The 58,681-nt window shown below is 39.0% G+C and overlaps 1 protein-coding gene across 1 annotated transcript; it reads right to left on the reverse strand.

The window, feature by feature from the left end:
• Positions 1-631: 631 nt before the first annotated feature.
• ERAP2 (endoplasmic reticulum aminopeptidase 2) lies at positions 632-49,681 on the reverse strand. The gene is given in 29 exon segments (XM_066383638.1): positions 632-775; positions 1,914-1,995; positions 2,872-2,877; positions 4,201-4,315; positions 4,318-4,331; positions 4,843-5,004; positions 16,948-17,132; positions 18,041-18,197; positions 25,250-25,433; positions 26,820-26,897; positions 29,467-29,595; positions 29,598-29,640; positions 30,926-30,994; positions 32,524-32,655; positions 32,891-32,989; positions 32,991-33,026; positions 34,332-34,445; positions 34,628-34,724; positions 38,316-38,361; positions 38,364-38,505; positions 39,470-39,521; positions 40,289-40,422; positions 43,890-43,956; positions 44,353-44,424; positions 46,507-46,751; positions 46,753-46,802; positions 46,805-46,864; positions 46,867-47,200; positions 49,647-49,681. Coding segments are annotated over 28 exon segments (2,910 nt in total). The 5' UTR covers positions 47,063-47,200; positions 49,647-49,681.
• Positions 49,682-58,681: the final 9,000 nt, after the last annotated feature.

Raw genomic sequence — 58,681 nt, forward strand, 5'->3', positions numbered from 1 at the left:
CCGGGTGGCTCCTGGTCAGGCGCATGCAGGAGTCTGTCTGACTGCCTCCCCGTTTCCAACTTCAGAAAAAATACCAAAAAAAAAAAAAAAGAATCTTTGCTTTCCTGATATTTGCTTTTATATTTGCTTCAAATTTTCCACAAATGGTAATAATTAAACTATTCAGGCTGAGTTGAAGTGGGGGAAGAGTGAGAAAATGACTGGATGTAAATAAAAGATTTAGTTTATGAATTGACTCTGTTTTCATGGAGATAAAACTGGTTAAACAAATTCCAAGATAGTAAGCAAGGTTAAAAAGCAGCAAAGTAGCAAGAGGGGCATAATGTCAGGCAATGTAGACAGTATGTGTTGCGGCTAAACTATCACAGCTATATCTATGTGTCAATATTCACATCTCCATATATCTCCATTATCAGAAGGTTTACTTTTAAATAGGCTACTGAACTGGCCTTACCTGACCCCCAGTGTCACATATCAGTCCATTAGAGGCCATAGTTTAGAGCAAGCAGCTGCACTGGTGGACTTCTTGATGCTTCTTACTGATTAGACAAAACACCTGGCACTGTGACTTGAGCTTTGCCAGTTTCATGCAGACATAACCTGCATCTGATGTGCTCTTTCTATTGACCATTCAAATCCTAACCAGTAGCCAAGTCCTCTGAGTGGGAATATTCTTCTCCAGCCATTTAATATTTTTGGATATGGTTTCCAGAACAATTTGAAAAGTATCCACGTGTGATCCTTGGGCTTTAAGAGATTCAAAGAACAGTTCCACCTGAAAAATAAGCAAGAAATGAATTACTGACATGGTTCAAAATACACTTTCTCTTCCAAAGAGTTTCAAATGGCTTGCAACTTATAAAAAGACAGTGCACGCATTTCTCTGCCAACCTTTAAAAGGTTATTTTTATCTTCTCTTTATTTTTTCTTTTTTTTTGCATAATTGTTACTTTACTTTATCTTCAAACAATAAACAAAGACAGACAGGAAAGATAAATCTTCATCTTACAAGTCAGCACACTCTGGGTGAAGAAACTGTGATTAAGCCAAGTCATAGAGTGAGCTGGATTAAGTTCTAGACTTCTGAATTTTGCTTCAAAATTTCTTGTGGAAAGAATATGTAAAACACTAGAATGCTTTTTAAAAGACAAGTAGAACTACCTACAATAGGAGTTTAAAATAAGAACTTTTCTGAACTCTTTCAAAGTTCAATATAATTATTCCTGGTGACACAATATGAACAACATAATACAAAAGGACTCATCTCTAAAACTTTTTATAAATTTTATAAGATTTTAGTCCTTTGCCTTCCACATACTTGCTACATGTGTAGCATGCACCGGGTACGAGAACAGACGTCGGAGACTTTCGGGAGTCTAGATGTTTCTTTATTGGCCAGTTTAACCTGCGCAGGGGCGAATTCCCAGGTGTCCGGAGACAACGTACTCACAAGGAGCTACAAACAGGAATCGTGCCTGGCGCTTACAGCTAGGTCCTTATATATCCTAAGTAAGCAAGCATTTACAGAAGCAGATGTGGCAGTTACCTATTCACTAAGGGGTCGCACACAGCATAGCAACAGAGGCTGGGTCTAGCTCATTGGCGAATTTCAAACATAAACTTCTGATAAGGGTCTCTGACTAATCGAATGCAAACGTTGGTCTTCCTTTGTTCTCAGCCTTACAGGGTCCCTATCATTACCTCCCTGTCTCTGCTCTTACACTCTGGCAATCCCAGCACATTTTCCTGAATCTAACATTTTGATCTTTTCTTGGTCCTTACACATGACATTAGATAAATAACTCATTTTCTTCTACTAAAATGAGAACTTTAAACCAGATTGTGCCTAAGTATACTTTCAATTCCAGCATTGAACATTTATTGTAAACTATTAGCTATAGAAAGTCACAAACCTCCTGCAACTCATCCTTGGAAGAAAAGTGAGATGCCGTGCCAGAAACGATCAGTCTCATGGCAAAGGAGCCCAAATCAAATCTGAAAAAAAGCAGAGGATTTAAGTAATTGAAATACGGGCCTTATGTTGATTATATCATATATTTTTAGATGTATAACATTAATAGCTATATGATAAGCTTGTGTATACTAATAGGTAGTATTAATTACCATAAGAATAACTGATATTCATCCAGTAAAACCCCAAATCTATGTAATTTATCAAATGTGACCATAAAATTAAAATGTAGTAAAGCCTTTTAAGAAAACCTTATTTAGCAATGTTTATATTTAAATTTCTGTTTATGTTTAAAGCATCATTTTCTACATTTTTTTATTATGCACCCATCAGTAAAAGTTTTTTGACCAACAACTTTCCAAATTATAGTACATATCCATGTACTGTTATATGTAGAAAAGAAAATGTAAATAGCATAAAATATATGTGGTGATATTTTCTTCTTGCATGCTCATGCATTATCTTACAGACTTCCTCATCTCATGTTGAACACCACTGTGTAGAAACATTGTATTTATTAGGGCAATGTTACTGGGTTGAGCTCTCATTCACAACCACAGACCACATCCTTCACCCCAGAGTCTTTTACACGGAGGATTTGTACCACAGGTCAAAGGGATACGTGCTCCATAGCAGAGCACAGATAGTCTAAGAAGCGACTCCAAGTCTAGGCTCTGCACATGGTCAGGCAGGGGGATACTTTCTACTTACAAAGGAAACTGACAGCATTGCAGAAAAAGCCAGATCGTTTCAGAAGGGAACTGACAGTCTGCAAACAACCAAACCAATGGTTCCAGTAGGGTTTTAAGGAAACACATTTTTTTAAAAAGCAGTTTCTAACTGTTTCGTTTCATATGATGTCAACCCATTGAAGGTTGGGAGAAGGAGGGGGAATGTACTTTTTGCTGCACAAAGCTATCTGGGAGGACTCAGAGTCCTGTATGTCAAAGATAAGAGAGGTGAGAGGAATGGGGGATAACTGACATCAGAGACACTGACACTAAGATAACAGAGAAAATTACACAGCTCTCTCATTCAGGATATTTCCCATACAGTATTTCACAAGTGACATTTTGGATTTGGATGAGCAAATGGCTGAGTACCTTAGCAGGGACTTTGTTGTGAGAGAAAGCAACGAGATCCTGTCCATCTGATGAAATCTAATCATTATTGGTTTCCCCCCTGGGGATAGTTTAGGCCCAGGGGCAATACTGGAGTGAGCTCCATGTTATTGGTTTCCCCCCCTGGGGATAGTTTAGGCCCAGGGGCAATACCGAAGTGAGCTCCAGTTCTCCCAAAAGTTGGATCCCAAAACAGACTCAGAAGCAATCCAGTTTTGGAGGAGGGCCCCCAAAACACTTCTAATCAGATTTCTTTCAACCACTCTATGTTCCCTGCTGTGCTACTTTTACAGGGGAACTGGGGGTGGGGATTAGTTCTTATCAAAAATTTTGAAGTTAGGCCCTGGCCGGTTGGCTCAGTGGTAGAGCGTCGGCCTGGCGTGCAGAAGTCCCGGGGTTCGATTCCCGGCCAGGGCACACAGGAGAAGCGCCCATCTGCTTCTCCACCCCTCCCCCTCTCCTTCTTCTCTGTCTCTCTCTTCCCCTTCCGCAGCTGAGACTCCACTGGAGCAAAGATGGCCTGGGCGCTGGGGATGACTCTTCGGCCTCTGCCCCAGGCGCTAGAGTGGCTCTGGTCGCAACAGGGAGACGCCCTGGTGGGCAGAGCGTCGCCCCCTGGTGGGCGTGCCGGGTGGATCCCGGTCGGGCGCATGCGGGAGTCTGTCTGACTGTCTCTCCCCGTTTCCAGCTTCAGAAAAATACAGGAAAAAAAATTTTTTTTGAAGTTAGCTCCCAAACAAAAAGCAAGCCAAACATGTATAATGCATTAGGTATGGCTTCATTGAAATCCTCTGGGCTGGTGAGAAAGCCAGGGGGAGTTGGGGGGATGGGCCTGATGACTGAATTTAATTCAGCTAGTACTTGTCCCCAGCAATTCTTTGCCTGGGATGAGCAAGAGAAATCTGTTCCCATTCCCTTCTGCTCATTCCTCTCCCTTGCACCTGGGCAGAATAATCTGCACTAGGTTTAAAACCAATAGACATCATCAAACCATTTGGGTAAGATGCTATCATACGTATGTTCTGGGGGACACTTGAGTACAGTTGGTTTTAAGCAACTGAGACAGCTGGGTGGGAAGAGCGACAATGGAGATAAGTGAGTACCAACTATTTAGGGGTCCAATTCTCTCTCACAAAATTCCAGGCTAGTCGCTGCCCCTTCGGGTTTCTAGCAATTGCATGAAGAAGTGCCAAGTCCTGTGTCTTGATAATCTCTCCTTCATTCCTAGTTCAATTAATCTGAAGAAATGAAGACCACATGATTTTTCATGGCATTGGCTATATAATGTAATGAAAGTTAACTCAAGCTACCAATATATTAAAAGAATAGAAGAGAAAGAGGCATGATAAAATATAATTGACCAGAAATAGTAATAAATTCTCTACTGGCTAACATTTTTAATGCTCTAATTAATCCTTTACTTTGTTCTAGAAGTAATTTTATTCACTTACTATTTCAAAAAACTTTGATAAGATCGTGTACAGTATCTTATATAGAAGAATGTGTTTTTGCAATAATTTTCTCCAAGGTTATGAAAGCAAAAGTTAGCCATTTATATAGTAACAATTACATGATTAATAACTTGGAAATATCCATTTTTTGCCATTACATTTTGACAATATTTTTTAAGGCAAAGCAATTCAAATCCTGATTCAATTATTATATGCTTTTGAAATGTTAGCTAAAATTTTAGTGACCTCACTGAATTTATATCAGTTTACTTTTAACCACTTAAATTAATGCACTTACTCCATTAACTGTTCTTGATACTTGCTGGCTGACAATGCATACAGAATTTTGTGTTTTTCAGCACTTGACATTGACAGTTTATATTTCTCTAAAAGGTAATTCCAACCTGCTGTTGTCCAAGCACCCACGGAAAACACAGTCTTTAAAATATCTGTTGGGATACTGTAATATTAACACAAAAGAAAAGAAAAAAGTTTTATAAAAGAAAAAATAATTTTTTTCCTTATTATGATTTACAGTTGCTATACCAGTATCACCCAGTACGATAGGTATTTCCAGTACTTAACTTATTAAACCTTTTTTTCTGCCAAACTTTTATAAAATTATTTGATGTAATTTTACTTAGCAATTTATTTGTGGTTTTATTCTGCTGATAAAAGGTTAGCAAGAAGAATAATCATAAAATTTTAACCTGTATGTACAGAGATAAAAAATAGAAAGTTGTTAGAATCAATAAATAAAAGAGATGATTTCTGAAATATAAAAGTATTGGTTTATACAGAATTCTGTCATTAAATAACCTGTATTAATGCTATATAATTTTTATAAAGATGATCACTTGCTTCTTTAAAGTCATATTAAGAGAATATTCTAACAGGCCTGTCTGAGGACCATCTGACTCTTTAGCTCTAGAGAACTGTAATTAGCACATCTGATTACCATGCAGTCACTTTACAATTCTGTAAAATTGATAGAATGCAATATTATTTTCTGTTTACCTAAAGAAGACACACAATTTTGGGGTTTTAGTATCCTGTAGGATATTAACTAGCTTTGACTCTAATACACTCTATAATTTTTAATTCAAAATATGGTTAAAGCATTAATAACTGATATTTACATTGATGGCTTGGGAACACCATGACACAGAAAAGTTGGGGTGGGGCAGAAAATGTGCTTTTATCATGCAGTGATCACATGGTAGGCACTGCACTAGTCTCTGTACATTTTATGTAACTGTCAAAGCTACCCAGTGAAATAATTACCCTAACTTTGAAAAGTGGAAATAAAGCTCAGAATGGTTAAATAACCTGCTCATAGGTGACATAACTAGCTGTTCTGGAGATAGGATTTAAACCTGTGGTTCTGTTTGTGCTATTTCCACTATACATACTATATGTACTTAAATATCCCAAGTACCATTTGAATCATAAAATAAAGATTAAGTAATGAAATAATTAAATTAAAATCCACATTCTTTTGGTTTTAGTGTATTTCACTGTATAATTTTATGAAAACTGGTAACAAATTATTATGACCAGTTCCTTGTAGCTAGGACACATACTAACTTTCTTCACTACTTTATTCTTTTTTTTTTTTTTAATTTTTAAGGGTTTTTTTTTTTCATTTTTTTTAAGAGAGGAGAGAGAGAGAGAGAGAGAGGAGAGACAGAGAGAGAAGGGGGGAGGAGCTGGAAGCATCAACTCCCATATGTGCCTTGACCAGGCAAGCCCAGGGTTTCGAACCAGCGACCTCAGCATTTCCAGGTCGACGCTTTATCCACTGCGCCACCACAGGTCAGGCACTACTTTATTCTTAATACTTACAGCAGTGCCTGGCACATAGATGATGTGCAAAGAATTGTATTTGGAACTGACAAATGAATAAAGTAATTAATCTATACAAGAAAATTCTTTATTAAAATTAATACTAATGGCCTTAATTAGTCTTGAAGTTTAGAGAAAATAAAGCTATAATATTTAATAACATATTCTTGATTACAAGTCTAAATGAGCATTACCTGGGATACTTTCACAGACACAAAATCCTATTCACTTGGACTGGGTGAACATGTTAAGGACACTACTCTTTTATGGATTCTTGCTGTATTGGCCAAGAGTTTGCTTAAAGGCTTTAATCACTGTTAAAAAATAAATAAATAAAAGACTGGATAAAGAAGATGTGGCACATATATACCATGGTATACTATTCAGCCATAAGAAATGATGACATCGGATCACTTACAACAAAATGGTGGGATCTTGATAACATTATACGGAGTGAAATAAGTAAATCAGAAAAAAACAAGAACTGCATGATTCCATACATTGATGGGACATAAAAACAAGACTAAGAGACATGGACAAGAGTGTGGTGGTTATGGGGGGGGGGGGGAAGGAGGGAGAGGGGGAGGGGGAGGGGCACAAAGAAAACTAGATAGAAGGTGACTGAGGACAATCTGACTTTGGGTGATGGGTATGCAACATAATTGAATGGCAAGATAACCTGGACATGTTTTCTTTGAATATATGTACCCTGATTTATTGATGTCACCCCATTAAAATTAGTAAAAAATTTATTTATAAAAAAAATCCTATTCAGCAGGTTGAACCGTCCCCCTCATTGTACACGGGTTACTGCAGGTGAGGCCCCCATCCTGTGACTGGCATCATCACAGAAGGGCATTCTATCATGTATGGGGCAGCAGGATGTTTATATTTTAGCTTTATTCATAACAATCCAATTAAAAAAAAAAGAAAAATAGAGCTAAAGATATTTTTTTCTAAAACTGATTTTAGGCTTACATCCGAGCAGAGAAGTCTGAAAAACAAACAAACAAACAAACTGGGATCGTGTTTTTTTTTTTTTTTCCAATATTTTCCTTTTTATTGAATTTATTGGGGTGGTGGTACTGGTTAACAAGATCATATAGGATTCAGGTGCACAATTCTACAACACATCATCTGTACACTGTATTGTGTGTTCACCACCCCAAGTCAAGTCCTCATCACCATTTATCCTCCCTACACCCTCTTCCCCCTCCCCTCATCCTCCACACTGTTATTCATGTCCATGAGTTTTTTCTTTTTCGCTCAATCCCTTCTCTCATATAGCCCCTCCGCAACCTCCCTTTCCCCATAGCTGTCCACCTGCTCTCTATCTATGACCCTGTCTCTGTTTTGCTTGTTGGTTCATTAGATTCCACATATGAGTGAAGCCAGTCTTTCTCTGACTGGCTTATTTCACTTAGTGTATTACACTCTAGGCCCATCCATGTGTCACAAGGGTAAGATTCCCTTCTTTATATGGTCAAGTAGTATTCCACTGTGTAAAGCAGGGGTCCCCAAACTTTTTACACAGGGGGCCAGTTCACTGTCCCTCAGACTGTTGGAGGGCCGGACTATAAAAAAACTATGAACAAATCCCTACGCACACTGCACATATCTTATTTTAAAGTAAAAAAAAATGGGAACAAATACAATATTTAAAATAAAGAACAAGTAAATTTAAATCAACAAACTGACCAGTATTTCAATGGGAACTATGGGCCTGCTTTTGGCTAATGAGATGGTCAATGTCCGGTTCCATATTTGTCACTGCTAGCCATAACAGGTGATATGACGCGCTTCCGGAGCCGTGATGCGTGCATCCCACGTCACCGGAAGTAGTACTGTACGTGAGCCATGCTGCGCTTTGTGGTGCCACCACATACAGTACTCCCGGAGCACAAGATGAGGATGGATCCTGTGCTCCTCTCATTGACCACCAATGAAAGAGGTGCCCCTATCAGAGGTGCAGCGGGGGCCGGATAAATGGCCTTAGGGGGCCGCATGTAGCCCGCGGGCCGTAGTTTGGGGACCCCTGGTGTAAAGGCACCACAGCTTTCTTCACCAACTCATCTACTGATGGACACTTAGGCTGCTTCCACATCTTGGCTATTGTAAATAATGCTGCAATGAACATAACAGTGCATATATTCTTTGAATTAGTGTTACAATGTTTTTTTTGATAAATTCCCAGAATTGGAATTGCTGGATCATAAGGCAGTTCCGTTTTTATTTTTTGAGGTAACTCCATACTGTTTTCCACAGTGGCTGCATGAGTCTGCATTCCCACCAACAGTGCAGAGGGTTTTCTTTTCTACACGTCCTCGTCAACACATATTTGTTGATTTATTGATGTTAGCCATTCTGACAGGTGTGAAATGATAACATTGTAGTTTTAATTTGCATTTCTCTGATGATTAGTGACATTGAGCATCTTTACATATGTCTATTGGCTGTCTGTATGTTCTAATGTTATTTTTAAAGACTGCATAGTTTTTCTTTGTGTGGATGATTCACCATTGATTCAATTAGTCCTAATGACTGGGCATTTGTTTTTAATTCTACAACCTTATAAACAGTGCTGACATCAGTGTCTTGTGTATACATTCTTGCTCTTATGACTTTCTAAGAGTATAATTGCTGATACAAATCAAGTGTATGATTAAAAATCTTGCTAAATATTGTCAAACTATTCTCCTGAAAACAGTGCCCCCCTGCCTCATAATTTTGTTAATAGCATATTTATTAAGTTTAACCTGGGCTAGTCAAATAAAGAGAAAATTGTATCCATTGTTGGAATATAGTTTTTCATATTCTTTTATTAGCTGTTAGTTGTTTTTTTTAATCTTATTTTTATAAATTTTAATGCAGTGACATTGATAAATCAGGGTACATATGTTCCAAGAAAACATCGCCAGATTATTTTGACCTTTGAATATGCTGCATACCCCTCACTCAAAGTCAAATCGTCCTCCATCACCTTCTATCTGGTTTTCTTTGTGCCCCTACCCTCCCCCCACTCCCTCCCTCTCCTTCCTCGCCCCCTGGCCACCCCTCCACCCCACTCCCTGTTACCATCACATTCTTGTCCATGTCTCTGAGTCTCATTTTTATGTCCCATCTATGCATGGGTTCATATAGTTCTTAATTTTTTCTGATTTACTTATTTCACTCCGTATAATGTTATCAAGGTCCATCCATGTTATTATAAATGATCCGATGTCATCATTTCTTATGGCTGAGTAGTATTCCATAGTATATATGTACCAAAGCTTTTTAATCCACTCGTTCTCTGACCAACACTTGGGTTGTTTCCAGATCTTCGCTATTGTGAACAATGCTGCTTATAAACATGGGGGTGCATTTCTCCTTCTGGAACCATTCTATGGTGTCCTTGGGGTATATTCCTAAAAGTGGGATGGCTGGGTCAAAAGGCAGTTCGATTTTCAGTTTTTTGAGGAATCTCCATACTGTTTTCCACAGTGGCTGCACCAGTCTGCATTCCCACCAGCAGTGCAGGAGGGTTCCCTTTTCTCCACATCCTCGCCAGCACTTATTGTGTTGTTTTGTTGATGAGCGCCATTCTAACCGGTGTGAGGTGATATCTCATTGTGGTTTTAACTTGCATTTCTCTAATGATTAATGATGTTGAGCATTTTTTCATATGCCTATTGGCCATCTGTATATCCTCTTTGGAGAAGTGTCTATTCATTTCTTTTTCCCATTTTTTGATTGGATTGTTTGTCTTTCTGGTGTTGAGATTTACAAGTTCTTTATAAATTTTGGTTATTAACCCCTTATCAGATGTATTGTCAAATATGTTCTCCCATTGTGTAGTTTGTCTTTTTATTCTGTTCTTTTTGTCTTTGACTGTGCAAAAGCTTTTTAGTTTGATATAGTCCCATTTGTTTATCCTGTCTTTTATTTCACTTGCTCGTGGAGATAAATCAGCAAATATATTGCTGCCAGAGATGTCGGAGAGCTTACTGCCTATGTTTTCTTCTAAGATGCTTATGGTTTCACGCCTTACATTTAAGTCTTTTATCCATTTTGAGTTTATTTTTGTAAATGGTGTAAGTTGGTGGTCTAGTTTCATTTTTTTGCAGGTTGCTGTCCAATTTTCCCAACACCATTTGTTAAAGAGGCTGTCTTTACTCCAATGTATGCTCTTACCTCCTTTGTCAAATATCAGTTGTCCATAAAGCTGTGGGTTAATTTCTGAGTTCTCCGTCCTGTTCCATGGATCTATGTGCCTGTTCTTATGGCAGTACCAGGCTGTTTTGAGTACAATGGCCTTGTAGTATAGCTTGATATCAGGAAGTGTGATACCTCCCACTTTATTCTTCTTTTTTAAGATTGCTGAGGCTATTCGTGCTCTCTTTTGGTTCCATATAAATTTTTGGAATATGTGATTTATATCTTTAAAGTATGTCATTGGTATTTTAATTGGTATTGCATTGAATTTATAAATTACTTTGAGTAATATAGACATTTTAATGATGTTTATTCTTCCTAACCATGAGCATGTTATATGCTTCCACTTGTTTGTATCTTCCTTGATTTCTTTTATCAATGTTTTATAATTTTCTGAGTACAAGTCTTTAGTCTCCTTGGTTAAATGTACTCCTAGGTACTTTATTTTTTTGGTTGTAATAGTGAAGGGGATTGTTTCCTTAATTTCTCTTTCTGACTGTTCATTGTTGGTGTATAAAAATGCCTCTGATTTCTGAGTATTAATTTTATATCCTGCCACCTTGCTGAATTCATTTATCAGGTCCAGTAGTTTTTTGACTGAGACTTTAGGATTTTCTATATACAATATCATATCATCTGCAAATAATGATAGCTTTATTTCTTCTTTTCCAACTTGAATGCCTTGTATTTCTTCTTCTTGTCTGATTGCTGTGGCTAGGACTTCCAGGACTATGATGAATAAGAGTGGTGAAAGGGGGCACCCCTGCCTTGTTCCTGATCTTAAGGGGATTGCTTTTAATTTTTGCCCATTGAGTATGATATTGGCTGTGGGTTTGTCATAGATGGCTTTTATCATATTGAGGTATGTTCCCTGTATTCCCACTTTGCTGAGAGTTTTGATCATGAATGGGTGCTGGATTTTATCAAATGCTTTTTCTGTATCTATTGAAATTATGATGTGGTTTTTCTCCTTCCTTTCATTTATGTGATGAATAACATTGATAGATTTGCGAATATTGTACCAGTCTTGCCTCCCCAGACTAAATCCCACTTGATCATGGAGTATGATTTTTTCCATATATTGTTGGATCTGATTTGCTAATATTTTGTTGAGGATTTTAGCATCTAAATTCATCAGGGATATTGGCCTATAATTTTCTTTCTTTGTGTTGTCTTTGCCTGGTTTTGGAATCAGAATTATGCTCGCCTCATAAAAGGAGCTTGGAAGTCTTCCTTCCTCTTGAATTTTTTGAAATAGCTTGAGAAGGATAGGAGTTAGTTCTTCTTTGAATAGTTGGTAGAATTCACTTGTGAAGCCATCTGGCCCAGGACTTTTCTTTGTTGGGAGTTCTATGATAACTGTTTTAATCTCATTTATTGTAATCAGTCTGTTTAGGTTTTCTGATTCTTCCAGATTGATTTTTGGAAGATTGTATGTTTCAAGGAATTTGTCCATTTCATCTAATTGTCTAGTTTTTCGGCATACAGTTCTTCATAGTATTTTCTTACAATCCTTTGTATTTCTGTTGTCAGTTGTTATTTCTCCACTCTCATTTCTAATTTTATTTATTTGAGTCCTCTCTCTCTTTTTCTTGGTGAGTCTAGTTAAAGGTTCATCAATCTTGTTTACCTTTTCAAAAAACCAGCTCCTAGTTTCATTGATCCTCTGTATTGTTTCTTTAGTCTCTATGTCATTTATTTCTGTTCTGATCTTTATTATTTCCTTCCTTTTACTACATTTAGTCTTTACTTGCTGTTCTTTTTCTAGTTCTATTAGATGCAGGGTTAAGTTGTTTATTTGATCTTTCTCTAGCTTCTTAAAGTGTGCCTGTAGTGCTATGAACTTCCCTCTCAGTACTGTTTTTGTTTTGTAAATTTTGAGTTGTTGTATGCTTGTTATCATTCATTTCTAGAAATTTTTTTTATTTCTTCTTTGATCTCATTCTTAATCCATTCATTATTTAACAACCTGCTATTTAGTTTCCATGTGTTTGAGAATTTTTGAGCTTTTCTTTGTGGTTGATTTCTAGTTTCATGCCATTGTGATCAGAGAAAGTGTTTGATATGATTTCAATCTTCTTAAATTTGTTGAGACCACTTTTGTGCCCTAACATGTGGTCTATCCTAGAGAATGTACCATGAGCACTTGAAAAGAATGTATATTCTGCTGCTTTAGGGTGAAAGATTCTGTAGACATCTATTAAATTGAGTTGATCTAGTGTGTCCAATAAGTCTGCTGTTTCTTTGGTAATTTTCTTTCTTGAGGATCTATCTAATGATGTTCATGGGGTATTAAAATCCCCTACTATTATAGTGTTGTTATTGATCTCACTCTTTATATCCATCAAAGTCGGCTTTATATATTTAGGTGCTCCTATATTAGGTGCATAGATATTTATAATGGTTATATCTTCCTGTTGGATTGCTCCCTTTATCATTATGTAGTGGCCTTCTTTACCTCTTACTATATTCTTTGTTTTAAAGTCTATTTTGTCTGATATAAGTTTTGCTACCCCAGCTTTTTTTTCATTTCCATTTGCATGGTGTTTTTTTCCATCTTTTTTCCTTCAACCTATGTGCATCTTTTGTTTTGAGGTGTGTCTCTTATAGACAGCATATGTACGGGTCCTGTTTTCTTATCCATGCAGCTACCCTATGACTTTTTTTTTTAAAGACTTTATTTATTCATTTTAGACAGGAGATAGAGAGAGAGAGAGAAGAGAGGAGCAGGAAGGATCAACTCCCATATGAGCCTTGACCAGGCAAGCCCAGGGTTTTGAACCGGTGACCTCAGCATTCCAGGTTGATGCTTTATCCACTGTGGCACCACAGGTCAGGCGCTACCCTATGACTTTTGATTGGATCATTTAATACATTTACATTTAAGGTTATTATTGACATGTAGTTGTTTATTGCCATTTTATTCTTTAAAGCTGTATTCCTCTTTTGCTATATTCTTTTCCCACTTTGATCTGTTTACAACAGGCCCCTTAACATTTCCTGCAGCATTGGTTTGGTGTAATGAATTCCTTGAGTTATTTTTTGTCTGGGAAACTTTTTATTTCTCCTTCAATTTTAAATGATAGCCTTGCTGCATAAAGTAGTCTTGGTTGTAGGTTCTTGTTCTGCATTACTTTGAATATTTCTTGCCATTCCCTTCTGGCTTCAAGTGTTTCTGTTGAGAAGTCTGATGTCATCCTTATGGGGGCTCCTTTGTAGGTGATAGCCTTTTTTTCTAAGAGTGGAGTTCTCTGTGCTTCTTGAATTTGTGAGAGTTTCTCCTGCATTAATTTAGGGAAGTTTTCAGCTATGATATGATTGAACAAAATCTCTATCCCTTGTTCTTTCTCTTCTTCTTCAGGAACCCCTATGATGCGGATGTTATTTCTCTTTATGTTGTCACAGAGCTCTCTTAGAATTTCTTCAGACCTTTTGAGTCTCTTTTCTTTTTTCTTCTCTGCTTTCATGCCTTCATTCCAGTTGTCCTCCAACTCACTGATTCGATCCTCAGCTCTATCTATCCTGTTTTTAATTCCTTTCATTGTGGTCTTCATTTCTGATATTGTATTTGTCATCTCCCACTGATTCTTTTTTAATATTTCAATATCATTTTTTATACTTGCTATTTCTTTATTTAGGTGTTCATGATGACCATCCATTGTTGTTCTAAGATCCCTAAGCATCCTTACACTCATTATTTTAAACTCCGCATCTAGAAGTTTGATTATTTCCATATCACTCAGTTCATCTCCTGAAGGTCTCTCTTGTGGTTTCAGTTGGATTGCACTTCTTTGTCTTCTCATTGTGCCTGGGTGTCTGGGTATTTTCTTTGTAGAGCTGGTTGAGTCTAGGCTTGGTGTTGTCTGCCTCCAGTTTTTACTTGTGTTGTTTCTAGGTCTTCTTGGGTTGGCATCAGCTATTATTTGTAATCCACTTTTGGATTTGGGCAGCTTTGAAGCTTGATTTGTTTGTTTTCTTAACAGGTGATTGTCTTGTTTGCTGATCTCAGCGGGGGCTTATTTGAAACTGTATCCAGGAATGCCGTGGGTGTGACCTGAGACTCTGAAGTCCTCTTCTGCCAGTTAATCTCTCTGGGGGTGGGTTGCTTTCTCAGCTTCAGTAGGGGGAGGTCTATCTCAGATCTCCATGGAGACCTGAGTTACTGCCCCTCCTCCCTACTTCTTGTTTTCAGCTGTGTCTTGTTGGGCTGATTGGAGCTGGAGAGATGTCTGTATCTCTGTGACCTGGAAGTACTTTTGTATTTTTCTTTGTGGAAGGATCAGCCCCTCCCCCAGTTATGGCTGCCTCCAGCACTGAATGAGTCAGCTTTTTATGTCATCACCTATATTCCTCTCCCCCTCACCATCCATCTCTCTCTCTCTCTCTCCTTTCTTTTTGGAAGACAAGCAGGCCCTTTCAACACACCTCGTTCCCTGGTCACCAGGCAAGTGGCTGTGAGCAGTATTTACTGCTCTTTTCCTTGGAGTGAGAGCCCAGCCTCACCCCCCCCCCCACCCCGTTCCTGTAAGCAGGGGAGATTCAGGCGCTCAGTACCAGGTTTGTTGTGACTTCTTTGCTCCTTGGTTTTTGAAAGCTGTTCTTGTAGTCCAGATTTGGTTTTTCACACTGATTGTTCATAAATTAGTTTATAATCCAGTTCGGTGGTGTGAGCTGGGAGTCTTTGTGTCTACTTACTCTGCTGCCATCTTCAGGTCTCCTGGGATTGTTTTTTTCTAAAGGAGGAATTCAAGAAAAGATTTCAAATGCTCACTAAAATGTGATTACATGGAGAAAAGGTATGATAGCATATCATAGCAATTTTACACAGGAAAAGCTGACACCATTTCAGTACATGGAACTAAAGTGGTAAAAATTTTTCCTCTATTTTAAGAAAACCAAATCTTCCTTAATCACAAACAGATTTGATTTCCAAAAGCATCTAACTCTAGAGTCAGAATTTTCATAATAACAATATAAAAATCATGTGTTGGACAGAAATCAAGGCCTTCATTGAGATGATTGTGGGTTCTGTTAGTGCCTATGGGTTGCAGCCACTAAACTGAACTGCAACGTAATCCATTTGATCACTGGGCATCTTCCTGATTACACTAACCAAGGAGTCAATCAAGCTGCCGTGTACACCTTTTAAATGTTTCACATAATTCGTTTCCCATCAAAGTTGGAAATTGGGGCCAAGGTTTGGTCAGTGGTATTGGTTAATGAGGAAGTAAATATATTTTCTTTTTAAAAAGGTCACCTCCCCAGTTTTTCACAAGTTTCATCAGATGATCACTGATGTTTTAATTGCTTGTACATTTTATATTGATTTTTTATCTTTTAATGGCATCACAGCCCTCGCCAGTTGGCTCAGTGGTAGAGTGTCAACCTTGTGTGTGGAAGTCCTGGGTTCAATTCTGGATCAGGGCACACAGTAGTGACCATCTGCTTCTCTACCCCTCCCTTTCCCCTTTCTCTCTCTCTCTCTCTCTCTCTCTCTCTTCCTCTTCTGCAGCCATGGCTGAATTGGTTCAAGCTAGTTGGCCAGCGGCACTGAGGATAGCTTTGTGGAGCCTCCGCAGCTGGTGCTAAAAATAGCTCTGTTAAAAGCATGGTCCCAGATGGGCAGAGCATCTGGCCCAGATGGGGTTTGCCAGATAGATCCCAGTTGCGGTGTATGTGAGAGTCTGTCTCTCTATCTCCCTTCCTCTCACTTAAAATAAATAAATAAGTGGCTCAGTGGCAGAGCATCAGCCTGGTATGTGGAAGTCCCAGGTTCAATTCCCAGCCTGGACACACAGGAGAAGCACCCATCTGCTTCTCCATCCCTCGCCCTCTCCTTCCTCTCTGTCTCTCTCTTCCCCTCCCACAGCCAAGGCTCCATTGGAGCAAAGTTGAACCGGGTGCTGAGGATGGCTCCATGGCCTCCGCCTCAGGTGCTAGAATGGCTCCAATTGCAGTGGAGCAACGCCCCGGAGGTGCTGAGCATCGCCCCCTGGTGGGCATGCCGGGTGGATCCCAGTTGGGCACATACAGGAGTCTGTCGCCTCCCCTCTTCCCACTTCAAAAAAATACAAAAAAATAAATACAAATACAAACAAACAAATAACTAAGTGGCATCACTTTTGGAAATGGGTTCCCCTTTGCTTCCACCCTCTGGCTACCTTTCTGTTACCATGCCATTGTTTAGTTAGCTCTCCCCTTTAGGTACTTAAACCTCACCTTCCAAAAAATATCTATTGAGTACTTACTATGTGGAAGCATAAACAAGGGTATATAATTCCCAGCATGTCTTTTTTTTTTTTCTATCCTTACTAAAAGGTTTTAGCTCTATTGTCAATCATGAGCAAAGACTTTTACAAAGATCTTTAATTTTCCACTGGATTCCTTCCACTGAAAGAAGAGTTCAGTTGCCTTCCGGGTGCAAGGATCATGGTTCAGGTTACAGGCCAGCTTCATGAGGGCAGCACGGAGCATCCTGCCCCAGAATGAGCCCTCATCACTCCAGCTTTGCGTGTCAATCACTGGCTTAAAATACTGAAGAAGGTAATGCTGCAGAAAGCACAGGATAGTTTACAGACAGGCTAAATTTAGTTCTCAACACAGCTCTGATCCCTCTAAAGGCTCAACTCTAAACACTCTAAACTATCTGCATGAACCTTTCCCGAAACACAGAACTACTTATCTTCATATTTCTCTTCTCTCTCTCTCTTTTTTTTTTTTTTTTGTATTTTTCTGAAGCTGGAAACGGGGATAGACAGTCAGACAGACTCCTGCATGCGCCCGACCGGGATCCACCCGGCACGCCCACCAGGAGGCGATGCTCTGCCCACCAGGGGGAATGCTCTGCCCCTCTGGGGCATCGCTCTATTGCGACCAGAGCCACTCTAGCGCCTGGGGCAGAGGCCAAGGAGCCATCCCCAGTGCCCGGACCAACTTTGCTCCAATGGAGCCTCGCTGCGGGAGGGGAAGAGAGAGACAGAGAGGAAGGAGAGGGGGAGGGGTGGAGAAGCAGATGGGCGCTTCTCCTGTGTGCCCTGGCCGGGAATCGAACCCGGGACTTCTGCACGCCAGGCTGATGCTCTACCACTAAGCCAACCAGCCAGGGCTCTCTTCTCTTTTTATGACCCCAACCCACCATGATTAAGAAACAGAGTTAGTGCTTACATTGAAAATATGATTTAATATCCTATCTGAGAGGAAACTATCAATTGAAATAAGATAAAAACCACCTTACGAAGGATGATTTTGCTCATGGTTCTGGCATGGCTCTTAGATGGTGATGGCAAGGAACAAGGGACATCTAATCACTAGGTAGTGTGCTGTGAACTCTGCTACCAGCCAATTTCCTTAAATTCTCAAAAATTTAACCCCAAGAGTCCACAGAAAACAGACTGAGTCTTACTGATCCCTTAGACACTGGGTTATTACTTGACAAATTTTCTGAATGTAACACAAACCTTGAAGTTTTTGGTGACATCTGAAATATTCCTTCTGTCCATCATGTGGTAAAACAATTCTAAGTATTCCAGACCTTTGAGAAGGGCAAGAACGTTTGTTTCATGTTGGAGATAGTGAGTCAGGTCAAGGGCTTTGTCTAAGGTCAACCTTCCTGCACTGAGAAATGAAACAAATGCCAGTGTTTTGTGTACATCTTACAGTTAGTATTCTTAATATTGCCTATGAGATAGAGAGCAATACCAGAAGTTCATTACAGCCAAGCCATTTGGTTTAAATCGTAGTTGTGCCACTCACTAGCTGTGTAACCTTGGAATAATTACCTAACTTCTCTGGGCCTCAGTTGCCTCCCTTATCTAATGGGGGAAATAATAATATCTTCTTTTATAGCTATAAAGATTAAATCAGTTAATATATATAAAGCAAGTAGAATATTGATTAGCATATGGGAGTTCTATAAATGAAATAAATATTAGGTAACATTAATATGTGGTACCAAATAACATCAAAGTGTTCATATATCATGTCATTCTCTAATTGTTTAATTTGTGGCTTTGAATTGTTCCTCCAAGTGAATTTGGAACTTTGAGGATAGATATCAGGACTTTTCTTTTTTTTATGTTCCTCTTAGAGCCTAATAGAGAAGTATTATTGTGAGTGGAATAAAACAGGCATTTCCATCTCATATTTATCATCTTATCATCTTATAAAACATCTTACATTTATAATATCTTTATAAAAATAAAGTTAGATTCTAAAGTTATATATATTCTCTACATTTTCTTTTAGTAAAAAGAACAAACAACCAAACTATTATTCTGAATACCAAAGTGATAAGATCTCTTCTGTAGAAGAAATAACATCATTGCCATGTCACTTTTATAAGGTGGTTCTCATGTGTCTGTTAAAAGGACGTGTGTCCCCCACAGAAGACTGAAGCCATGCTTGCCAGTTTCAGACTCCCATATTAAGCATAACAGTTTGATATAGGAACGGATTCCAGAATAAAGGATGTCTATTAAATTTTTCTTTAACATAATGCCCTACTTCCTTGGGCTTTTAACATTTTTAAATTCTGATTTAAAAAGAGAAAACTGAAACTAGAAAGAAGTAAAATTAATAAGAACTAACTTTTGTTGTGACTTTACTATTCTCAATCACAATGACATACTGCTTTAAATAGACTAATGGAAATTTTTCTGTTGTTGTGAGTCGGGGGCGCAGAGAGAGAGAGATCAGCAGATGGAATCATCAAGGACTAGCAAAGGACTACCACTCGCTCAGGCAAATGGCCCCGAGTTCATGCAGTGTCCTAATTTTATTCACAAGACTTCAAAAAGCTTGTTTACTGAGAAATTGGCATAACATCAAGAGTAACTTTTACTTAAAGATACATAGAGTGCACCTGCAAGATAGCTTAGTAACAACATAATATCAGAAGGCATTAATTGCTATTGCTTCTATGGATCCCACAACATTCCTCTCCTTATCTTAAGGGATAACCTTGGAAAGTACAGAAATCTTATGAGAATGTTTTACTGAGAAAAGCCCAGCAACTGCCTTCAGTCACATAGACCTGTTTCAGTGACCCGCCTTCAAGTCACAAAACAATTTTCTTGGCAAAACATTCATTTCTTGTTGGCTGTGTTCCCATCCAAGGCCATGCAATGGGTTATTCCACTACATTTTTCCAAAGGTTTTGTCTGGAGAAAGGGGGGCTAGACCATACGGTCTGCTGTATTTTATAAAACACAAATGCACAAAATGTCACCATTTCTTTTCACATTTATAAGTATTATAATACATGGAGTAGTTGATATTTTTAAGCATCAGCAACCGGAAGAAACTGGGTGTCATATTCTATGGTCTCAATTTTATAAAGAATGTCTCACATATAAAGATTACTTTATATTAGTCATGTTTTTCTTTCTGACCCAGACTAATTTGATTCTTACTAAAACAAATGCCATTATTAGAAAACTATATATGCCTACTTGAAAAAAATTTAAACCTAATATTTATATAAAAGGATTTTTCTTTTTTTATAGTAATTGTTTAATAAAAATTCAACTCCTCACCACCTGCACAAAATGTTATCTGAATGTTTGTTTACCTTAAAAATTAAACACATATATAAGCATAAACTTCAGCCCATGAGGAAAAATGTGTATCTACTTATTTGTATATAGTTTCAGCTAAATGGTACCTTTGTGAAATAACACTTTATACCTATGGAACCAATTTGGGACTACTTTTTAAGGGTGGGACTAAAAAAACAATTACCATATTTCCCCATGTATAAGATGCTCCCATGTGTAAGACATACCTTAATTTTGGGGCCCGCAATTTGAAAAAAAATGTGTTACATAAAGTTATTAAACTCAAGTTTTATTCATCATAAAATTCATACAACTCCTCATCCATGCAAAAAAGCAAGAAATGTAAGTAAAAAAAAAACTACAACCACTGTATAAGACGCACCCAATTTTTAGACCCCAAATTGTCCAAAAAAAGGTGCGCTTTATACATGAGGAAATAAGATAGTTTTTCATTAAGGACATTAAAGTTGTCATTTTGATTCTACTCAAGTCAGATGAGATCCAAGTCTTAAATTATATTTTAAAATTATGGCCCTGGCCAGTTGGCTAAGCGGTAGAGCGTCGGCCTGGCGTGCGGGGGACCCAGGTTCGATTCCCGGCCAGGGCACATAAGAGAAGCGCCCATTTGCTTCTCCACCCCCCCTTCCTCTCTGTCTCTCTCTTCCCCTCCTGCAGCCAAGGCTCCATTGGAGCAAAGATGGCCTGGGTGCTGGGGATGGCTCCTTGGCCTCTGCCCCAGGCGCTAGAGTGGTTCTGGTCGCGGCAGAGCGACGCCCTGGAGGGGCAGAACATGGCCCGCTGGTGGGCAGAGCATCACCCCTGGTGGGCGTGCCGGGTGGATCCCGGTCTGGCGCATGCGGGAGTCTGTCTGACTGTCTCTCCCCATTTCCAGCTTCAGAGAAAATACAAAAAAAAAAAAAATATATATATATATATATATATATGAAAATATAATTAAAATAAATATCCATTCCTGGGTCAAATTTTGTCTCTGAACTAAATGTGATCACTGTTTATTTCCTTTAACTCTTTTTTTTTTTTTTTTTTTTACAGGGACAGAGAGAGAGAGTCAGAAAGAGGGATAGATAGGGACAGACAGACAGGAACGGAGACAGATGAGAAGCATCAATCATCAGTTTTTCGTTGCGACACCTTAGTTGTTCATTGATTGCTTTCTCATGTGTGTCTTGACTGCGTGTCTTCAGCAGACCGAGTAACCCCTTGCTCAAGCCAGCGACCTTGGGTCCAAGCTGGTGAGCTTTTTGCTCAAGCCAGATGAGCCTGTGCTCAAGCTGGCAACCTCAGGGTCTCGAACCTGGGTCCTTCCGCACCCCAGTCCAATGCTCTATCACTGCGCCACCACCTGGTCAGGCCCTTTAACTCTTAAACAGATATTTTACTGAGCATGGAAGGAAGATATATATATATATATATATATATATATACACACACACACACACACACACACACACATATAATTCCAAGAGAGTCAAGGGAGTAAAAATATTTAGACTGATTATGAGTTTAAATTGTTTCCTTATATAATTACTTTTATTATAAAAGTAATATAAACAAATTACAGAACAAATGGAAATTAGAGAAGAGGAGGAAATACTCATAATTTTACTACCCTACACATTTACTAATAGCTCTTTGGAATATATCCTTTTGTGCTATTTTTTCTTTTTTGAATGTCTAGCTTATTTTTTTCCTATGTAGTTGAAAACATAACAATACACAGACACACATTATTTTAAATGCATGTTTTCAACCTCACATTATTTAAAATGCATTTTTCTATGTTGTCATCTCCTTTTTTTATTCAACACATGATACTTTAAACAATATAAATGAAATAATACTAATAATTCTAACAGCTGTAATTTATTGGGCAGGTCCTATACGTGGTGTTTTATCTCCCTTATCTTATGCAATCTTCAAAACACTCTGTATGGTAGATGTTATTATTATTTAAAACTGGGATTTTAAAGACTAGAAAAGTTTTATTTATTTTTTTTATTATTAATTTTACTAGAGTAAATCAATAAATCAGGGTACATATGTTCAAAGAAAACATGTCCAGATTATCTTGTCAATCAATTATGTTGCATACCCATCACCCAAAGTCAGATTGTCCTCCGTCAGCTTCTATCTAGTTTTCTTTGTGCCCCTCCCCCTCCCCCTTCCCCTCTTCCTCCTCCTCTGTAACCACCACACTCTTGTCAATGTCTCTTAGTCTAGTTTTTATGTCCCACCTACGTATGGAATAATGCAGTTCTTGGGTTTTTTTTTTATTTACTTCTTTCACTCTGTATAATGTTATCAAGATCCCACCATTTTGTTGTAAATGTTCCGATGTCATCATTTCTTATGGCTGAGTAGTATTCCATAGTGTATATGTACCACATCTTCTTTATCCAGTCATCTATTGAAGGGCTTTTTGGTTGTTTCCATGTCTTGGCCACTGTGAACAATGCTGCAATGAACATGGGACTGCATGTGTCTTTATGTATCAATGTCTCTGAGTTTTGGGGGTATATACCCAGTAGAGGGATTACTGGGTCATAAGGTAGTTCTATTTTCAGTTTTTTTGAGGAACCATCATACTTTCTTCCATAATGGTTGTACTACTTTACATTCCCACCAACAGTGTATGAGGGTTCCTTTTTCTCCACAGCCTCTCCAACATTTGCTATTACCTGTCTTGTTAATAATAGCTAATCTAACAGGTGTGAGGTGGTATCTCATTGCAGTTTTGATTTGCATTTCTCTAATAACTAATGAAGATGAACATCTTTTCATATATCTGTTGGCCATTTGTATTTCTTCCTGGGAGAAGTAAGACTAGAAAAGTTTTAAAGACTAGAAAATTTAGACTTGACATGGTGAAATAACTTGCCCCAAGTTAAACAATAAGTGAAGAGGCAGTACTTGAATTTATCTCTTTTAATCCAAAATTTGCCCTCTTAATTAATTTCATTAACTTGTACATTTAGTGAAGAAGAGATGACTGTTTTTTTCCACTGATGTATCAATAACTATAGTGTTCCTTTTGTTAAATTTAGGCTACCCATACCTTTATAGGCTAGAAATGGCAAAAATGACTTTGTAACTAATGGAAAGACTGGCTCTCATTTGCTGAATTGTCAATATTCTTGTTTTCTAGTCTTCATGTGACAAAGACAGAAAGAGAGAGAAAGGGAGGGACAAATAGGGACAGACAGACAGGAAGGGAGAGAATTGAGAAGTATCAATTCTTTGTTGCAGCATCTTAGTTGTTCGTCGGTTGCTTGTTCATTGATTGCTTTCTCATATGTGCTTTGACCAGGGGGCTACAGCAGAGTGAGTGACCCCTTGCTCAAGCCAGTGACCTTGGGCTCAAGCCAGCAACCTTGGGCTTCAATCTAGCAACCTTTGAGCTCAAGCCAGCAACCATGGGGTCATGTCTATGATTCTATGCTCAAGCCAGCAACCCTGTGCTCAAACTGGTGAGCCTGTGCTCAAGCTGGATGAGCCCATGCACCAGCCGCACCACCACCTGGTCAGGCTCTAGTCTTAAATTTTTAATCTACTTTCTTTGCAAACTGTGAGTTTCTCCTTTGTTCAGACAAACCTCCTTTGACTAACAATAAATAGCCTACCAGTCTTTTATGCATCTACTCAAATGTAGAATAGGGCTATATATTTTTTTTTTTTCTGAAGCTGGAAACGGAGAGACAGTCAGACAGACTCCCGCATGCGCACGACCGGGATCCACCCGGCACGCCCACCATGGGGCGACGCTCTGCCCACCAGGGGGCGATGCTCTGCCCATCCTGGGCGTCGCCATGTTGCGACCAGAGCCACTCTAGCACCTGAGGCAGAGGCCACAGAGCCATCCCCAGCGCCCGGGCCATCTTTGCTCCAATGGAGCCTTGGCTGCGGGAGGGGAAGAGAGAGACAGAGAGGAAGGCGCTGCGGAGGGGTGGAGAAGCAAATGGGCGCTTCTCCTGTGTGCCCTGGCTGGGAATCAAACCCAGATCCTCTGCACGCTAGGCCGACGCTCTACCGCTGAGCCAACCGGCCAGGGGGGATAGGGCTATTTTAATCCTAGCCGTCAATGTGTTATGATGTTACCATATTCCTAAGATCTATGGGGCTGAGGATTAAACACTCAGTCCTCTTCCTTTTCTACCTTGAGAGTTCAGTTGTGCAGAAGAGAAGCTCTGCCTGAAAAACGACCTGCTGGTTATTTTCACTCAAGGTGACCTAAATAAGCATCTGAAAGGAAATAATATGTCACACTGAATAAAATGAATACATTACAGTAATTCTCAGAATAAGAAATAGCTTACACTGCACAATACTTCAACTGATCCCCATGTTGTTTGTTGATTTTACCCCCCATTCGCTATCTTATGACCCAATTTATTCTATGTATTATTCTGTTGTTGATAATTGGGAAAGGAAGGAAAACACTTTTTCTTTCCAGGAAGTTCTAAGGAGAAATAAACACAAGCAACCATTCTTCCTTACAATTTAATACTGATTCATCCAATGTGAGCTAAGAAACGAATGGATTATGTACTAGACTAACAACTTATTTAAAATTGTAAAGGTTAAGACTATATTTTTACTTTTCATTCAGCAGATTACATAGGTATTTGGTGAAACAGCAAGTTACTAGCATAAAGAAATTTTAAATTTGGCATTTAAAATTTAAATGCTCAGAGGTTCTACCCTAAGTGAGTAAATCCAGCCATTCATGTATACAGTCTGGGTCTCTGGCACATGGAAGACTACGGCCTGGCCTACAGGGGGTCACCCTGCCACACCCTTCTCTGTGGTTGCCCTGTGAGAATGAAGGTCCCCACATGTGCCGAGTCATCTCATTTTAAAAGAGATTCCATAATTTATATCAAACTCTTCACATTTTAAAATGTTGGACTAAATTTTTAAACATTTGTGAGTCAAAATACCTTATCAGTGGGTAGGCTTTGGCCTAGTGGCCAGTATTTAGCCTCTGTTCAAATCCATCATATGAATGATCAAACATTAAATGTTTAATTTTGAAATCTAGCATTTCTGGTTATAGATCAGTTATTTGTGAAATTAGATGGAATTTTGCATTACCTTACTAGTTAAAACACATCATGAATCAGACCTATTTTTTCCTTGGGGCTGAGAAGTGTGTGGTTCTGATTCAGCTGTGTAATGAGTTGGTCCCATCCAGGCCCCTCACGTTGAACGATGTAGTAGCCATTTGAGTTCACATTGAATTTCACCCAACTGGTGTTTTCAGGTAAATCCAGAGTATCTAAGAAGAGGAAATTGACAAAGGCATTTCATTATCAATATGAACACCAGAAACATCTCCAAAACCATTAGTTTCTATACTATCACTAATAAGTCAATGAGAAGACAACCTTTTGGAAGGATCATGGTGATAACTGATTTTCATAGTCCACTGGATGCTTTTTGAGAATAATGGTCTTATTAAGTTAATAAATAAATTAATCCATATGAAAAGGACTGCTAACTTTGTTCTCAAAACAGTCAGTGCAGGTCTAAAAGGCATGCAAGGGTCCAGTAAGGCAGATGATGAGCATGATGAATTTGGCTTAATTTATTGGTGGTCTTTGTCTCAAGGTTTAGATACTAGTCATTGAAATATGTATTTGTAGCCTGGCCAGGCGGTGGCACAATGGATAGAGTGTCAAACTGGGACATGGAGGAACCCAGGTTTGAAAAGCAGAAGTTGCCGGCTTGAGCGTGGGCTCACCAGCTTGAGCATGGAGTCACTGGCTTGAGTGTGGGATCGTAGACGTGACCCTATGGTCGCTGGCTTGAGCCCAAAGGTTGCTAGCTTGAAACTCAAGGTTTCTGGCTAGAGCCCAAGGTCACTAGCTTGAGCAAGGGGTCACTCGCTCTGCTGTAGCCCCCCCCCCGTCAAGGCACATATGAGAAAGCAATCAATGAACAACTAAGATGCCGCAACAAAGAACTGATGCTCCTCATCTCCTTCCCTTCCTATCTGTCTGTCCCTCTCTCTCTCTCTCTCTGTCTGTCTCTGTCAAAAAGAAATATGTATATGTGACTCATTTGTCCAGTTCTTATTTTGGGTAAAATAAGGACTCCAGGTTGAATATGATGTTATGATGGAAACCCTCTAGAATTTCAGTGAGGTTTTTAAGAAGAAATTAAAATATTAAGTGTTTTTAATATGAAAGACATTATACTAGGTGGTAAAATAACATTATCTGATTCTCTTAACTCTGTGAGGTCTAGTCCTCATTCTAAACAAGATGAGAAAATTGAAGCTTAAGAGACTTAAAATTTTTCTTGAAGCCACACATTTAATAGATAACAGAGCGACAACAGACAATAAATTCCCTTTTTTTTCACTATACGTTTTTGGCTCATAGCTTAACAGCTGGATTAGTAGGTATTAAAAGGTGTAAAACAGGATGCCATCATTTTTTGATATAAATAAAATCTATCCCTGAATGCTAAAAATGCAAGAGAACTACTCACTGAATGAAAATTTTACTTTCTAGCTAAAGTGCTCTTTTAGTAACTAATATGTGGCTAAGGGAAAACTTCCCCAAACTTAAAATTTTTATTAGTAATATCTTTACTCCAAATAGTTCAGAATATATTTAATTTCAGATTGAAATGCCTGTTTGGCTAATCAGTTCATTACCTGTCTTTGATTTCAGGATGTGTCTGTGAGCTGCAGTGGAGGAGCTCATGGAGTAAGACCATGGGACGTGCCAAAGGTGCTCATGTTAGAAAGTAAAGACCGTTACAAATTAAATAAATGGGCCATCGCAATTTTTACGTTTTCAGATTTAGATCAGCTGTAAAAGCACCTCATCACCCATCCTTTCTTTGCATTATCAGTGGCCTTATATATTTTATAGACCAAGACTACAGATCCTTGGGTATGCAATAATTCTTCCATGATAATTATGAAGGTCCAGCAATACAGTATATACCTACTGGGATTGTGTCACAATTAACTGTGCCATTTGCTGTCTAACTCTCATACCACAATAGGTTCTGTTTATTGTTTTCTTTAAGGCAGAGAAAAAAGATCTAATCTTCCCCTCTCATTTCCAAAATTCTGAAAGCCTGATACTAATTTGAATAACTGAACCAAAACCGTAGGGAAAAGCCTTTAGAAGTCTAGACATTTTTCTAGTATGACTTTTCACTCCTCCTTTTATTCAATAAAACTAACCACATTCAACTGCCCAGCTGCTAAGTGACTGTAAGTGGTCGACAGTTTGGGATCTGTAGGTCAGCAAATCCTGAGAGCAGAACAGTAGGATGGATTGGAGGAAAAGGCCTCCATTACTTTTCAAAGGCCCTACTATCCTAAATAATAGAAACTGGCAATTTTTTCTAACTTTCTAGCAGTTTCTAGAATTTATTTCTTCTGTCACACTGAGCCATCGTAGTTACAGTAATCCTGCACAAGTAAAATCATGTGATTGATATATACCAACTTGTGTACAATGGAGAGTATGTTTCCATTTGTCCTCAAAAATATATAAAAATATACTGCTCACAAATATCAGGGGATATTTTATAACTTCACATTCATTTTGAAATATCCCCTAATTTTTGGAGCAGTATAAAAGAAACAATATACACAGAGTCCATCTAGTAAAGGGTCAGAGGGATTATCTATCTACTAACCCTCAAAGGTACAGATAAGTAATAAAGCAATTAAAATATTTATGCTAAAGGTAAAAGATAGACACATAGATACTGCCAAGACTTAATGGGATGAGGTTCCTGGATGAACCCTGGCTCTGGAAGAAAAGGGATTTTGCAGATTAACATAACTGGGTATAAAAAGAGGGAGAATAGCATTTAATTAGTTTGAATAGGCATGAAGCAGAGAGTGATAATTTGATAACAGCTATCTAAAAACTGCCTTACATGGAGGGAAAATACAGGTCATTGTAGGTGTTTATTATTCTGGGCCATCCACACGATTGAACTCTCTCATAACATTTTGATAAGATACAGAATTGTGTGTCCTGCTCTTCCATTAATGAATCACACAATAGATTTTCCAGACTGTCTTGCCAAGCTACAAACTGTCGAAGCTATTTGAGGTTCAGACTTCAGAAGGGCATACAGAAGAATGGAGAGCTGTGTCTAACATAGAGAAATAGCGTAAGTGTTGCTACTGCATTGGAAACAGGTAGCTGATGAAACAAAAAGAGAAAACATTCTCTTTCTATGTGTATATTCTATGTGTTAAAGACCTTGAATTTGTTTCTGATTCTCAGAAAAATTCTAGCATTGTTATTACATCATTTGATTTTTAGAAAAAAGAAATAATAATCATGAGAACCAGTACACATTTACTTGGATTGTTTCATTTAAAATTAACCTAGTTCCTCTTCTTAGTAGGGCTAACAGATCAGAGAAATGTAAAAGGTGTTGTGTTTCTTGATTTCAGTAAAGCCTTTAATAAGTTTTCTCAGGAAAGGCTGGTGAACAAAGAGAGTGTGGTTAATTGGATTTGCTTTTATTATTACCAAGGACATCATGTGTTTTAAGATATTACATTTATAGTCTATTACTGAAAATAAAAAGGCAACAGGAGGTCTTAGCATCTAATTTATCACATGCAGAATATTTTTTCTCTTCTGATAACCTATATAGCTCTTGTGGGGAAGTAACTGTGTTAGGCTGCAAGCACTTTGCCTGATTGGTGTGTGAGCACGTGGCAGCACCACGTGTGTATAGTCTAATGTAAGGCTACGGGTGCTTGTGCTCAGGGGGACTGCAGATGGCGGATTGCCTGCCCGCTGCTGTGAGAGGCCATTTTGTTGTTTCTTTGCCTTAGAAGCGGTTTTTCCTGCCTGTTTGCTCGTCCCGCCCTTGCCAGACTCTGTTAAACAGAATGGCCCAACACTTTCCAGCTCTGCAGTTTCACTACTGTCTACCAGAATCCAATGTGGGCCTGCCTGGCCTAGGCCACCAGCATTACAGCTCTCATAACACTACGAGGTAGAGCCCAGTCACAAAAGTTAGGGCCCAGAAATCTAGTATTGAAGAGTCAAAGTAGATTATAATAGAAATACACTGACCACCCTCTGCATCAGATCTGTGTTTCTAAAGGCGGCTGCAGAATTACCAAAACCGCAGCTGAGAATAATGCAGTCTGGGCCACCAGCAGCTCTTTATTTCTGTTATCAAGGCTAGCTCAGGCCTTTGATTCCTGGGTATGAATAACATCCCACAGTTGCCAGAGAAGCTGAAAGAAAGCTAATGCCATAACAAGTAAAACAGATGAGGTTAATTAGACCAAGAGAAGAAAAGCAGCCACCTTTCCCGCAGGGCCTGACATCCAGGGTCCTCCGTGGAAACGCCGCTCAGGAAGCGCTCCTGTCTTAGTCTGAGCAAACGCCCTTCTCATTCAACCTCCACGAGGGGGATTCCTTTCTGCAGAGGCTAAAAGCTGTCATCTCTTTGATCTCATTTTCACCCTGAAAGATGAGCTGAAATGGAAAGTGACTGTGGTTAAGTCAAGACTGAGGAGAGAAAACAAAGAAATGAGAAACTTAGGGATCCTGGCATGGCAGAAACAAGTGTGGGGCTGGAGGGGTACACGCAGGCGGCAGGCTCCCCGCAAAGCACAGTGGGAACGGGACAGGGCTACCCTGCAATTTACCTTAAAAAGGGGTGTAGGTGGGAGCTGAGGATTAACACCTGGCAGGAAAAGCCAGGGGGAGGGGCTGACGCCTCACCCTACTCCCTTTCAAAGCAAAAAGAAAAGAGGTACCCCTTCATTTTAATAATGGTGGAAAACAGGTGGGTGGCTCAGGAGAGAAAGGGCTGTCTTTAAAGGAAACTTTAAATATTCCAACAGAACAATATATTGTAGAAGTATATTAAACGCAGAACAAAAACTCTAGCTTCCTAGCTGCTAGTGTGAATTTCTGGTCATTGGATGACATTGAATCTGCCTTTAGAAACCACAATTTATGAGATCACCGTACTCTTTTTAAAAAAGGAGTTGTTGTTTTTTTAATGATGACTTTCTTTTCTCTCTCCTAAAGTGCTGTAATAACTTCCCAGACGTAAACAAAAAGACAAGGTCTCAAAAAGCCACCCGACTGGTGGCGCAGTGGTAGCCTGTCCACCTGGGACACCAAGAACCAGGTTCAAACCGAGGTTGCCAGCTCGACGGCGGGCTCATCCAGCTCGAGTGTGGGGTCATGGACACGATCCCATGGCGGCTGGCTTAAGCTCCAAGGTCGCTGACTTGAGCTGAAGGTCGCTGACTTGAGCAGGAGGTCACTGGCTCAGCTGGAGCCCCTCCTCCCCCAGGCACAGAGGAGAAACAATCAATGAATAGCTAAAGTGACACAACTATAAAATGATGTTTCTCATCTCTTTGTCTCTTGCTCACTAAAAAAAATAAAATAAAAAAGAAAAGAAAAGAAAAAAAGCCATTCAGTCTATTCCCAAACCTAACATTTGGTCTGGCATTTTTCAGAACCTAGGGGACACCAATGCGGCAGTAACCACTCAGAGGAATGTGGAGCAGAGATATTTTTAGCTAACAGAGGTCTTGTGGGAAAGCGGAATTATAACAGTAAAAAGACAGTAGTGACAGCATCATCCCCCTAAATGGCCTGAACATTCCTTTTTCAGTCAGCTTTGTTTCCAGGAAAATTCTGGAGTCTCTCTTCCTCTCCAGTTTTTTAAAGGGACAGTCGGGCTATTCTACACACTCACTCCAGTCAAGTGCTGGCCAGATCTTTTCTGCTGTATACTCACTGTGTCACTTGTCCTCTTGGAGTCAAAGTAACAAAATCCACCAGATGTAAAACCATCTTCTAAACAACTCTATAAGAAAAGAATAAAAGAGCACTGCCATTTGGGCACTGACAGTTGAATGAGTATGTACATTAGACATGAATGCAGACATTAATTAGCATAGCTATATGAAAAATTAATTCATTTAGACATAAGGAACAAAACAATTCATAAAATGGAAAATTGGCATCTTCGCAGTTACCATAGGAAATACATAAAAGTTACTTCATAAATTGCTATGCTCCTTACCATGTCTTGATGAATTAAACTTATATATAGATCAAGTTTGCTAAAAAAGTTCAATGTGTTGGGATAACTGTTTTAATGCTGAATCAATTTGTTAAATTTTTCTTTTATTTATTTCCTTTTCTGTAGGGAACTTCCTACTTTATTCTTTTATTCTGCATGTTACTCATTCCCCTCTTTATTATTTAGGCAGCTGTGTCTAGTATTAACTTTCCCCACCATATCATACATTTCTTGGCATTGGGGGAAATGTCTTTGCTTACCTGGCTATTCCCAATGACTACCACAGTAGCATATAGATATTAAATGCACAGTAAATTTTGAATTCAGAATTGATATAAGACCTAAGAAAATCCCCAAGTTGGCAATCACCCCTTGAGTAACCAAGATTTAATGCTTTGAGGGCAACTCTTGATGGGAAAAATGACACGCACATGGTCTAAGGCTCACAAATGATATTAAATGATTTTATGAAAGGTAACAACAAAGAATTTTTCTGATTTCTATGTTGCTATTGACATATATTAGAACTGATGTGAGGTAACACAATGCTGAGTAAGATATTTTCAGGAATTTTCTTTCCAGGATTTCATCTGGCATCTGAAGGGGGTCAACTAGAATATTGGACCTTTCAGGGAAGGTTAAATGGGAGGCTTTCTTGATAAGTAGGAAGAAGCAGTGATGTAATGAAAGAATGAATACTGGATTTAGAGTCAGAAAACAGATTTTAAGCACTGACTCCATCACTCACTTGGTATCTGATCTTGAGCAAATCTCCCTTAGTATTAGTTTTCCCATCTGTAAAAATGGGAAAATGCCTACCTTACCTTCTTACATAGTGTGCAAAAATTAGCACAGCAGTATTCACAGTTAGCTTTGAAAAATCTTCTTATTGTTGGCCAAATTTCTCCTTTAACTTCTTCCTACACCTACTATATACATACATGAAAGATAGATTGAGCAAGTAGAGTTCAACCTTAAAATTTGGACAGAGAAGATTAGATATTATATAGTAGGAATTATAAAGTCATTAAAGATTTTGGAGAATGGGAGGATAAGTGTAGGGTTAACCACAGAGGGGAAAACTAAGGGAAGGAGATGGAGTATCAACCCTTTGTGGCTCACACAGTGTGACATCCGGCTTAGCATGGGGCCAGTGGAAACGGAAGGCTCTGCCTCCTAGGGACCCTGCTAGTGTGGCAAGGGCAATAAATATTTGTTGACTGACAATACAACTATTTATAAACCTTCATAATTAGCCTGCCACCTTACAGGCTTCACAACAGTCTACTATAACCGTACATATGACTTACATCTGACAGACTGCTCCACAAATCATCATTCTTAGCATTTCTATAGCTGAACTTCTTTAAGTAGTGAAGAGTTCCTTTCTGAAATTTCTCCTCACTCAGGAAATCCTTGAGCATATTCAAAATATAAGCTCCCTAAATGAAGAAAGAAAACAATGAGAAAGCGTATATAAGGGAAAAGGTAGTATGATATATTTTTAAAGGAAGCTTAATTTTATAGAATGTCTTTAATGTCTGAAAAATAAACAGAAAATAAAATAAAAAGTGAAACAGGTGACAGCAACCTTGCAGCATCCACTTACCCCGTTGGTTTTAGAGGCCTCCTTATGCTTCTCCTGGAAGTGCAGTTCCCACTGCCCGTAACGTGGACTAGCTTGTTGTAGGAAATGGTATCGAACATTTCCTGTATTGGAGTAGGAGTTTCTGCTTGACTGCAGATAGGACGGGATGAAATTAATGAGTCTTTTTTTAATTACTTCAAAGCACACTTCCAAAAAATAGTTATCCTAAACAGGAGAAAACATTTCTTTTATTTCAATTTGACACTCTCAAAGCAATAGAAAACATGCAAGATTTAGTAAGACATTCTTAGAAGTATTCAATCACTATTTCTTACAATTGATTATAAGTTTCTTTCCCCTTATATATTTCCCTTTCACCAATTCTCTACTTCATAAAAGTATAAATCCAACATTCGCTCAGATATGTCACAAATGTTTACCAACTAGCAAGCCTTTGGATGCAGAACTAAAACCACTAGTTCTCATTTAGTGAGCACTTGCTATGTGCCAGGACCTTACCCCCTTCATCTGCTATTCTTTCTACACCCTGCGTGGCAGGTGCATTATACACACTTCACAAGTAATATGTGAAGCTTTGGGACTAAAACATGGATTCAGGACAGAGAAAATAAGAAGACACTGACTTTGAATCCAAATTTCTCTATACCGTACTGGACCTAATGCCTACCCCAAGGAGCTAGTTAATCTTTATTAACCACCCTGGTGTGGTGTTCAGGCCCCCCTTGTGCCTATAAAAAGACACATTTGAAGAAATCTTCTTACACATTTTGGGGAAGTGAATAATAGGCCCTTTGTAAATTCTAGAGGAGTCATGCCTAATTCAGGTCACATGCCAAAAACTCTGTACAGGCTCTGTAGCCATGGGCATGGTCTTATCCTATATCATTTTATATGGACAGTGATACTCTTTTCTCTCACTCTACATATACAGTTGTATATTTGTGCTATTTGAATTCTCTGCCCACAGATTTTTTGGTTGAGGGATTTATGCAAGGGGCTTAATTGTGTGCTCCTCTCCAATTCATAGGTTGAAGCCCTAGTCCCCAACATGTCACTGTATTTGGACACAGGGCCTCTAAAGATGGGGCTGAGTTAAGATGAAGGTGTTAGGGTGGGCCCTAATCCAATCTGATGGTGTCCTTTTAAGAAGAGGACATTTGGACACACAGAGAAACACCAGAGGAAAGACCATGTGCAGATACAGCAGAAAGGAGCCCTCTGTAAGCAAAGGAGAGAAGCCAAAGAAGAAACCAAACCTACCAAAACATTGAACTTCTAGCCTCCAGAAATATGAGAAAATAAATTTCTGTTGTTTAAGCCAGCCAGTCTAGTATTTTATCCTGGCAGGCCTAGCAAACTAGTACAATTTGTTTTGTTTATCAAACAAAAGACTGCAGGCTCAAAAACACCATACTATATTATTTTCTCTTTAGTATTCACTAAAAATTTTAACAGTAAACTGATGATTCCTTAGGGCATATGGTATGACACACAAAACTGTGAACTTACTAGTTGTAGCTCTGGATGTGTAGCATTAGCAAAAATAAATTCCACGTATGTTGCAAAGCTCTCATTGAGCCAAATGTCATTCCACCATTCCATTGTTACCATGTTGCCAAACCACTAGGAGGTAAAAACACAATGTTATTGAAAAGTGTTCATCGTAGCAAAAATTATAATGAATGCTAACTTTTTTCTTTTGGTAATTAAGGCCCCTTTTTTTTTTTAATTTTGCTACCCTTTTCTCTCCGGACAATTTCCTTCTGCTGAGTTCCTTGCCTCCTTGCCTCACCACCTTGTTTTACTTGCTTCACTTTTCTTTTCTTTTGTGTTCCCATTGCCTCCAGTTCTCCAACTTTCATTCTGTCCTCTGAATAATTTCTAGCGATTAGATTTAATATTCTGAAAGAAAATAAAACATTTTGTGGGTTCTTTTTTTTCTTGAGCAATAACTATAATCTCAGTTTGTCTTTGATATATGGTGATGGTCTAAGGAAATGTATAAGCCAAATATCCTTGCTGAAGGTACCTCTTTATATTAAGTAGCAGGTACTTACAAGAATTTTTAAAATATCATCTAAGACTTTAAGACTTTTAGACTGTTACATAATATTACTGATGAGCAAATTTTGTTGTTAACCTCTGCCCTGCCATTTCCAGGGATTAACTTGGCCACTAAAGTGAATAAAGGTCTGAGATTTGACTATATATATGAATAAATTAAAAAGGATGCATAATCACAGAAATTTATCCCTGACCTGACCTGTATTTGATCTGTAACACCAGTTTTAAATATTACTATTTTTTTCATATACTTTTATATTTTATATATTTGCTTGGCCTATATGCCTAATACTATGCATCTAGTTTATCTATTTTAAGATTGCAATCTCCAAAAGGATGGGAAACTTAAAAATATTTTAAGATTCAGAAGAGCCTCATGACAGTTACAGAACAGAACAGCGACATCTGTAGCTTTTAGAAGATGCTTGAGCTCTATTCCTTTTTTGATGCCTCTCAGATCACTTTGTAAGTGGGTACCAGTCTTCCCAAGAGCATCTGTGAGAAGGGACATGAGGTGTTTTTTTTTCAATGTAAGAAGTGATGAACATGAAAAGTACAGGTTTAGCTGAATCTAGTGACTTTTCTAGTTAGCAAGAGTGGTTTGTTTATTCATTTCATGCATTTCTATCGAGAACCTATGTTCCTGGCACCACGCCATATGTTAGAAATGTAAATACATATAATACAGCCTCTACCTCAATACAAATGATGGAGGTCAACCAGTAGACAAATAAATGCAATAAAGCATTATTGGTACCATGATCAATTTCTGTACAAGGGACAGAAGGATTCCAGGAGGAAAGAATCAGTTCTGCTTGGAGAGTGTGTAGAGTAGTTGGGAAATCATTCATTCCCTGAGTCTTGCAGGTGTTCCTGGGGTATGTTGGGAGTGGTGTGTGCTCTAAGCAGCTTAATAGGAGCAAAATGTAGAGGAGCAACACAACCTGGCAGGTTTAGGAAATGGTGGCTGGAGCAAAGGGTGTCAGAGATGAGGCTGGAGAAGGAGGAGGCTGGGGACGGGGCCTTGTACGCCACCCTCTGGGCCCCTGACTCACTCAGTTGGCATTGGGAATCTTTGTCAATGTTTTATGGGGACAGGGGCCTTGTACGCCATCCTCTGGCCCCTGACTCACTCAGCTGGCATTGGGCATCTTTGTCAATGTTTTATACAGGGGCGTGACATTGGGATATAGAGACAAGATGGTCAAGGCAAAAATTCCAGTGTGACCTGCTGCTTCAGCCCTACACTCTGCATCTCCACAAAAGAGAAGCTATGAAAGGAAGATTCAGAGGAAGCCTAGAACTTCCAAGGTAAAGCTCCGACCATTTCCCTATGAATGTGGAGTAGAAAGATCAAGAATCCCTAGACTCAGTTAAGTGCGTTCGAGCTACCAGTAAGTAACAATAGAAATCCCTAAGACGGGTCAGTGGGAGATCCTAAATCAGAGAAAGCTGCCGATGTGTTCTCATAGTACAGGGCTGAGCATGGCTCCTATGTAATCGGGTACTTAGTTCACTGCTTAAAAAATGAAGCATTATTATGGTGATGATAAAAGATAGAGTTAAAATGAAAAATAAGAGACATTAACAGATTCTACATTGGCATGATATTTACCTACATGGTGAAAAAGAATTTCAAAGGCCCTTAATAATTCACTGTGTCACAGGGGACTTTCAGAAATGAAATAGAGTAGAAATAGTCTCTGATATCTACAGTGCTAGCCTTACAGTCCCACAAGTATTTGTAAGATAGTGTTGATAGGTGGGCCTTGGAAGTCTTACTCTGCAAGAAATGGTAGCAATAGTAGTGGTCCCTATTGTCATCATTAATAGCTCACACTCATTGAGTGCCTACTGTATGAAGGAACAGGCAATTATCTATCTGTAGCTCTCACAAAAGTTTCATAAAGCAGGAACTGTTATTAATCTAATTATGTAGATGAGGACACTGAAATTTAGAGAGTTAGGTAATATGCCCAGGTCTATGAGTACTGAGACTCAAGATGCTTCATTATGGCCATATGTTCACAGGTTCCAAACCAAAAAGAGATTAATTTTGCCCTAGATTGGAATGTCATAGTGCTAAAGTGTATAAGAAAAACATATATTTAATAGAAATCTCTGTATGTAGAGTTTCCAATTCTGTGTTCTATGTATCTGCATAGTCCCTACCCTTCTTTTTTTAAAAATATTTTCTCTTTCTTTTTTTCTTTCTTTATTCATTTTAGTGAGGGGAGAGAGAGAGAGAGAGAGAAAGGGGGGGAGGAGCAGGAAGCATCAACTCCCATATGTGCCTTGAGCAGGCAAGCCCAAGGTTTCGAACCAGTGACCACAGCATTCCAGGTTGACGCTTCATCCACTGCGCCACCACAGGTCAGGCTGTGAGTCTAAACTTTTTTGCGTGCAATCTACATGGTATTAAAGTTGCATAATTCACATTTAAAAGTAATAGCAGCCTGACCAGGCAGTGGCACAGTGGATACATCAGACTGGGATACAGAGGACCCAGGTTCGAGACCCCGAAGTCGCCAGCTTGAGCACGGGCTCATCTGGTTTGAGCAAAAGCTCACCAGCTTGGACCCAAAGTCGCTGGCTCAAACAAGGGGTTACTCGGTCTGCTGAAGGCCCATAGTCAAGGCACATATGAGAAAGCAATCAATGAACAACTAAGGTGTCACAACGCGCAATGAAAAATTGATGATTGATGCTTCTCATCTCTTCGTTCCTGTCTGTTTGTCCCTGTCTATCCCTCTCTCTAACTCTCTCTCTGTCTCTGTAAAAAAAAAAAAAAGTAATAGCAAATAAGCTTCAAGTGCTTATTTTGTGCCAGTCTCTTCAAAGCACTTTCAGTTTGTTCGTTTATCTTTTCTTCAGGATAACCCTAAAACGGGTACCCTCAGTTTACAAAGGAGAAAGTAAAACCCAGGGGCTTAAGCATCTTGCCCAGTCACAAAGGCAATGGCTTTTAGTATATTCACAGAGTTGTGCACCTATAATCAGGGACAATTTTAGAACACTTTTATCACCTTAACAAGAAACCCTGTACCATTGACAGTCATTTCCCATTCCTCCCTCCCATCAGTCCTAGTCAACCACTAATCTTTTTGTCTCTATTGATTTGTTTAGTCTGCACAGCTCACATAAATGTGAATTTTCAGCTGTTTACATAAACATTTGGTAACTTTTATAAAACATTGCTCGTGTTATACAAATACAATATAGAAAAAAATGTGGCCCAGAAAATTCATCAAATTAAATCTAATATGCAATGCAGCTATTTTAATATTAAATCTGGTAAAAGAATAGAAAAACGATTCACACTACTTAGGTTTCTTATAAAACTTTTTTTTTATATCCAAAGACCATCTCTGAGATGCAAATTATTGCTTCCTAAGCTCAGTGAATCTCTTAATTGCTCATTTAAATCACATATAAAAAGAAAAATTAAAGCAAGTTCTATAAGCAAAAATAAGGCAATGATGTGGAATTTGAACCTACCCAATTTTGAGAGTGGATAGTTGATATCAAAGTAATTTTCATAAAAATCAAGTAGCTTCAATGATGCTTCCAAAGCATAATGAGTTTGATTTCATTTGTCTTGATATGCATAGATGGACACCTATAAAATATTAGTCAGAATAAGTGGTTTTTGAATGACAGCTTCTTGGCACAATACCATTTCTAACAACCCTTAACCAAATAAAGCAGACTACATTTTTCAAGAAATTATTGAGATACTATTAAAGCATATTGTTGATAGGGGATAATATGTTCTGTAAAGTATTAAAGCAAAAGCCACTCATGAAAATTATAAACAACTCTGCATTCCCTAGGTGCTAATTGAAAATTTCAAACTATATTAACCTATTCTATCATGAGAGTCCACTTGAGCTCATCAGCATCATGTACATTTGATAACTACCCTTCCAAATTCATGACTACTAGCACGATTCAAATAAAACAGTTTTATGAGGTGAGAAAACCTTTAGAACTTACTGAATCCAACCTCCCTCACCCTTTTCCTGGTCAAGTTTACTTTAGGCTCAAAAATGTCCAAATATATTCAATGACTCTCCTTAAAGTAACTAGACATTAAGTAGAAACAATAAAGGTAGATTCCAGTTTTCTTGGGTTTCAAATATTGTGCAACTTTCACCTCATTATCTGCTTTCAGGTCCTGAAGTAACTGATGTTTTTTAATTTTTTTAATTATTTATTCATTTTAGAGAGGAGAGAGAGAGAAAGGGGGGAGAAGCAGGAAGTATCAACTCCCATATATGCCTTGACCAGACAAGTGCAGGGTTTTGAACTGGCGACTTTAGTGTTCCCAGGTCGACGCTTTATCCACTGCGCCACCAGAGATCAGGCTTTTTTTTAGAACTTTTATAGAAAGGATATGCTCATGGCCACCATGTTTTTATGGATTACCAGGCACTGTGTTAAAAGTTTACATGTAAATTTAAATTAATCCTCTCAACAACATTGCTTAGTAACCGCTATCATCTTCATGGAGATCAAGTAATTTGCTCCAAGTCACTAACGTAGAATACTGTAGACTTCCATTATGAACCCAGGGAGCTGACAGTAACCTGTCCTCTGAAGTAAATTGCCATCTGACCTCTCACATATCTGTATCTATGCACATACAGACTTATGTACAGAGATTACATGCTATGTATAGAGATACATTACTCATAATATATCTACATATCCATAGGTGTAATAGGTATGTAAATTATAACAGCCACTTAATAGCTATTTTCATAAGCATTATTTTATAGTTCTTTGAATATGTTTTTTATGTCAATCATTTTGTTCCTCAGGGTAAGGAGTTCTTTTTTTATTTTTATTTTTATTTTTAACATCTCTATCAATGTTTGCAAGACTTTATAAAATAATTGTTGAATATTATAAATTTTTGCAAACAATAAAGACTAAAAATTATGAAGGCTTCTTTTCACTGAGAAAAACAATTGAAAACAATGTGACTGTCCTGAAATAAGGTGCTAATTAAAAATCCTATGGTACTTCCATGCAGTATAATACTAAGCAATTATTAATATAGTATTACAGAAAAATATTTAATGGCATTCAATTTTTATTGCATATTATGGTAAAAATTGGGTTAAAATAGCCATGTATTATTTTGTAAATAATATTTACTGTTACTATATATACTGTCATATATTGACATACATACTGAAAATAGTTGGAAGGTATATACTAATATTATCAGTGATTATATCCTGGTAGTAGAATTATGGGTAATTTATTTTATTTTTTACTATTTCTTGTTTGTAAAATAAGCATAATACTTTGATAATAAGGAAAAACATAAGATAAAAAGAAAAGCTCATTTCCTTCAGAATGCTATTCTGTATGAAATTAGATCTCAATCTCACCTTGACCCCAATGAGGTTGTCTCACTCACAGAAGTGAAATCACAAAGTATGTAGGCTACAAGGTATGTACTCATTTTTACAGTAGTTTCAAAATGATCTTCCAAGAGGCTTCCTTCAAGTTCAATTGTCTTAACCTACAAGAAGGAAAAAAGTCAGTGAAAATTGGAGTATTTTAAAGCAATGTCTATGACTTAAGCCAGGGAAGTTAGAAGAAAGCCTCCCACTCTGAAGGACATTTGATGCCCTTATAGAAGATCACTGGCCTCTCATAATATTCTGTGGTCTCTCCCCCTTTATTTTTCTTATTCTTGGACTTCCTTGAAGACACAATGCACTACTTTTGAGATCCCAACATGTATACCGATCTTTTTTTGTTGCTTGAAAACATAAAACATGTTTGATGCTTCCACTTTCTTGAACTGCAGTCATCTCCAAACTGATATTCATTCCAGTTCTGCAGTTCTAAGGAAAAATACCAGAGAATGGTCTCTTTTCCTCTGTTATATAATAAAGAAGTCTCCGTTGCAGAATGATATGGAAAGTAAAACTGTGCTAGATAGCATTTTGCATTATCTTTTAATTCTCTTACTATTTGTATGTGAGGTAGATGTTATTTTGCAGGTAAGAAAACAGAGTCTCAGAAATGTGAACTTAATTGCCCAAGATCACATGGAAAGTTCCACAGCAAGACCCAGGTGTGGATGTGGCCGTGTGACTCTGAAGACATTGCTCATTCTTTCACTCGCTGTGTGACCACTTTAGTCATAGTCTTATTTTTATCTTTGCTTCATTGATTCCACAATGAAAGCAGTCAGGCCAAGGAGGTCATTAGTAATTTAAGCTCCTGCCTATGTACTGAGGAAGCAAAAGTTTTAATCCTACAGACTCGTCAGCTGCATCTATCAAATTCACTGAATAATTACTAAATTCTATCTTTATTTACTCTGGGGAACTTGTCCCAGAGATGATCCCCAATATGCTACAATACCCTTAAATACTAAATGGATCAGATGCAGTCATCTGAAAAAACTGCTTCATTCAAATGAGTAATACCTTTTGGGCTGGCTTGCTCCCTCTTGACACCCTCCAATCCCCCTTTAAGGTGTCAGGCTTGTGGCAGTGCTAACCAGGGCTCCCTGAACTGGTTTATGTATTTGGTTAAGATTACAGTTTGCTTTGGCAAGACCAAATAGCATGAAATGTTACCATGAACTGCCTAGTTTACTTCAGTGACAAATGAATGTCTGTGCTATTAAACTCAACATACTTTAGTTCTGCAGATGTCTATCAAAAAATTCAATTCCTAAGTTCCATTAAGCAGAAGATACTGACTGAATGCTCTCAGAAAGTCAGCAGTATCTACAGGGCTGTAATTACCTCTGTCCAGCAAATTAATTTTCCCAACAATAATTTCTCTCTCTCTCTCTCTTTTATCAGTCTGATTCAACCAAAGTTCTATAGGTACACACTCTTAGCAGAAGAGAGGGTTATAGTGAGGGGCAGGAAGAAGGCCTTGATTGTAGTTTTCTGACCGAACTTGGCTGCAAAACTATTTAGTCAATTGTGTGGAAGGATGAGGGATGGAGGAGGAAAGGCTGTGGTACTATGGGGAAATAAGAGTTTGTGACACAAGACAGCTGGTGACAAAGATGGTTTGGAGACAGATGGACATTGCCTCTGATATTTTTCCCCTCTGATAAAGACGTAGCTCATGGATGCTGAGTTTTGTTCAGGAACCTGTAGAGACCCACATAGACCAACACTGCCTTCAATGGAAGTGTATGGGGTGTCAGTGTAAGTTCACCCAGGATGGTGATAAAAGCTCCCAGTATAAAATGCTTGTTGTTAGATGAGTATTTAGCTGTTTTTTCAATACAGGCAGAATTCTCCTTGCATAGTAAGTGTCACCAGCAGGTATGTGTCTCTTTAAAGAATGAATGGGACAAAGAAATGCCCAAAAGATATGCTGCCTCTACCAATGCTTGTCTGACCACTTACTTCCTTAAATCTCATATTCTTAACTAGACAAATTGAGAACTTAGTATGTGTTGTTTCTTCCCACTAGTCCATAACCCATCTTAAGTGCTGCAACTATTATTATCCAGAGAGTATGACTATAGCATTACTTCAGTTCTTCCCTTTTTTGTTTAACCATGAAAGCCTGGGTTGGGCCTATCAATGAGAAGCAGAATGTTAAGCCAATATTTGCTGAGGCAATGCAAAGATTCAAGGATTGTGTAAAATATTTTCAAAGTATCCACTTATTTTTCTTAAATATGAGAAGTTGCTGGAGGTTTCTTAAATAGAAAATTTAAACTGTAATATAACAAAATGGCAATTCATGTTTGTATCACACTTGAATTAAAAGGCTTTATGAGTTGTATTTTTACTTCAGCCTCCATGATTATTCATATAAAAATTCTATTAAGAAAAAGTTGCCAGGAAAAAGGCTTGGAGTTAAGGCAGCAGATTATTCTTTACCTAAAAATGAGAGGGTTAATGAAATCACTGTCTTTACAGTCTTTGGAAAACTACAGGGTATGTGTTAAATGGAGTATTTTCACTGTTTCCTTGATCTGCTCTGCCAGTATTTCAGAGAAAATTTTTTCCAAAATTAAACAGAAATCTGGAAAATCCAGCATCTAGCTTAGCAACTCATTTCTCACCTTCACCCATGGAGGTCAGTCACTGTTCTGGGCAGGGAAGGAAGGGGCAGGGCCACTTGCTGGCTCACAACGACCCTGCTGCTGCCTGTGCTTCCCAGCCTGCCAAGCACTGTCAGGAGAACCCCTGCTTTCGTCCTACTTTACAAGCAGCGATGGGGAAATATTTTACATTGTGTTCAACAATGCAAATGGCAAGCACAGTATTAGTGAGGAAATATCAATGAGGTTCAGGGTCCTGTATCTTTCCAGAGTCTCTGCATTTTGAGTACAAATATGAACCAAAGGAAATATTGAATAGTCTCTTTTAATTAAAAAAGTGTATAACCACAGTAATAATTTTCAAAAATAATTTTAAGATCTACCTATGGAACCTTATAAAAGAAAAAAAGATTTCTAAGTTCCAGCACAGAAGACTAGATCAGAATATTTGGAGTGGGGCCAGGCAGGGCTTTCTAGATCCTTACCACTCCAGATGTGGTCTCTGAACCAGCAGCAGTGGTATCTGTCACCTGAGAGCTTGTTAAAAAGACAGAAAATGAGGCCTCACCCCGCGACTGACTGGCTCAGAATCTGAATTGTCACAAGAGCCTCAAATGATTCATGTGAACATTAAAGTTTGAGAAGTACTGCTCTATGTGATTCTGAATTTCACCACTGGCCTAGTGACACTATCTAAAAGAACAACAGTGCTCCACACAAATGCGAAGAAACTGTAAATCATTTTGTTCTGTTTGTTAAAAAGCTTCTGATGCAACAATGACCCAAACAAAATGATGTTAAAATCTAGAAGGATTGGGGCTATTATATAATATGTAGGATAAAACAAATTAATGGTTTAAGTCTTGAAAACAAAGAAAATATTTTAAAAAGCAACACAACAAAGGTAAAGTCTCAACTTGAGAATGATTCCCCAATGTTTCTTAAAGTGGCAATACCTTTGGCATGTTGGATAGGGCAATGTGCTTGCTCTCTCTTCTTATCTTGATTGAAAAGTTGGCTTTGGGTCCTGGCCAGTTGGCTCAGTGGTCGAGCGTTGGCCTAGCGTGTGGAAGTCCCAGGTTTGATTTCCAGCCAGGGCACACAGGAGAGGCGCCCATCTGCTTCTCCACCCCTCCTCCTCTCCTTCCTCTCTGTCTCTCTCTTCCCCTCCCGCAGTCGAGGCTCCATTGAAGCAAAGTTGGCTTGGGCGCTGAGGATGGCTCTATGGCCTCTGCCTCAGGCGCTAGAGTGGCTTTGGTAGCAACAGAGTGACGCCTCGGATGGCAGAGCATCACCCCCTGGTGGGCGTGCCGGGTGGATCCCGGTCGGGCGCATGCGGGAGTCTGTCTGACTGCCTCCCCGTTTCCAGCTTCAGAAAAATACAAAAAAAAAAAAGAAAAAAAAGAAAAGTTGGCTTTGAATAACCGTTCATCAAAGCAAGGGAAAGCCATTCATGCGTCTGTTGGCTCAAAATCTGTTACTGCGATTGTTCTGTGAAAAGAACCACCCCTAGCTCTAAACTCACAAAAATTTCCCCCTCCAGTCTCCCACATCTCCCAAAATGATATTCTTAAAAAGCATTTCCTTTGAGTAATGCTGTTGTCACTTGAAAAAAAAATGAAGAGAAGCCATCACAAATTACATGGTGACTTAGTGGGAAGAAGTTGATAAGTTCTCTATCTACTACTTGCTGGACCTGAGAATAGGTCCCTAAGAATTGAGTCTTCAAATGAGGGAAGTGTCCCTCTGGGGGAGAGGGAGAGAGATGGACCTGTGGAAGGGTGTCCTAAGCGGACTGCTGGGGCTCTGGGTGGCTGCAGGGGTTCCCAGAGGGCAGTGAGTACCTAAGGTGAGGAAGGGAAAAGGAAGCATGCAGTAGATGCTGCTAAAGGTTCCCACTCACATCTCTTCCCCCTTTTCAGTTCCAACAGAATCCTGATTGTGTTCAGTCAGGCAACGTGCCTTTAGACTCCCTTGCAACTTAGTAGGCTTATGACTGTGGCATGTTTGAAGTCACTGGGTGGGAAAGCTTTATAAAAAAGAGTCAGACTCAGCTGGAATGTTTATTTTTGCCTTTTCTCTCCCCTATTTCTCCTTTCCTCCTGCTTGTGATGTGGACTAGACATCTAGAGGTGCACAAATCATCCTGTATTAGGAGCAGAGCCATGTGCCCTGGGTGGCTGAGCAGAAAGGTCGAGGAGCCTGGGCCCTGGCAACGCTGAGGAGCACTACCCAAGCCAGAGCTACCCTACCTGCTACCCTACCTGCAGACAGCTTTTCTCATAAAAAACAAACAAAACGGTAAACCCTTATGTGTTAAGCCACTGTACTGGGTTTCTAACTGGCGACTGAACGCACTGATGAAAGGTGGTGAGCACTGAAACCACAGTCCACTTCCCTCCCAGACGGGCCCCGGCTTGAGACAACCGAAGTATCCTCTCTTCTTCCACCTCATCTAACCAGTATGTCAGCAAATTCTGTCTCTTTTACCTTCTAAAAGAAATGCCAAGTTCTATCATTTATTCCATAAGGAACCACCACTAGCCTGGCCCAAGCCACCATTTCTTGCTTGAACTACTGCAATGTCCCCCTAAATGATTACTCCTTTATACTTTTTCCTCTATATAATAGATCCTCAACATACACTTGTGCCTTATAAGCATAGAGCAAATGAGAACCTTCCAATGAGTTCCCATTGCACTGAAGTGAAACCCTGAATGCCTTACAAGAGGCTCTACGTGAGCAGGACCCTGTCAACTCTACTTTGCTCTCTTGCTCATGCCCTTCAAACCATACTGGCCTTCTTTTCTCAATCAGCCCTGCCTTACAGACTTTACACTTGCTGCTCCCTTTTATGGGGCCGCTTTGCCCTAAAATGTCCTCATGATTGTACCCTTTTTAAAAAATGTTAGGTCTCAGTTTAAATGTACGTCCTTGACAAGGACTGTCCTGATAACTGAGTTGAATTAGTTCCAAACCCCAGCTACACGTACTCTGTTTCAGCACCTTGCTTTATTTCTTTCCTAACATTTATCACCTGCCTGTCTCTATCTCAACACTATACATCCAGTGTCTGGAACTGTGCCCGGCATAAAGCTTGTACCCAATAAACATGAGCTGATTGAATAAACAGTAATTCTCAGTTCTCCAAACAAACCTGCTCCTACCTCCTGAATTTGAGTCATGCTGTTTCCTGAGCAATTGACATCCTTTCATTTCCTCTCTCTGTCCAAATCTCACATTTCCTCTGGTCCCAGATCAAGGCTCGCTTTCTTTGGGAAGCCGTCCCTATTTCAGCTCTCTCTGCACAGATATAGCTCATAAACATACCTAACACAGTCACACTGGCCTCTCCTCCCAGTTATTCTCCCTCCAGCTGTTCATGCCTCTGCAGTCCTTTTTCCCATCTTTACTGAAACTTCCTTAAGAAATAGTAGAGCTTCTTCCTCTTCCTAGTTTCCCACAGTTTATTGGGCTTTTCACAAATGACTGTCAAGCATGCTCCTGGCAAAGAGATGTAACACATCAGGAAAGTATCATAAGAGTCTGCAAACAGCCAGAGCAACATCTTACCTCGTTTCACCACCAAGAGTTCTGTATGTGCTTTTATAAAATCCTTTAAAACCATCAGCTAACTTGGCCTGAAAGTCAATAGCCAGGTGGTATCCCGGGCCAGCCACAGGTTTCTCTGGAACCAGCAGGGCAATCTGTTGGTGAGCAGGACAACTCAAAACATCCAGCTCTTCCCCTGGTTTCCTGTATCTCGAATTTTCCTCTGAATATAAGGTGACATTTGTGATTTCAAGATCTTTGCTGTTGTAAGATGATAAATAGGGTGGCATTTCTGACTAAGACTTCAATGTTCTTAATGCAACAAAGTCCAAGGAGGTGCAATCTGGATGGACTAAAAGGTCACAGTGGCGGGGGATGCCGTGCTGGGGAGCCTTAGCTCATGCAAGGGAAATGGTTCTCCACTCGTGGCTTCTGGGAAAGCCCCAGGGTCTTTACTGAACTGCTTACTAGATGGTGTTGAGGACTGAGAATAAATGCTTATTTTGGGTAGAATGATTGCTGTGCAGTAAAATCCTAGGTAAACATTAAATATTTGTTTTCTATAGGAGTTAATCATTGTGGAAGAATGGAAACTAAATCTCTAGAAGACAAGTTACTATCTAGGGCAGGTTAAATCTCACAGTTCTTCATAGCACCATGTTGCTCCAGTTATGTCACACAGGATCTCAATGATGTTTAAGGAGATTGATTTAATCTAGAAGAATAAAAAAATATTTTAGCATGAAGAAAAAGATTTCAATTCATGAATAAAGCCTTAAAAAATAAAAGTATATGTGAAGGCCCTGGCCGGTTGGCTCAGTAGTAGAGCATCGGCCTGACGTGCGGAAGTCCCGGGTTCGATTCCCGGCCAGGGCACACAGGAGAAGCGCCCATCTGCTTCTCCACCCTTCCCCCTCTCCTTCCTCTCTGTCTCTCTCTTCCCCTCCCGCAGCCGAGGTTCCATTGGTGGGCGTGCCGGGTGGATCCCGGTCGGGCGCATGCGGGAGTCTGTCTGACTGTCTCTCCGTTTCCAGCTTCAGAAAAATACAAAAAAAAAAAAAAAAAAAAAAAAGTATATGTGAATGGGGAAAACTTGCTCTTTGTCAGAATCAGGCAAAATATCTACAAAATAAGTTGAAATTGAACGATTATCTGGTTATTACAAATTTTTTAGAGCTTCGATGAACTCTGCCTTAAAATTTCATGGAACGAATCCTTTCTGCATTTCTATACAATGAGCAGAAGATAGGTGTTGCTGTCATTGTATGTTGAATGTTTCAAACATTGGCTACATCATTTTTAAAGTATCCTGGACACTTGAAAGTGAATGGCACAGGTGTCTCTATTTTGTTAAGTCACAAAGAATATATATATTCTTTGGATGCCAGATATTATTATAAATAGCTCTGAATTTTATCTATTTCAATAAGTAAGACATCTGAATGGTCTTATTCTATAGCTATTGGTATAAAGGGTGTTAGTCAAGCCAGATGTTTACCCTTGGATTATTTCCAATATGCCAAAAGCTATGGGAATACATTTAGAGTTAATAATATTCTAATTGACAATATTTAAAATATTATTTTGGTCCTCTTCATCTTAGGCTGCCTCTGAAAACACAGATTAAACTGAATTCACTGCTTCTGTAAATAGAACTAAGATGACTTCTTCTTACTAGAAGGACAAACCTACCAAACATATAAAATTTGATCAAGTAATTAATATAGGTGAGTCAACCTGACTTCCACCCTGACATACGCCTCTACTTCTTTCCTTCTTGCTCTAACTTAAACCCATGAATGGTTTCCTTTTCTTCCCTCCGCCCATCGTTTTTATCATTAACAAGTTCTTTAGAATTAATTATCTAAACAATTAAGTTTTCCAATTTGCAGTACTGGTGCAGATCAACAGGTATTGTTAAAGAAACAGAGATAAAAACAAATAAAATAATGGTTAAATTATTTTTTAGACAAGTATTAAATTATTGATACCAAATCTCAATTTCCAGAAACCTCTATATGTAAAACCAAAATTGGCCTATTAGCTTGAATTTCTGATGGTTTGAAAAACGGAATTGCTTATTTGTTAGGTCCTAGGTTTGGGCATCAGGGTGCCGGGGTTCTGCCGCTGGCTCTGCCACATTCACCTGTATGATCTCGGGCAAGTTTCTGAATTTTTGAGCAATAGTTTCCTGACCTATAAAATAATGTAATAATTATACCATTCTCATGATGGGAAGATTAAATGAAATAACCTGTGTGAAGAATTTGGCACAGGATAGCAACTAGCATACAAGAAGCATGGAATCAATGTTAAATTATTATTGCGATTATTATAACTTGCATTTTCTCGCCTAAATTAAGAAGTAGTTCTGTCCTGATTTGTAGCAGACACACTCCAAGAAAGGTGTATTTTTTTATTTTTTGGTAAGAGTGGAGAGAAAGGCCTTGATATTTACCCATATAGCCTTTAACTTTAGAACTAGTAAGGAATTTAAATACCAACGAGTACAAGTCCTTCGTGTCCAGATAAAGAAACTGAGGGGGAGTGACTTTCCTAAAATTAAACAGGAAGTTTGGAGCAGAACCAAGACTAAAGTATAAGTCTTTGACCCTTGAAGCAGTGGGCTTTGCCATCATATTGCACTGCATCTTCAGTAGTTTACAGCGAACCAGCCATCCTGGACTGGAAACAAAGTATCGCAACAAATGTTTGGGAGAGGCTAAAAGATCTCCAAAGGAGAGTGAGTCGGTTAAGCGGAAGCGTCTTAAATCGAGTCCCATCGTTAAGCACACTTCCTAATACAGTAGTGTCAGATTCACCTCCTTTGCCCAGAACCTCCCCTTTGGGTGCAAGACATCCTCAGTACAGCAGTTTTATACCTTCAGTTCTGGTCATTTGTTTCACTGAAAAATTCTGATTTAGCCTTAGCAGGATGGCTCCGTTGGTTAGTGTCGTTCTGATACACAACAAAGGTTGTTGCTTTGATCCCTGGTCAGGGCACACACAGAAGCAGTGGTTTTTTGTGTGTGTGTTTGTTTTCGTTTAGTTCCTCTCTCTCCTCTTCTCCCTCTCCCCTTCTCCCTCTAAAATAAATGGATGATTTTTTTTTTAATTGAAAACTCCTGATTTAAAGACAAATTGAAATGTCAATGTGTTACCTTAATCCACGCTGTTGCAGATTTGAATGGAGGGGAATTTATTTTTGCTTTCACTTTCTGTTTGGTAAGACTCAGAACTTTGCCTACTTCCTGATCATAGCACTAGCTGCCTCATTATCACATAGGTATAAACAGGGTTTAGCACAGAGCTTTGGTTCAGAAAGCACGAGAGACTAACAAGTGGCTTCAGAACAAAAGTCCCACCACAACCCGTCTTTCCCTGGCTGCTGCTGCTGTGTTATCTTCCACATCTCTTCTCCCCACATGTAAAGCCTTCAGAACACAGCTTGTGTTTTTAATGCCAAGTTATTTTAAGACATGATCTTGATTTCTTCACTGTATTATATCCTTATTACTATGAAATCTAACCTCTGCCCATCTACTCTTGAAAAGGTAACTCCACGCCTACCAGTGAACTCCCAGTTGGCTTCTCTGGCCTTGACCGGAGGAGACTGTCCTAAGTTTTTCTATGCCGGTAACCTCTTGCCTCTTGAACATACAGGGACTGTACCCCATCCTTCTCCTCCATTTTTCTTAATCTGCCAGGTTGAGTTGGGCCTCTTCTACATCACAATGAATATGGGCCTTCCACAAAGAAAAGAACATGGGCCTCCACTTCTGCCCTCTGCTCTTTCCTCTCTTTACCCTTTCCCTCAGAGAATATGATCAAGCACAAATATTTCTCATTTGCCCTCATTCCTCCCACACTTCTCTCCCCTGAGCTTTCCTCGCAGGGCAGTGCTGATGCAACCCACCAGCTGGGTGGACTGTCTGTGCAGGGAGGCGCTGCCAGCAACTCACACAGAGTCTTCTTTTCCCACATCAGAGCCTTTGCTTCAACTTCATCTGCTTCAAGCCTTTCTCCAGGATCTGTGATTGGACCATCTAATTATTTTGATTCTGCTCCTCTCCAGTTTATTACTAAGTCCTATTGATTCTTACTTTTTAATCTTTTATCTAACTTTTACTCTTATTTTTTAAAATAATTTTTTATTATTTATTGATGTTAGAGAGAGAAAGGGAAAGAGATAGAGCAAGAGCGAGTGAGAGAGAGAGAGAGAGAGAGAGAGACAGAAATTCATTTGTTGTCCCACTTAGTTGTGCATTCCTTGGTTGCTCCCCATATGTGCCCTGACCAGGGAACCAACCCACAACCTTGTCGTTTTGGGACGATGCTCTAACTGACTGAGCTAACCCGCCTGAGCTTTTATCCAACTTAAAAATAAAATCCTCAGTTATTAAGCTGGTTCAGGTCCTCATCACTCCTCGCCATGGCCCTGAGACACTGTGGGCCTTGCTGCCTCCTCAAGGCCTGCTCCTGCAGTCTGCCTGCACGGTGCCCGGAGATCTGTCCTTTCCTCTTGATCATGCCACCTTCTTGCTCAAACCCTTTCTGCGGTTTCCCCCGGTTTACACAGAGAGGCTCGTCCCCATGTGGGAACAATGGGTGGCCAACTGTCAGCATATGAGCCACATGAACTTGCTCATGCTCTGTCTGGTTGTTTTGTGGAGATCCTAGTTCATCAAAGGGCGGGGAACCACACACGTGTTGTTATTGAGGGAAATAGAGTGAGCTTGTGTCTATTGTCTTCAGGCCCTCGTTCACACACTGTATTACAGCAACAGCATGAGGAGGGGGGTGCGGGACTAGCTGCTGGTCCTCACCTTCACCAGATCGGCGAGAAGGGGGTTTCATGGCAACAGTTGCAACTTCTCTCAACCCCCAATCAGTGTTCATAGCTCCAGTAGGGGCAGGGGGTGAAAACAGAGCTGGGGGGAGCTCCTGAGGCCCACACCGTGCCTGGGAAGCAGGCTTCCCCCTTCACCCCATTCCCTCCACTTCCCTGCAGAGCCTCGCTGGCCCAGGGAAGAGCAGAGGCCCAGGGTGGTTGGAAAGAGATGGGTGGGACAAAGCAGTGAGGGAAGGGGCCTAAGAAGGGAGGAGACCTAGCCCTCCCCCGACAGCTCCCCACTGAGTTCCTAGCACAGAAAACACCGTTAGTCCCACAATTCCATGTGCAGGACACCAGGGTCCGAAAGCGCAGGCGGGTATGCATTTGAGTTCTCAACCTATACTTTGTATCAGTGTTCAAATGCTGCCATGATCAGATCCTCATTAACTCTCAAGCCTTAATTTCTTTTCTATTTCTATATTTTGTCATTTCATCTTGGCTGAACAATTTGATAAAGTAGAAGGAACAAAAAAAAGGAGACTCCATTTAGGGCCAGGGACACAGGCCAAGGGGAGTCCTCCCTCAGAGTGGCATTTTGTGAAGTCAGAGGAGCACCGTGGGGTGGGGGTGGGGGGAATGAGTGAGTAGGAAAACGGGACAAAAAAGAGGAGGCTAAATCTTAGAATTCTGTAGCAGGGGAGAAAGAGTAGGGAGGTGTAGGAAGCTGGTGGCCGTTCTGCAATATTCCTCATCACAGGACCCAGCCTAGCTGTGTGTGTGGCTGCGTGTTTGTGTATGAGTTCTCAGAAGTCTCCCCTGCCTTTTAGAACAGAAGTGATGGTAGAGAACGGGGAAACAGAGCCGTCATACTGAGCTACAGAATCCTTGAAGAGAAAGTTGAGTAGGATCCAGGTGATTTCATAGTTTACCCTTTAAAACTATGTCTCACCAAAGGGGTTTCCAACATTTTTTCTGAGAATAGAAGCTTTGGGATGTTGCTGCCTAGGGAATTCACGTGTCTTACTCTTTCACTTCTTCCTGGTCTTCCAAACTGTCTCTTGCTCAGACAAGCTCTCCCTGTGGGCTCTAGCTAAAACACTAGCACTCCTCCCTACGTCCACCCAGCCACCACCCAGTGGCTATCTCCTTAGCCTGCTTTGTTATTTCCCTTCTCAGCGGTTATCAATTCCTAATACTTCGCTCTGTATGTTTTTCTTTGTCTTATCTATCTCCCCACTAGAAGAACTTAAGCTCCTTCCCTGCAGAAGTCTCCCTGCTTTGCTCACCACTGAATGTCCAGAGCAGGGGTCCCCAAACTTTTTACACAGGGGGCCAGTTCACTGTCCCTCAGACTGTTGGAGGGCCGGACTATAAAAAAAACTATGAACAAATCCCTATGCACACTGCACATATCTTATTTTAAAGTAAAAAAACAAAATGGGAACAAATACAATATTTAAAATAAAGAACAAGTAAATTTAAATCAACAAACTGACCAGTATTTCAATGGGAACTATGCTTCTCTCACTGACCACCAATGAAAGAAGTGCTCTTTCTGGAAGTGCGGTGGGCCGGATAAATGGCCTCAGGGGGCCGCATGCAGGCTGCGGGCTGGGCCGTAGTTTGGGGACCCCTGGTCCAAAGCCTAGAGGAAAGCTCAGCACATGAGATCCTCAATAAATATCTGCTGAAATGTGAAGGCATTTATAATCATTTTAGTGTTTTCTTTTCTTTTTTTTTCCAGATTGCCTATACTTGCTCCATACTGCAGGCTAATCATCGAACTGTCCATTCCCGGGTTACCAGCAGTCCCTCACTTTTTGAGGCTGCCACTCTATATGCAATACATCTTTCTCAATATCTCCTGGGTAAACCTATCTATCACAAGGCAAATGTCACCTCCAGGAAACCACCTTGGAAGTGACACATTTTCAGTCCCTAATTATAGACATTTTTCTGGCCGGTTCACTGGCCCTTACCTTATGTTAACATGTCAGTGCTTTGTATTCCTCCTTAAACTAGCGACTGAGGCTGGAGGGCCGCTCGCCCTGCCTTCCCTCTTAGGCTGGAGGGCCGCTCCCCTGCCTTCCCTCTTTCCAGCACTTCTCGAGTGTGGCGCATCTCGTAGGCCCTGCGCGAGCAGGCAAGAATGAATGAGTTCAAAAATTTTACAAAAAGTTGAAACTGATGTATTTATAAAAATGACTGTAGATTTTTACTAATTTTTAGTAAAAATCTATCTCAAATAAATTTAAAATATTTCCATTCCCTTAGGGTGTTCTTAACATATTTAAACCTTAGTGACTCAGGTTTTTATGGGGTTTTTTTTTTTTTATTGCAATCTGGACCTAAAATCAAGAGAATTGGCTTATAGACATCTTCTTAAAATAGGTCACTTCCTCATTTCCAAATAAGAAGCAGTAATACTTTTCTTAATTATTACAGAGGATTATTATTAATTCAGAATGAATTTGAGATAATATGTATATGAAAACAGTTTGTAAATGTTTTATAAACTTTAAAGTTATTTACACACATCAGTTACCTTTATATTAGTAATCATCAGTGGTTATGCTATGTTGTAATGAAGTGCTGCCCTTCAGGCAAAAGAGATGTTATAAACAACCCGAGTTGCTATATATTTTTAAATTCTTGTGGGTACTATACAGAGTTTGTTCCAGAAATTTTTATTTACTTTCTGTTATGTCAGCTATTTCCAACCTCCATCCTAGACCTATTTTAGGATTGTTCTTTCCAAAGTGCTGTAAGCCAACAAATTAGCAAATAAAGCTAGTTGGACATTATTTCAGTCACTCAGATTCCTTCAAAAATACTTCCCAGTGCTGCCTGTGGCAGGAATGTTACAGGAGGTGAGGTTTCAGATAAACGAAATGGTAAGTAGGCTCCAGACAAATAGGTTACTGAGTCTCCTTTTCCCTTTTTGCTGTTGAATTTCTCCTCTTAACATAGACACAGATTGGCCTTTGTCCCTGGCAGATACTATCACTCTGAATACCCAGTGAGCTTACATTTTTAAAAACTACTTCATCTTCTCTGCCTTCCATTTCTTTTCAAAAGGATCTCTAAAAATCCACTGAAAGTACTTCACAGAATTATTGCTATGTCTTTTATATTTTCAAATAAAATGGAGGCAGAGTCTATAATACAGTTTTAAAATTTTAATTAAAAAAACATTTCTGATAATACAAAGTCACAGGGTCTATGAAGAATATAATAGGGGTGGGTAATTCTCCAAGAAAATGCATTCTGTAACTTCTTTTGATCTTAGTTTCAACAAAAAATTAAAGCAGCATAAGATTGGGATTTTAAGTAGTAACTGACAGGAAGATGGATTTTCAAACAATATCTTTAACATGCCTCCCACAACATTTACTAAAAATAAGAACAGAAGAATGCCACAATAAAAATTTTACAGAATACTAAGCAAACCTAACATTAGACAACTGAAATTATACTATATTTAAAATTGTTATTTAATAGCCACATGAAAAATTCTGGTGCTTCTGTCATTTTTCTAATGAAAGATCATAAATAACTAATGACATATTTTCAAGCAGAAAAAATGATTAACAAAATAAATCAAAGTGACTCATAGTTTGTTAAATACCTTATATTGAAGGGAAAGTTTAATGCTCCCAACTGATTAAACCAAACAAGGGTGCTTGGTTTCCCACTACTTAAAATCTGAGAGAACTTCCACTATGGCCAAGATAGAGTGACTTATTAGAGACTGGATTTATTCCTTCAGCTGCAATAACCTAAAAGAATGGACAAAAGACAGTTGCAAGATGATGAAAATCAGGCAACTGAAGGCAGTGATCACCAGAGAAAATATACTGAATAAGCTAATTCCCAACTCACCTAAGAGAAAACAGAAGCTTTCTCTTTCTACTGGCGTCCTGGTTTGTTCCTCCCTGAAGCCAGTGCTTGGTATAAAACTAGTCAATGGAGAGTGGGAGATGATGGATATACCTTTTTAAACAGTTATCAACTAGAGAATCATGGAATACAATCTTAGGGCCCTTTATGTGCATTTTAACACGTATAGCTTTCTAAATTTCATTTAAATTAGCAAAATAGATTGTCCATCTTACCCTCAGAGCAAAGCAACTTTGAGTAATCTTGGTAAAGGATTTTAAATTCCACATCACTGTTGCCTGACCAGGCGGTGGTGCAGTGGATGGAACGTCAGACTGGGATGCGGAGGACCCAGGTTCAAGACCCCGAGGTCGCCAGCTTGAGTGCGGGCTTATCTGGTTTGAGCAAAGCTCACCAGCTTGGACCCAAGGTTGCTGGCTTGAGCAAGGGTTACTCGGTCTGCTGAAGGCCCACGGTCAAAGCACATATGAGAAAGCAATCAATTAACAACTAAGGTGTTGCAACAAAAAACTGATGATTAATGCTTCTCATCTCTCTCTGTTCCTGTCTATCTGTCCCTATCTATCCCTCTCTCTGACTCTCTCTCTGTTTCTGAAAAAAACAAATAATAATAATTTCACATCACTGTCATCTGGAGAGGGGAGCAGGAGTAGCAGGAGCTTTATTTAACTGTGACAAGTGCTAACTGCGAGAGTCATTTGTCAGCACTAACCCTTTGTGTAAACATACATCTTGTGGCAAAACCATACAATTCAAAAAGCAATTAGATATGTTCATGTAATACACAACTCAGACCTAAAACAATCAGTTTTATAGGTAGGCTTGGATTTCTGATATGTGAAATTGAGGCTCAGGACTCATAAAATCCCATTACTAAATCTGGTTTGGCTACTTTGAGTGCTTTGGAAGTGCAGTCTCAGTGGGGACATTAGAAAAGGAGAAATTGGCTCTCCCCAAAACTGTCTTTTTTGGGTGCTTTAAAGTTAATAAAATTTTTTTAAATAAAAAATTTTCCACAAAATGCAGATCTTGAGTAATTATTCAGTCTGTAAGAACATTCAGAGCCCTTTTCTTTTATTTGGATAAGAATGTCACTTGTATAGGATACATATGGGGAATTGAGATGGTCACATATCAGTTCAAAGGGAAAAAAACCCAGCATTCTGTTAGGGACCAAACCCTCATCATGCTAACTGTATTTGTTAATTATTGACTTAAAGATCATAGGAAAAATTTCGGAAAGAGAGAGCACGAAAGGTAAAAAACTGAAATAAAATAATTTAAATCCTAGATTTGTTCTTAATGTTCAGAGAACATTAAGTTCTGAGAGAACTTAATTCTTAGTTCTCTAATGTCTTTCAAATTACCTTGGATTTGCATATATAACAATAAGATTCCCATTGAACACATGTATATATTTTTAAATTGAACCTCTAATAAGAAAATATTTATAGTTTAACCTACACCAAAGGAAGTCACTTTGAAAAAAAGATAGTTAAACCTATCACATCTTTCCAATATTCTAAGGAAATGACTTGCCTCTTTAAGAAACCCAAATCCAGGCCCTGGCCAGTTAGCCCAGTCAGGTAAAGTGTCATCCTGAAACACCAAGTTGCAGGTTCAGTCCCCAATCAGGGACATATGGGAAGTGATCAATTAATGCACAACTAAGTGGAACAATAAATGCTTCTCTCTCTCTTTCCCTCTCCCTCTCTCTCTCTCTTCCCCTCTCTGTCTCTTTAAAATCAGTCAATGAAAAAAATAGTAATAAAAAAGAAACCCAAATCTATTGTAGCCACTATCATCTTTTCTATACTAAGAAAGATATCATTTTTCAATGTGCATTAATTTTCCTTGAAGTGCTCAGAACATTGAGTGCTACTTTTAGAGAGAGAGAGAGAGAGAGAAATAAAAGCACCTGTTTGCCAATCTAAGGTAAACATAAAGACACACAGCTTTGACATATTTGGCATTAGTTAAATCATATTCAGCTTAGCTATTGTATTAATAATAAGATGATCTTATTGCTCTGGAAAATAACAGTGCCAAATAATCACCAAACCTTATTTAAATACAGGTGAGAATGGCAACATTATTCATTTAACAGATGTCCATTCTGTATATCTTGGCAAAGTGCTATATTATGTGCTGTCAGGGAATGAAACAACTCTTAGTCCTGTTTGAAACATCTTTGTGTGCATGTAAATATGAATATGTATGTAATGTATCCATCTTTTAAAAATCACCATATATGTGCACATATAAAAAATCAAATAGAAGAGTTAGACTGAAAAGCAAGAGAACCTCTCCTTACTCCTTCCTATTTCCCACAGCAACCATTTGCAAGCTTTTTTGTTTTGTTTTCTGACAGTTATTTCCCTAATTATAAACATATTTTTGACAACTGTACCTTAAAATAGGGTCTATTGACACCCTACTTTGAAATATGAAGTTTTAGTTCATTGTTACTTTCTTCAGTTTCCCCTCTTACCCCAAGTTGGTTTTATGACTTTCATTTTAGTTCCTCTGTTATCTTTATATCTTTATACAGTACATGTAAACATAGTTTTCTGATTCCATTAACTTTAGACAGTTTCTCTTTATGCTTGAATATGTAAGATAACAATGATAAAGGTTTATTGGGCATTTACTATGTGCCAGACACAAGTTCTAAGCATTTTACAGAATTAAGTTATTTAATCTTTATAGCAATCCTTATGAAGCATCATTCCCAATTTACAGATGAGAAAACTAAAGTGTGAGGGGTGGGGAATGGCTTGTCTAAGATAGCAAGGTCAGTAAAGTGGCAGAGGGACCAGAAAGTCTGAATCCAGACCTACCAAGCTCCACTGCCTTCCACGTGGTGCAAGTATTAGCATCCCTCCCTCTTCCCACTTCCGCTCCCACCTTGTGTCAACCAGACCCTCACTTTTACAGCGTTAAGATATTTACAATCTGTCATATAGTCATATTTAAATCTTTTTTTCTTTGTAGGTCAGTTTTAAAGGTTGAAAATCAATAAGTACACTTACATATTGTGACTATACAAATATTCCTAGGAGAACCAAGCAATGTGCCAAGTTTATATTTTCTTCTCTAGCTGCTAAAATATTTGAAGCCCTTTCTTCATTTATTTTTCATTTATTTCTTCTTTTGTGTGCTCAAGGTACACATTTTTGACATTCAGTATTATTTTATATTACTTTCAGGTGTATGGCATAGTGGTTACACAATTATATAATTTACAATAATTCAAGTACCCACCTGACACCATATATAGTAATTATAATATTGAAAGTTTCCTAAATGTAAGGGGTTGGGGAGGGGAGGAGGAGGTGAATACAATAAGAAATACAATGTTGTCAAACCTAGGCCTCTGCCCTTAGGAATTTACAATACAGAATTTACAGTGTACCTGGGGTCAAGGAAGGATTTGAGAAGAGGGAACATAAATTGGGACTT

The sequence above is a fragment of the Saccopteryx leptura genome, chromosome 4, assembly GCF_036850995.1.
Source record: "Saccopteryx leptura isolate mSacLep1 chromosome 4, mSacLep1_pri_phased_curated, whole genome shotgun sequence".
NCBI lineage: Eukaryota > Metazoa > Chordata > Mammalia > Chiroptera > Emballonuridae > Saccopteryx > Saccopteryx leptura.